At 42.2% G+C, this 60,948-nt stretch overlaps 2 protein-coding genes across 5 annotated transcripts; one reads left to right on the forward strand and one right to left on the reverse strand.

The window, feature by feature from the left end:
* Nucleotides 1-22,228: 22,228 nt before the first annotated feature.
* Nucleotides 22,229-35,250, forward strand: LOC121561464 (E3 ubiquitin-protein ligase rififylin). 4 transcript variants are annotated; one of them, XM_041874016.1, is made up of 7 exons: nt 22,229-22,415; nt 25,551-25,771; nt 26,469-26,879; nt 27,107-27,193; nt 32,081-32,291; nt 34,457-34,480; nt 34,680-35,250. In XM_041874016.1, exons 2-7 carry the CDS (start codon nt 25,595-25,597, stop codon nt 34,859-34,861), a joined length of 1,092 nt encoding a protein of 363 aa, XP_041729950.1. In that variant the 5' UTR covers nt 22,229-22,415; nt 25,551-25,594; the 3' UTR covers nt 34,862-35,250. The 4 variants fall into 4 exon arrangements, with proteins under 4 accessions (XP_041729950.1, XP_041729965.1, XP_041729956.1 ...); XM_041874022.1 differs by having other exon boundaries at nt 22,233-22,317; XM_041874026.2 differs by lacking the exon at nt 22,229-22,415 and adding an exon at nt 22,464-22,541.
* An 8,632-nt stretch (nt 35,251-43,882) lies between these two features.
* Nucleotides 43,883-46,121, reverse strand: LOC121556961 (E3 ubiquitin-protein ligase TRIM50-like). The gene is given in 3 exon segments (XM_045214907.1): nt 43,883-44,433; nt 45,026-45,154; nt 46,004-46,121. Coding segments are annotated over 3 exon segments (798 nt in total).
* Nucleotides 46,122-60,948: the final 14,827 nt, after the last annotated feature.

A 60,948-nucleotide genomic window follows, 5' to 3' on the forward strand; every position in this document is an offset into this window, starting at 1 on the left:
TAGTGGATATATGGAGGCTAAAATATCCTGACCTAATTATTTGATGGTCCGACCGCATTCTGTCCCCTATCAACACTTTAAAAACTTTTGGTGCCAGAGAGAATGACATAAGAAAGTAGTCAAGACGACTAGCTTGATTGAGCCTCCGCCATGTACAGTGGGGAGAACAAGTATTTGATACACTGCCGATTTTGCAGGTTTTCCTACTTACAAAGCATGTAGAGGTCTGTAATTTTTATCATAGGTACACTTCAACTGTGAGAGACGGAATCTAAAACAAAAATCCAGAAAATCAACATTGTATGCTTTTTAAGTAATTCATTTGCATTTTATTGCATGACATAAGTATTTGATACATCAGAAAAGCAGAACTTAATATTTGGTACAGAAACCTTTGTTTGCAATTACAGAGATCATACGTTTCCTGTAGGTCTTGACCAGGTTTGCACACACTGCAGCAGGGATTTTGGCCTACTCCTCCATACAGACCTTCTCCAGATCCTTCAGGTTTCGGGGCTGTCGCTGGGCAATACGGACTTTCAGCTCCCTCCAAAGATTTTCTATTGGGTTTAGGTCTGGAGACTGGCTAGGCCACTCCAGGACCTTGAGATTCTTCTTACGGAGCCACTCCTTAGTTGCCCTGGCTGTGTGTTTCGGGTCGTTGTCATGCTGGAAGACCCAGCCACGACCCATCTTCAATGCTCTTACTGAGGGAAGGAGGTTGTTGGCAAAGATGTCATTGTACGCTGATGATTCATGTTTTCTTTTAAATCCACAATTTGGATCGCTCCACAGCCTCATAGAGGATCTAGATACTTTTTCTAACCTCTCTGGATACGTGTACTATATTACATATTGGATCACAAAAAAATACAACTTTTATTTTACTGTGTAGTTTACCAATAAATTGGTCTGACGGTGATGTGGACATACTCAGTATACATATCCAGAAAGAAAGAAATGATCTCAATCCAATAAATTGTCAGCAAAAATAGATAAGATCTTGCTACCATGAAAAGCAAAATACCTGTCTATTTGTCGAAAAAAAAACCTGATTAACTCTTTAATCATATCCCAGTTTACCTATTTGCTTATGGTCTTGCCTACGCCTTGCGACCTGTTTTTCTTTTAATTATATGAGCAAAAAATATTCCACTTTATTTGGAAGGGCAAGCCAGACAAAATTAAAAGGGCCTATTTATATAATGAATATGAATTTGGAGGGCAGAAATTATTACATATTAAAGCATTAGACCACTCACTAAAGGCGTCAGTCCTACAAAAGTCATACTTAAATCCGAACTGGTTCTCTAGAAAATTAGTAAGAACAGGTGTCTTTTATACAGGTAACGAGTTCAAACAGGTGCAGTTAATACAGGTAATGAGTGGAGAACAGGAGGGCTTCTTAAAGGAAAACTAACAGGTCTGTGAGAGCCGGAATTCTTACTGGTTGGTAGGTGATCAAATACTTATGTCATGCAATAAAATGCAAATTAATTACTTAAAAATCATACAATGTGATTTTCTGCATTTTTGTTTTAGATTCCGTCTCTCACAGTTGAATTGTATCTATGATAAAAAATTACAGACCTCTACATGCTTTGTAAGTAGGAAAACCTGCAAAATCAGCAGTGTATCAAATACTTGTTCTCCCCACTGTATCCTTGCTTCAGGTCCTGAGCTACAGGCAGTTAGATTTGGGTATGTCATTTTAGGCGAAATTTTAAAAAAAGGGTCAGATCCTTAAGAGGTTAAAGAAAATTGTGATAAATAAAAAAGTATACCAGTTTCATTTAAGGACCCAAAAATTGACAGCTGTGCCATATAGATTGCAAAATAGTTGGGAAGAGATTTTCGATGTACCGATTCCATGGCACATGGTTTATGAACTGATACGCAAAATGACGGCGGATTCAAAACGTATAAATGTTCTATTTAAATTATTATACAAAATTATTGTAACTAATAGAATGGTATATATATATACAGTGGGGGAAAAAAGTATTTAGTCAGCCACCAATTGTGCAAGTTATCCCCTTAAAAAGATGAGAGAGGCCTGTAATTTTCATCATAGGTACACGTCAACTATGACAGACAAAATGAGAAAAAAAATCCAGAAAATCACATTGTAGGATTTTTTATGAATTTATTTGCAAATTATGGTGGAAAATAAGTATTTGGTCAATAACAAAAGTTTCTCAATACTTTGTTATATACCCTTTGTTGGCAATGACACAGGTCAAACGTTTTCTGTAAGTCTTCACAAGGTTTTCACACACTGTTGCTGGTATTTTGGCCCATTCCTCCATGCAGATCTCCTCTAGAGCAGTGATGTTTTGGGGCTGTCGCTGGGCAACACAGACTTTCAACTCCCTCCAAAGATTTTCTATGGGGTTGAGATCTGGAGACTGGCTAGGCCACTCCAGGACCTCGAAATGCTTCTTACGAAGCCACTCCTTCGTTGCCCGGGCGGTGTGTTTGGGATCATTGTCATGCTGAAAGACCCAGCCACGTTTCATCTTCAATGCCCTTGCTGATGGAAGGAGGTTTTCACTCAAAATCTCACGATACATGGCCCCATTCATTCTTTCCTTTACACGGATCAGTCATCCTGGTCCCTTTGCAGAAAAACAGCCCCAAAGCATGATGTTTCCACCCCCATGCTTCACAGTAGGTATGGTGTTCTTTGGATGCAACTCAGCATTCTTTGTCCTCCAAACACGACGAGTTGAGTTTTTACCAAAAAGTTATATTTTGGTTTCATCTGACCATATGACATTCTCCCAATCCTCTTCTGGATCATCCAAATGCACTCTAGCAAACTTCAGACGGGCCTGGACATGTACTGGCTTAAGCAGGGGGACACGTCTGGCACTGCAGGATTTGAGTCCCTGGCGGTGTAGTGTGTTACTGATGGTAGGCTTTGTTACTTTGGTCCCAGCTCTCTGCAGGTCATTCACTAGGTCCCCCTGTGTGATTCTGGGATTTTTGCTCACCGTTCTTGTGATCATTTTGACCCCACGGGGTGAGATCTTGCGTGGAGCCCCAGATCGAGGGAGATTATCAGTGGTCTTGTATGTCTTCCATGTCCTAATAATTGCTCCCACAGTTGATTTCTTCAAACCAAGCTGCTTACCTATTGCAGATTCAGTCTTCCCAGCCTGGTGCAGGTCTACAATTTTGTTTCTGGTGTCCTTTGACAGCTCTTTGGTCTTGGCCATAGTGGAGTTTGGAGTGTGACTGTTTGAGGTTGTGGACAGGTGTCTTTTATACTGATAACAAGTTCAAACAGGTGCCATTAATACAGGTAACGAGTGGAGGACAGAGGAGCCTCTTAAAGAAGAAGTTACAGGTCTGTGAGAGCCAGAAATGTTGCTTGTTTGTAGGTGACCAAATACTTATTTTCCACCATAATTTGCAAATAAATTCATTAAAAATCCTACAATGTGATTTTCTGGATTTTTTTCCTCATTTTGTCTGTCATAGTTGACGTGTACCTATGATGAAAATTACAGGCCTCTCTCATCTTTTTAAGTGAGAGAACTTGCACAATTGGTGGCTGACTAAATACTTTTTTTCCCCACTGTATATATATATATATATATATATATATATGGGGGATACAACCTTCCCAGCTATGCAGATTTTGCTGCGAAGAGACAGAATCAGGTCCAGGAATGGCTGAAGAATTGCAATATCTACCTGGAGCTAAGTCTGCAGATAGCACTACTGGGTGATTTGTCACTTTTAGCAACAACAAAAAAATCTTGAATTTACAATCTGTAGAAACTATGAGAATAGAAAGGTTCAGAACTTTTGTGAAACATCACAGCACAGTTGAAAAATATATGGAAAATAGAAATCCAATATGGATGGTATTAAGAGATAGATGTGAGGGGTTGAATGGAGCTGAAGGGTGGGACTAATAACAACAAGATAACTCATGTAAAATATACTGTGTCCGTAAAGTGTATATCGGTTCAGAACTTTTGTGAAAAGCACATTTTAAAATATATGGCAAATAGAAATCAAACTGGATGGACATAAGAAATAGATGGGAGAGGTTGAGGGTAGAGGAAGGACAGGACTAAAAACAAACAAAATATAACTATTGTAAAATAGATTGTGTCCGTAAAATGTATATAGTATGTATAAGCTGGAAGTAGAAGACTAAGTGTTGTTGTTCATTAGTTTACTCCAATTACGGGAGGGGTGGTAGGGTTAGTGGAAAATAATAAAGGAAAATATATTTTAAAAAGATATGTATGTATCGATTACCATTAAAATGGAGGATAAAATAGGTTTAATGAATCATATACACTACCGGTCAAAAGTTTTAGAAACACCTACTCATTCAAGGGTTTTTCTTTATTTGTACTATTTTCTACATTGTAGAATAATAGTGAAGACATCAACACTATGAAATAACACATATGGAATCATCTAGTAACCAAATAAGTGATAAACAAATCTAAATATATTTTATATTTGAGATTCTTCAAAGTAGCCACCCTTTGCCTTGATGACAGCTTTGCACATTCTTGTCATTCTCTCAACCAGCTTCATGAGGTAGTCACCTGGAATGCATTTCAATTAACAGGTGTGCCTTCTTAAAAGTTAATTTGTGGAATTTCTTTCATTCTTAATGCGTTTGAGCCATTCAGTTGTGTTGTGACAAGGTAGGGGGGTATACAGAAGATAGCCCTATTTGGTAAAAGACCAAGTCCAAAACAGATACCTTATTTCCATAATTATTCAGACCCTTTGCTATTAGACTCGAAATTGAACTCGGGTGCATCCTGTTTCCACCAAGACTCTTTCTAGAGCTGGCCGCCCGGCCAAACTGAGCAATCGAGGGAGAAGGGCCTTGGTCAGGGAGCTGACCAAGAACCCGATGGTAACTCTGACAGAGCTCTAGAGTTCCTCTGTGGAGATGGGAGAACCTTCAGAAGGACAACCATCTCTGCAGCACTCCACCAATTAGGCCTTTATGGCAGAGTGTCCAGACTGAAGCCACTCTTCAGTAAAAGGCACATGACAGCCCGCTTGGAGTTTGCCAAAAGGCACCTAAAGACTCTCAGACCATGAGAAACAAGATTATCTGGTCTGATGAAACCAAGATTGAACCCTTTGGCCTGAATGTCAAGCGTCACGTCTGGAGGAATCCTGGCACCATCCCTATGGTAAAGCATGGTGGTGGCAGCATCATGCTGTGGGGATGTTTTTCAGCGGCAGGGACTGGGAGACTAGTCAGGATTGAGGCAAAGGTGAACGGAGCAAAGTACAGAGAGATCCTTGATGAAAACCTGCTCCAGAGCGCTCAGGACCTCAGACTGTGGCAAAGGTTCACCTTCCAACAGGACAATGACCCCACCCAACCTGACAGAGCTTGAGAGGATCTGCAGAGAAGAATGGGAGAAACTCCCCAAATACAGGTGTGCCAAGCTTGTAGCGTCATACCCAAGAAGACTCCAGGCTGTAACCGCTGCCAAAGGTGCTTCAACAAAGTACTGAGTAAAGGGTCTCAATACTTATGGAAATGTGATATACGTTTTTTATTTTTAATACATTTGTAAAACAATTCTAAAAATCTGTTTTTGCTTTGTCATTATGGGGTATTGTGTGTAGATTGATGAGGAAAAAAACAATTCAATCAATTTTAGAATAAGGCTGTAACGTAACAAAATGTGGACGTAAAGGGGTCTGAATACTTTCTGAATGCACTAAGTCAGTCCTAGCTCACTCATTAATATCTTAATCGAAATTACGGATTGCCTCTTATCTGCTCGTCATTCCTTTATGCCATAGTTTGTACATCTCAATTGTCAGTAGAAACCACATTTGTTTAAGCAAGTCAGCCATGTTTTTTTAAAAGGCAGTAAATGAGGCTGCCAGACAAGGCTCCGCTGATAGCCAGGTGTAGCAGTGGTAAGGATTCACTCCATGGTGCTGAAAAGAAAGCTCTGCTGTTGGGACAGCTTTATTTAGGCCCTAACAGTTTGTGGGCAACGTTTGTCACCGTTATAGTGCAATGAATGTACTGTTTAGTGTTGTGTTGTGTCGTGGCTTTGCTGGCATGCATTTTAAAAAATGGGAGGGGGGGGTTTGCCCCACCAAGATTTACATGTTAAAATCGCCACTGAATACATGAAGATAATAAAATCTTTCATCCACAAATGTGGTAAGTCTATTAGTGGTAGCAGGTATTCTGTAGCCTTGTGGTCCAGTATGTTTGTGATTTAGCCAACTCCTCTGTGTTCGCATGCCAAATATATGGCATGACAAACATACTGTAGATACAATAGAAAAGTTGGCTACAGAGCAAATGCACTATGGACCAGGCTAGGTATTCTATTCTGCTCTAAAACTAAAAGGAGAGCCTGATGAATATGTTTAAAATATATATCCCTAAATATGTATTATTGTCATTGAGAGGTGCCACTGGCAGTCGAGTCAGTTTCCTTGAATACTCATCCTAATGGATTTGATGTTGTGCTCTTATCAGTGTTGGGATTAGATGAATGGCATCACTCTAATTACAAACAAAACCAGATTTGCTTTTGCTTTTTCAGCAAAAATGAAAGAATAGGTTCTGTAGTGCCATCGTGTGTGGGTAAGTTAAATGTTTAAATGTTTTTCTACTATTTCTGATGGTGTCATAATACAGGTACCAGTAGACTGCTAATACTGTTAGATACTAATCTCCGTAACTGGTGAGCTAGGGTTCTAACCAACACTCTTCTTCTCAGTGTCGACTTCGTGGAATCGCCGGTGCACTGCCCTCAACTATAGTGGGAATATTCTATAGGCATCAGCTCACCCAAACTAATATTCACTTTATCTGACTGAAGAATAATCTACTTTTCTCACTTAATTCATTCTGTCCCCAGTTCTTTTACACACCGATATGTCAAATATTTTTGTTACTGATCTGTTCTCTGTTAAATAGCAGTGGCTTTCATAGGCCTATAAAATGCATGTGTTTGTCTATTCCAGAGGGTTTCCGTCAACGACGGATGATGAAGGTAAGCTTGACCTCCCTTCAAAGGTTTTAATTTACTATTGAAAATGCCGTGCCTTTATTCAGGGCTGTTGCATGGATCGTTTTTATTCATTAACATAATGCCTGGAATGTTTTCCTATTTCTTATCGACAGACATGATTGTGAATTTACCCCATGTTCACCCAACCCCAATCTGTCAGGATCCAGGTAAGTCATGGAAATGTCAGCACTGATCAGCTTTTTCACTTTGACTGTGGTTACTGACTGTCAGTGGAGGGTTTGACCAGTTGGTTCAGGATGTATTCAATGAATACTTAACCAATATAGAAATTGAGTTTGTATTACTTTAAATTCGGTGTACTCAAACTTGGCACAAAATACATTTTGTATTCATGGTATACTGTGCCATTGTTCTTCTTTATGCTCTGGCCATTTTACTTTATTGCGTCAAAAGGTTTGCTTTTTAATTATCTCAAATAGCTGAGGGTAGTGAAGGCTGGGGTAACTAGTAATCCTCCTTGCATAGGGCTGCATACACAGCTTTACTCACGGTTGCATCACCTGATCTACTGAGAATACTAGACCACAGATCAGAATCTTTTTTTACAGTGTTTCCGCCATATTCATGGCAGTAATGAAGCTATTTATAACAGTGACAACCTTAAGAAATATTGGAAACAAGGGTTATCTAAACAATAGATAGACAACAAACATCTTAGTAACCATTTTTTCTTTTACATCATAGTTTACACCAACTCAGAATTCCTGACACAAAAGTGAGCCAAATAGAGGATGTGAAAGAGGGTGAGTGCTTGCAGCCAAATAATGTTCAGTACATTGACATCCTCTGTTATAGTTGGCTATGATGACTTGCACCCAAATCGGTTTATGCCTCTTTGCAGATGAAGAAAAGTCACCACCAACTCTCCAACTGTATGACAAAGTAGGTCAAGGGGAAAAGTGTCCTGTCCGCACACATATACTTTCAGGCTCATTTAGAGACAATGCATACAGAGCCTTCAGAATGTATTCACACCCCTTTACTTTTTCCACATTTTGTTGTGTTTACAGCCTGAATTTAAATTGAGATGTTTTGTCACTGGCTACACACAATAACCCATAATGTCAAAGTGGAATTATGTTTTTCTAATTTTTTACAAATTAATAAAAAATGAAAAGCTGAAATGTCTTGAGTCAATAAGTATTCAACCCCTTTGTTATGGCAAGCCTAAAAAGGTTCTGGAATAAAAATGTGCTTAACAAGTCACAATAAGTTGCATGGACTCACTCTGTGCAATAATAGTATTTAACATGACCTTTGAATGACTACCTCATATCTGTACCCCACAACTTACAATTATCTGTAAGGTCCCTCAGTCGCGCAGTGAATTTCAAACACAGATTCAACCACAAGGACCAGGGAGGTTTTCACAATGCCTCGCAAAGAAGGGAACCTATTGGTAGATGGATAAAAATTTACAAAAGTAGACATTGAATATCCCTTTGAGCTTTAAGTTATTAATTACACTTTGGATGGTGTATCAATACATCCAGTCACTACAAAGATACAGGTGTCCTTCCTAACTCAGTTGCCAGAGAGGAAGGAAACCACTCAGGGATTTCACCATGAGGCCAATGGTGACTTTCAAACAGTTACAGAGTTTAATGGCTGTGATAGGAGAAAACTGAGGATGGATCAACAACATTGTGGTTACTCCACAATACGAACCTAATTGACAGTGAAAAGGAAGCCTGTACAGAATACAAAACATTCCAAAACATACATCCTGTTTGCAACAAGGCACTAAAGTAATACAGCAAAAAATTTGGCAAAGCAATTAACTTTTTGTCCTGAATACAAGTATATTTTTGGGGCAAATCCAATACAACACATTACTGAGTACCACTCTCCATATTTTCAAGCATAGTGGTGGTTGCATCGTGTTATGGGTATGCTTGTAATTGTTAAGGACTGGGACGTTTTTCCAGATAAAAAATAAACGGAATGGAGCTAAGCACAGGCAAAATCCTAGAGGAAATCCTGGTTTAGTCAGCTTTCCACCAGACACTGGGAGATGAATTCAGCTTTCAGCAGGACAATAACCTAAAACACAAGGCCAAATCTACACTGGAGTTGCTTACCAAGTAGACAGTGTCCGAGTTACAGTTTTGACTTAAATCTACTTGAAAATCTATGGCAAGACCTCAAAATGGTTGTCTAGCAATGATCAACAAGCAATTTGGCAGAGCTTTAAGGATTTTGAAAATAATAAATTGGCAAATGTTGCACAATCCAGGTGTGGAAAGCTCTTAGAGACATACTCAGAAAGACTCACAGCCAATGTTCCCTCAAAAAACTTTAGGCACTGAGCTAATTTCAAGTCGCAAACTTGAACGTTGTGAAAATTATGTGGAACTTCCAGCGCATGTTTACTGTGAACACTGAGGCTGTACCAGCTTTACAGTTACAGTTTTAACAGTGGCCATGTAGGTTACTTGTTATGTATGGTACGACGTGCTGTACGTTATGGTTTACGACAGTGTGCTGCTTTACGTATGAATGAGTGGCACGTTATTAAACATCAGAGTGATGTACAATGTGAACCAATGTAGATGTGCCTTCTTCTACAGCTAAGCTAGATATAACATTGGCGACGAAGATGGCTGAATTCAGCTTACCACCGCCAGCACCATTCCTCGCCATGCCTGGTGAACCTCCAGTCACGTGGAATAACTGGTTTGAAAGTTAACACTTATCTCGAAGCTATGGACTTTTCTACAACCTCCGACAAGTGGAGGACAGCACAACTTCATCACTACCTCGGTACAGAGGGACAGAGGATTTTCAGAGCGCTTGGATCGACAGTCATCCTCCTACGGATGTGTGCTCTTACGATGCTACCGGCCACGGAAAAGACACCAACGGCCGAGTGAGTCCATTCAAAGCTATGTGGCTAATCTGAGGAATTTGGCTAGCTCTTGTCTTTTTAACTACGGGACACTTCAGGACGAGATAATCAGGGATCAGCTGATAGAGGGGAACTTATGTGAAAAGACAAGGGAGAAGTTGCTTTTGGAATCGGATCATTTACAACTTGATGGAGCTACAGTTGAAGTCGGAAGTTTCCATACACTTAGGTTGGAGTCATTAAAACTCATTTTTCAACCACTCCACACATTTCTTGTTAACAAACTATCGTTTTGGCAAGTCGGTTAGGACATCTACTTTGTGCATGACAAGTAATTTTTCCAACAATTGTTTACAGACAGATTATTTCACTTATAATTCACTGTATCACAATTCCAGTGGGTCAGAAGTTTACATACACTAAATTGACTGTGCCTTTAAACAGCTTGGAAAATTCCAGAAAATGTCATGGCTTTAGAAGCTTCTGATAGGCTAATTGGAATCATTTGAGTCAATTTGAGGTGTACCTATGGATGTATTTCAAGGCCTACCTTCAAATTTGTAGACCTCCACAAGTCTGGTTCATCCTTGGGAGCAATTTCCAAACGCCTGAAAGTACCACGTTCATCTGTACAAACAATAGTACGCAAGTATAAACACCATGGGACCACACAGCCGTCATGGTGTTTATACTTGCGTACTATTGTACTTGCGTACTTCCGCTTAGGAAGGAGACGCGTTCTATCTCATAGAGATTAACGTACTTTGGTGCAAAAAGTGCAAATCAATCCCAGAACAACAGCAAAGGACCTCGTGAAGATGTTGGAGGAAACAGGTACAAAAGTATCTATATCCACAGGAAAACGAGTCCTATATCGACATAACCTGAAAGGCCGCTCAGCAAGGAAGAAGCCACTGCTCCAAAACTGCCATAAAAAAGACAGACTACGGTTTGCAACTGCACATGGGGACAAAGCTCGTACTTTTTGGAGAAATGTCCTCTGGTCTGATGAAACAAAAATAGAACTATGACCATCGTTAAGTTTGAAAGAAAAAGGGGGAGCTTGCAAGCCAAAGAACACCATCCCAACCATGAAGCACAGGGGTGGCAGCATCATGCTGTGGGGGTGCTTTGCTGCAGGAGGGACTGGTGCACTTCACAAAATAGATGGCATCATGAGGAAGGAACATTATGTGGATATATTGAAGCAACATCTCAAGACATCAGTCAGGAAATTAAAGCTTGGTCGCAAATGGGTCTTCCAAATGGACAATGACCCCAAGCATACTTCCAAAGTTGTGGCAAAATGGCTTAAGGACAACAAAGTCAAGGTATTGGAGTGGCCATCACAAAGCCCTGATCTCAATCCTATAGAACATCTGTGGGCAGAACTGAAAAAGCATGTGTGAGCAAGGAGGCCTACAAACCTGACTCAGTTACACCAGCTCTGTCAGGAGGAATGGGCCAACATTCACCCAACTTATTGTGGGAAGCTTGTGGAAGGCTACCCGAAACATTTGACCCAAGTTAAACAATTTAAAGGCAATGCTACCAAATACTAATTGAGTGTATGTAAACTTCTGACCCACTGGGAATGTGATGAAAGAAATAAAAGCTGAAATAAATCATTCTCTCTGATATTATTCTGACATTTCGCATTCTTAAAATAAATTGGTGATCCTAACTGACCTAAAACAGGGAATTTTTACTAGGATTAAATGTCAGGATTAAATGTCAGGCTAAGGTGTATGTAAACTTCAGACTCCAACTGTATTCAAAATAGCACCAGGTTAAAGAGGCTTTGCAATGCTCTACTATGCTAACAGACAGCTCTGCAGCATACACTCGGCCCCCAGCCTTTCTCACACAGCAGCTTCAGCCCGCGCAGGCGCACTACAGCGATCACGCGCTGTGCACGCCATCCCACGTCAATAGCTGCATGGACACAGGCATGCCCATGCAGCATGCACACAGACAAACAAACAGAAGTAGCTGTGGCAACTGTGTGGCTAGCTCTCATGATTCAAGGGCTTCAAACTGCCCAGCCTGTGGGAAAATATGCAAGAACTGTTTAAAATACAATCACTTTGCAAAAGTGTGTCGTTCTGCCCCAGCTACTAGCTCCACTCAGAACTGGCCATTATTCTTCTCTTGCTCTCAGCATGAACACACTGAAATCCGAACTGTCTACACCAACCATGTGTCATTCAAGACATGCACTGTGCAGCTGGGCGAGGTGGGTTTGCCTTTGCTACTGGATACTGGCGCTGTGGTGTCGTTGCTCAACCTTGCCACTTACTACAAGTTTTTCAGTCACCTACCACTCCAACAGCCCTCCACTGCCCTGCGTGGGTACTGTAGCTCCACGATAGACATTGCAGGCACCCTCCAGGTCCCAGTGCACTACGGCGCCAAGCATCTACCATCATTCACATTTCACGTTGCAAAGCGCGGTGCAAACCTCCTGGGCCTCGACCTCTTCACAGGCTTGGGGTTCACACTGAGAGATGACAGAGGGTCAGCTATCCACCAGGTTACCTGCACATGGCAACAGAACTGGCCAGCTCTGTTTGATGGACTGGGCTGCCTCACACCCTTTATTCACATGCCCCTAGTGAATCTGGACATTACCCCAGTCATGGAGCCCCTGCGGCACATCCCCTTTGCACTGTGTGATGATGTCACAAAAGATCTCCAGTCACAGTTGGAGGCAGACATCATTGAGCCAGTCAACGCTGCCCCCTGAATTTCAAACTTGGTCATTGTGTGGATCTCCGTGCTGTGAACAAGGCCGTTGTCCCGGATAAGTACCCCTTGCCTACAGCTGAGGAGCTGACCGCACAATTTCACGGCTTCAGGGTCTTCACGAAGCTCGACCTGCGTCAGGGTTATCTTCAGGTGCCCCTCCACCAAGCCAGCAGAGACCTCGCGGCCTTCGTCACACACACTGGTGTGTTCAGATACACACATGCGTTTTGGACTTAGCGCCGCCCCCAGCTGCTTCCAGAAGGTGATGAGCATCATCCTCGCTGGAATACCCGGGGTGGCAGTCTATCTGGACGACATCGTGTTCCATGGCCCTGACCTCCACATGACCATCGACTCCACAGAGTATTCAATGCTCTACTGCAGAACAACCTGACCCTGAACGGCGAAAATCGCACCCTTGCAGCTCCAGCCGTCGAGTTTGTGGGATTCCGCCTGTCAGCCAAAGGCATTGCCCCACTTATGTCGAACATTGAAACCGTCCACCGCATCCCGGAACCTACCTCAGCCTCTCAGGTGGCCTCATTCTTGGGCATGACAGCCTACTACGGTTTCTGTCCCACTACTCTCAGACCACAGCGTCCCTTCGCCAGCTCTTCAAGAAGGATGAGCCATGGGCCTGGACTGCGGCCTGCTCAGACACGGTCTGCTCACTGAGGAGACAGCTCACAGCTCCAGTCTTGGCTCACTTTGACCCGTCTGCCCCACCATTGTCACCTGTGATGCCTCAGCTGGAGCACTAGGAGCTGTCCTCTCACAGCCACAGAATGGCATTGAGAGGTCCGTTGCCTTCGCCTCGAGGGCCCTGAGCCCCACTGAGCAACAGTACTCTGTTGGCGAACGAGAAGCGCTGGCCTGTGTCTAGGCATGCGAATGGTGGCACCTCTACCTCTATAGCCGGCTGTTCACGCTCCGAACCGACCACCAGTCCCTCACGACGCTACTGTCAGCCTCAGGAACTGGCCACAAGCCACATCGGCTGCACAGATGGGACGACCGCCTCATACAGTATGACTATCAGCTGAAGTTCACTCCGGGGAGGGATAGCGTGTTTGCAGACCTCCTCTCACGCTCCATCGATGCTCCTACTCTGACCGTCTTGCCAGACGACAATGAAACAGAGCTTGTACAAATGCTCTACGCTCCCCTTCAGCCAGCTGTCTCACTGGAGGAGCTGAAGCAAGCATTGGAACAGGACCCCACACGGTCTACCCTGCGCACCTACCACCAACAGCTCGAGAAGAACAAAAAAATATATAGGAACACAAGGCTTTGTCGTTGTTTTTTTTACAGAACTATTTGGCGATCGACTAGGAAAGTTGAGTGAAGTTTCATCTCTTGCTTCTCTCTGTGGGCTGATATTTCTGCGCGGCAGTCTCGGGGCTACTGCGCATGGGCGCATGCGCAAACTTTAGAGGGAACATTGCTCAAAGTTGTAATCGCTGCTTCTTTTTCTTCTGTGGGTTTTATGGTGGACTACAACCCAAAAAGGTGTATTGCCGCCATCAACTGGATAGGTTGACACCAAAACAAGGTAAAAAATAAATCCATACGTGATAGGGAAACTCACTTAATCCACCCAAATAAAGCTCTAGGGCCTGAGGGGGTGGTACAGCTTGTGACAATATTCCATGTAACTCCTTCGCCGAGAAATCTTTCAGCCCCAGGAACCGCTCCGCCACTTCCACAATAATTTCTATCTTCCTGGACCTTCTCTCCACCTTGGCAGTGCCATTTATCACCATAGCTATAAAGGCCAGAAAGTCCACCTTCTTAACCTTTCAAATATAAGGATCCTGCTGGTGAAAGGCAACCCCTGCAGCCTGCAGTGAAGGTCTATCCACCACCATTGACTCTTCAAGAATGGCGCCGGATGAGATGGCTTTTACGGCCCCCTAACCAATTCTGCTATTATGTGTATTTTTTCGCGTTATTTGTAATTTATTCTGTACATAATGTTTCTGCCACCGTCTCTTATGACCAAAAAGAGCTTCTGGATATCAGGATAGCGAATACTCACCTCGTATTGGACGAAGATTTTTTCTTCAACGAGTCGGACACGAAGGATATTCTACAGACACCCGACAAGGCCCAAATCCCCGTCATTTGCATGAGAAAGAGACAGAGATATCGTGGATGTAGGTTGGGGTGCCTTGTAAGGATCCGACGCCGAGTGAGTAATCTGCCTCTACCAACAGTCCTATTAGCCAACGTACAATCATTGGAAAACAAAATAGATGACCTACGATCACGGATATCCTACCAACGGGACATTAAAAACTGTAATATCTTATGTTTCACAGAGTCGTGGCTGAACCACGACATGGAAAACATCCAGCTGGTGGGATATACGGCTGACTCCGGTAAGACAAGGGGTGGTGGTCTATATATATATCTGTATATTTGTAAACAACAGCTGGTGCACGAAATCTAATATTAAGGAAGTCTCAAGGTTTTTCTCGCCTGAGGTAGAGTATCTCATGATAAGCTGTAGACCACACTATTTATCATCATAGCTGTCTATTTACCACCACAAACCGATGCTGGCACAAACACTGCACTCAATGAGCTGTATAAGACTAAACAGGAAAACGCTCATCCAGAGGCAGCACTCCTAGTGGCCGGGGACTTTAATGCAGGGAAACTTTAATCTGTTCTACCAGCATGTTAAATGTGCAACCAGAAGAAGAAAAAAACTCCAGACCACCTTTACTCCACACACAGAGTACAAACCTCGCCTCCATTTGGCAAATCTGACCACAATTCTATCCTCCTGATTCCTGCAAAAACTAAATCAGGAAGCACCAGTGACTCAGTTCATAAAGAAGTGGTCAGATGATGCAGATGCTAAGCTACAGGACTGTTTTGCTAGCACAGACTGGAATATGTTCCGGGATTCTTCCGATGGCATTGAGGAGTACACCACATAAGTCACTGGCTTCATCAATAAGTGCATCGATGATGTCGTCCCCACAGTGACCGTACGTACATACCCCAACCAGAAGCCATGGATTACAGGCAACATCCGCACTGAGCTAAAGGGTAGAGCTGCCGCTTTCAAGGAACGGGACTCTAACCCGGACGCTTATAAGAAATCCCGCTATGCCCGCCGACGAACCATCAAACAGGCAAAGAGTCAATACAGGACCAAGATTTAATCGTTGAACACCGGCTCCGACACTCGTAGGATGTGGCAGGGCTTGCAAACTATTACAGACTACAAAGGGAAGCACAACCGTGAGCTGCCCAGTGACAGGAGCCTACCAGACGAGCTAAATCACTTCTACGCTCGCTTCGAGGAAAGCAACACTGAAGCATGCATGAGAGCATCAGCAGTTCCGGATGACTATGTGATCACGCTCTCCATTGCCGATGTGTGTAAGACTTTTAAGCAGGTCAACATTCACAAGGCCGCAGGGCCAGACGAATTACCAGGACGCGTACTCCGAGCATGCGCTGACCAACTGGCAAGTGTCTTCACTGACATTTTCAACATGTCCCTGACTGAGTCTGTAATACCAACATGTTTCAAGCAGACCACCATAGTCCCTGTGCCCAAGAACACTAAGATAACCTGCCTAAATGACTACCGACCCGTAGGCTGGTCATGGCTCCCATCAACACCATTATCCCAGAAACCCTAGACCCACTCCAATTTGCATACCACCCAAACAGATCCACAGATGATGCAATCTCTATTGCACTCCACACTGCCCTTTCCCACCTGGACAAGAGGAACACCTACGTGAGAATGCTATTCATTGACTACAGCGCTGCGTTTAACACCATAGTGCCCTCAAAGCTCATCACTAAGCTAAGGACCCTGGGACTAAACACCTCCCTCTGCAACTGGATCCTAGACTTCCTGGGGTGCGTGCTCAGTCCCCTACTGTACTCCCTGTTCACCCATGACCGCATGGCCAGGCACGACTCTAACACCATCATTACGTTTGCCAACGACACAACAGTGGTAGGCCTGATCACCGACAACGATGAGACAGCTTATAGGAAGGAGGTCAGAGACCTGGCCATGTGGTGCCAGGACAACAACCTCTCCCTCAACGTGATCAAGACAAAGGAGATGATTGTGGACTACAGGGGAAAAAAGAGGACTGAGCACGCCCCCATTCTCATCGACGGGGCTGTAGTGGAACAGGTTGAGAGCTTCAAGTTCCTTGGTGTCCACATCACCAACAAACTATCATGGTCCAAACACACCAAGAGTCGTGAAGAGGGCACGACAAAGCCTATTCCCCCTCAGGAGACTGAAAAGATTTGGCATGGGTCCTCAGATCCTCAAAAACGCATATGGCTGTACCCTCGAGAGCATCCTGACTGGTTGCATCACTGCCTGGTATGGCAACTGCTCGGCCTCCAACCACAAGGCACTACAGAGGATAATGCGTACGGGCCAGTACATCACTGGGGCCAAGCTTCCTGCCATCCAGGACCTCTATACCAGGCGGTGTCAGAGGAAGGCCCTAAACATTGTCAAATACTCCAGCCACCCTAGTCATAGACTGTTCTCTTTGCTACCGCATGGCAAGCGGTACCGGAGTGCCAAGTCTAGGTCCAAAAGGCTTCTTAACAGCTTCTACCCCAAAGCCATAAGACTCATGAACAGCTAATCATGGCTACCTGGACTCTTTGCATTGTCCCCCTACCCCACCCCACCCCCTCTTTTACGCTGCTGCTACTCTCTGTTTATTATCTATGCAGAGTCACTTTAACTCTACCCACATGTACAGTGAGGGAAAAAAGTATTTGATCCCCTGCTGATTTTGTACGTTTGCCCACTGACAAAGACATGATCAGTCTATAATTTTAATGGTAGGTTTATTTGAACAGTGAGAGACAGAATAACAACAAAATAATCCAGAAAAACGCATGTCAAAAATGTTATAAATTGATTTGCATTTTAATGAGGGAAATAAGTATTTGACCCCCTCTCAATCAGAAAGATTTCTGGCTCCCAGGTGTCTTTTATACAGGTAACGAGCTGAGATTAGGAGCACACTCTTAAAGGGAGTGCTCCTAATCTCAGTTTGTTACCTGTATAAAAGACACCTGTCCACAGAAGCAATCAATCAATCAGATTCCAAACTCTCCACCATGGCCAAGACCAAAGAGCTCTCCAAGGATGTCAGAGACAAGATTGTAGACCTACACAAGGCTGGAATGGGCTACAAGACCATCGCCAAGCAGCTTGGTGAGAAGGTGACAACAGTTGGTGCGATTATTCGCAAATGGAAGAAACACAAAATAACTGTCAATCTCCCTCGGCCTGGGGCTCCATGCAAGATCTCACCTTGTGGAGTTGCAATGATCATGAGAATGGTGAGGAATCAGCCCAGAACTACACGGGAGGATCTTGTCAATGATCTCAAGGCAGCTGGGACCATAGTCACCAAGAAAACAATTGGTAACAGACTACGCAGTGAAGGACTGAAATCCTGCAGCACCCGCAAGGTCCCCCTGCTCAAGAAAGCACATATACAGGCCCGTCTGAAGTTTGCCAATGAACATTTGAATGAGTCAGAGGAGAACTGGGTGAAAGTGTTGTGGTCAGATGAGACCAAAATCGAGCACTTTGGCATCAACTCAACTCGCCGTGTTTGGAGGAGGAGGAATGCTGCCTATGACCCCAAGAACACCATCCCCACCGTCAAACATGGAGGTGGAAACATTATGCTTTGGGGGTGTTTTTCTGCTAAGGGGACAGGACAACTTCACTGCATCAAAGGGACGATGGACGGGGCCATGTACCGTCAAATCTTGGGTGAGAACTTCCTTCCCTCAGCCAGGGCATTGAAAATGGGTCGTGGATGGGTATTCCAGCATGACAATGACCCAAAACACACAGCCAAGGCAACAAAGGAGTGGCTCAAGAAGAAGCACATTAAGGTCCTGGAGTGGCCTAGCCAGTCTCCAGACCTTAATCCCATAGAAAATCTGTGGAGGGAGCTGAAGGTTCGAGTTGCCAAACGTCAGCCTCGAAACCTTAATGACTTGGAGAAGATCTGCAAAGAGGAGTGGGACAAAATCCCTCCTGAGATGTGTGCAAACCTGGTGCCCAACTACAAGAAACGTCTGACCTCTATGATTGCCAACAAGGGTTTTGCCACCAAGTACTAAGTCATGTTTTGCAGAGGGATCAAATACTTATTTCCCTCATTAAAATGCAAATCAATTTATAACATTTCGGACATGCGTTTCTCTGGATTTTTGTTGTTGTTATTCTGTCTCTCACTGTTCAAATAAACCTACCATTAAAATTATAGACTGATCATGTCTTTGTCAGTGGGCAAACATACAAAATCAGCAGGGGATCAAATACTTTCTTCCCTCACTGTACATATTACCTCAATTACCTCGACTAACCTGTGCCCCCGCACGCACATTGACTCTGTACCAGTACCCCTTGTATATAGCCTCCCTATTGTTATTTAATTTTACTGCTGGTCTTTTATAATTGTTTACTTATCTATTTTTTTTTACTTAACACTAATTTTTCTTAAAACTGCATTGTTGGTTAAGGGCTTGTAAGTAAGCATTTCACTGTAAGGTCGGCGCATGTGGCAAAAACAATTTTATTTTATTTTATTTCAAGTGCACCATTCAAACCCTCAACCCTTTTAACGGCTGCTGCATATGATATGCTCTGGATAGCCCTGACATTGGCCACCTCATTCTCTTTCACCCTTGTGGGGCATTCGAAAGACATGGCTTCATGGTTCCCACCACAATTGCAACATGTCACATTTTCATCACTTTTATAACACATAATAAGATATTTTCCACAACTTGGATATCTCAGCTTCTCCCTTCTGCAAACACTTGAAACATGACCAAAAGATTTACAATGATCACACTGCATTGGTCTTGGGATAGATGCTCTGACTCTGTAGTTAATATACCCCAACTGCACTTGAGTAGGAAGAGACACTTTTTCTTCATTCACCACACGATTCAGCCGACGTGCATCAATCACTCCAGGAATATTTTTCATCTCTTCAACATCTACCTCCCACGAGACTCCAGATATAACCCCCTTGAGGGGTGCCCTGTTCCTAAGAGACACACACGACACTTCAAACTTATCAAATCAGGTGAGACGCAACACCCGTTTCTTCTGATCCTCAGAAGCACGAAAAGTAAAAACCAGCCCGCCTCTTGTGAACCTCACAGCCTTCACTCTACCCAGCACTCTCTCCACCAGTTTGGATATCTCAAATGGATTCCTCAAGATTGGTAATTCGATCAGCTGCTCCTCATTTACAAACCATACTCCTACAAGATACGAAGTGACATTCTCATCACTGTGCTCTACTTTGCTCCATTTTCCATTATTTTGGACAATATTCAAATTCTCCTTGATTCTACCACCATTAGAGTCAGAATCCACTTGATCATCCACTTCCGCCATCTCTTTTTCCGTCTGACCACCTGATGGCACACCCAGTTGTAAACGCTTCTTCTTCTTCTTCTGTGGGTTTTATGGCGGACTACATCCAAAAGTTGTATTGCCGCCACCAACTGGACGGTTTGAAACCACAAAATATATAAAATAAAAAATAAATCCATACTTAATAGTGATACTAACTTACTCCACCCTAATCAAAATAGTACATTGCCAAAACAAACAAAACTCAAATTTCATCCTTATTTTAGTTCTCCATATCTCCCTTCTCAGGCTCTAGTACCTGATAGAGTGATACGGCTTTTGCCAATATTCCATGTAACAAAAGAAAATCCATACATAATAGGGAAACTAACTAAATCCACCCAAATAAGATAGTACATTGACAAAACAAAACTCCCATTTCTTATTTCTTTTAAATCTCCATATCTCCCTTCTCAGTCTCTAGGGCCTGAGATGGTGGTACGACTTTTGACAATATTCCATGTAACTCTTTTGCAGAGAAATCTTTCAGCCCCAGGAACCGTTCCGCCACAACCACAATGATTTCTATCTTCCTAGATCATTTCTCCACCTTGGCAGTGCCGTTAATCACAATTGTGATGAAGGCCACAAAGTCTACCTTTTTAACCTTCAAAATGTCAGGATCATCTTGGGGAAAGGCAACCCCTGCAGCTTGCATTGAAGGCCTATCCACCACCATGGACTCTTCAGGAGCACCATTCAAACTCTCAACCCTTTTAACCGCTGGTGCATAGGAAATGCTCTGTACAACCCTAACTTTGGGCACCTCATTTTCTTTCACCCTTGTCAGGCATTCAAAAGACGTGGCTTCATGGTTCCCACCACAATTGCAACATTTCACTTTTTCATCACTTTTATAACACATTAAATGACATTTTCCACAACTTGGACATCTCGGTTTCTCCCTTCTGCAAACCCTTGACACATGACCAAAAGCTTTACAGTGATCACACTGCATTGGTGCATTGGTCTTGGGATAAATGCTCTGACTTTGTAGTTTATATACCCCAACTGCACTTGAGTAGGGAGAGACTCCATATCAAAAAAACGAAATAACAGATAAACTCTTCATGTTTTCATCATTCACCACTCCATTCATCCAACGTGCATCAATCACTCCAGGAATATTTTTCATCTCTTTAACATCGACTTCCCACGAGACGCCAGATATTACCTCCTTGAGGGGTGCCCTGTTCGTAAGAGACACACACGACACGTCAAACTTTTCAAATCGGGAGAGCCGCAACACACGTTCCTTCTGATCCGCAGAAGTACAAAAAATCAAAACAAAGGCACTGTATGATGGTGAATACCCGTGATAATCATAATTTGCCATTTAGCAGACGCTTTTATCCAAAGCGACTTACAGTCATGCGTGCATACATTTTTATATATGGGTGGTCCCGGGGATCAAACCCACTACGCTGGCGTTACAAGCGCCATGCTCTACCAATTGAGCTACAGAGGACCATCCTTTGCAGTACTATGTTTTACTGTTACAATCAAATAGTGGCAGATACATTCTGGATAAACCAATGGGTTTACAAGTTTTGATGTTGATTTGCAATGTGATTGATAGCATGTAATAACTTGAAGTTGTTGGGGACTCTTTATTAATTATTCCCGTCGTCTTATTAGTGTCCACCAGAGGACACTACTTCCCTGGAAATAGTACTGTTTTACTGCTACAATCAAATAGTGGCAGATACATTCTGGATAAACCAATGGGTTTACAAGTTTTGATGTTGATTTGCAATGTAATTGATAGCGTGTAATAACTTGAAGTTGTTGGGGACTCTTTATTAATTATTCCCGTCGTCCTGGCCTCCTGTAGCTCAGTTGGTAGAGCATGGCGCTTGCAACGCCAGGGTTGTGTGTTCGATTCCCACGGGGGGCCAGTTTGAAAAATGTATGCACTGACTAACTGTAAGTCGCTCTGGATAAGAGCGTCTGCTAAATGTAAAATGTCCAGAGGACACTACTTCCCTGGAAATAAAATAAATGCAAAATGTATGAGAACTTTCGTGCGTGTCTGCATTCAACCTTTTCAACTAGCGATGATTCGAAATGTACGTGCACGCGCATCAGCAACTCTCTGGGGCGATAGAAACTGGCCCGGGGAATGTCACTGGCTAGAAGCACTTTCTTCCTGTTTCACTTCAGCTAGCTAACTTCGATTTATTCCTTGTCATTTTGTGAGTATTGGAGAACATTAGCTAACAACGTTAGCTCCACAGCTAGCGAGCTACTTGCCAGCTGGCACGCATCTCACGACCCCGGGCTTCGTGTCGAGGTAGCTATTTCGATAATTTCAACTCGATAAAGTTAGCAGCAGCAGCTAGCTAGCCAGCTATTCTATAAGGGCAGATGGTCTGCGTTCGCTAGTATCTGAACAGCTCAAATGTATTGGTAACGCAAGGTAGTAAACTAACTTTTTGTGGTCTGCTAGTAGGAAACCAAGTGACTGACAACAGCAGATTAATGGAAAAACGTATTAAGAGAATAGTTAGCTACATTGATTTCGAATCTAAAGTTACTGCTTTCTTTCCGGTCTTACTAAACATTTATTTGGGAAGATGACGGCGTGTCTATCAGTACGGGGACGTCCCTCACCATGTTTTGGTTCTGTGGCTCTTTCTGAGTGTGGTGGCTAACGTTAACTACAAACAGTGTATATGGGTGGCGATATTGGTTTTGATTTTGGACCGTATTATGTCTGTTGTTTTGGACTTTGCGACCATGTAACTATTGCTGTTACAAAAGTTTAATGAAAGTGTCCACTAAACCTAACTAACTAGGTATTTTAAAAACGGTATACGTAAAGCATATTGTAGTGTAAACAGTGACTATTGAGACAAACTTGCTGTGTGGGGTTTTGAGTAGTCTACCCTGGCCTCTCAGTTGCATTACATTACACAAGTCATATTCATTGGACGAATGCGTCTTAAGTACGTGGAGTTTTGTGAAGAGTCCCGACGCTCGGTCTGAACATTAACACGCTTCGCTTGCCGTACGGTTTTGGAAGCATAAGGATCTTTCATATCAGCGAGAAACAATTTTCCAAAAACGTTAAATTTATACACTTTTTATATGGTTAGTGTTCCCACACGGCCATATATCCATGTTACAGCGTGTGTTTACGGAAGACAGAGGGATCACCTGTACTAATTATTAGAATGCCAGAAACGTGTAGTCACTGAAAAATACTCTCGGCTGCAACTGTGATAAAGCCAGTTAAACAGTGTACAGCAGTGGAGGCTGCTGAGGGGAGGACGGCTCATAATAATGGCTGGAATGGCAAAAAAACACATGGAAACCATGTTTGATGTATTTTATACCAATTCACTGATTTTGCTCCAGCCATTACAACGAGCCCGTTCTCCCCAATTAAGGTGCCACCAACCTCCTGTGGTGTACAGTGAGTATCTATTTTGCATTTGTGAAATTATTTTGTGATCTGAAAGTAAAGGGCTTTATGTTTCTAGAACCGTATCGCAATTGATAATCGACTCACGTTTAGATGGAGTACTTGGCTGTTTTGGCTGCCAGAGCCAGTCTAGCTCTGAAAATAACGGCTCCTTCAGAGTACATCTTGGGCTACTCTGACCTACGCCACTAAAGCCAGTCTACATCTTATGTAAACTGGGTGTGATGTTTGTATTTTGAGTTTGATTTTCCATCCAACTGTTGCTTACCATTGATAGGGTAAGCTAGCCTATATCCGGGCAGAATAGGCCTACTAGCCTGTAGGCTACTACTTTAGAATAATGTGGGGGAGACAGCTGTCTTTCACTATGTATTATTATCAATCAAAAAATGAAACATTGCATGGACATAGTCAGACTAACGTTAGTTTTACAAGGGATTCCTTCATTGTACAACTATGCGTCCTTAACTCTGCACTGCATTCAGGTGTGAAACCTTTGCAGTTGGCCCCTGGATGCTTGAGGCACCCAGTCACTTTTCACTCAGCTGTTCTCCACTTGATGCAGTCTGGTGGCAGGCATTTCCTTAGCAACAGCTGTTGATGTGGATCTGCCTTGCTGTTTGGTAGGTGCTGTTAGGTCTGTCTTGTTTTGGTCTCTATGGCAATGTGTTTGTGTGTAGCCTAGCTATTATTGAGCTCCACAGGGGACCCAGAGCATAAACAAGTGACTGAGAATTGGCCCTGCAGTGGATGATGACATGTTTACTATTTCTATGAGATTGTGCAACTCCTGAATTGAATAGAATTTTCGTCTTCTTACTGGATTGAAAACGGATCAATCCTATCGTCAATTCATGAGAGAGATTGAGGGTGTAGTTAAAGGTAGTTAGTAGACCTCACCTTAAGTAAGTAAGACCTGGGCCTGTATGTATTCATAAAGCGTTTCAGAGTAAGAGTGCTGATCTAGGATCCGTTTGACCTTTTAGATCATAATGAATATTATAAACCGGGTGGTTCGCGCCATAAATGCTGATTTGCTGAACGCAATGATATATGACAAAAAAAATGTATTTTTACTGTTCTAATTATGTTGCTAACCAATTTATAAGGCACCTCCTGGGGTTTGTGGTATTTTACATTTACATTTTAGTCATTTAGCAGACGCTCTTATCCAGAGCGACTTACAGTTAGTGAGTATATGGCCAATATACCACGGCTAATGGCTGTATCCAGACGCGTGGCCATATACCACACTGCCTCTGGCCTTATTGCTTAAATATTGCATGGCCAGGTGGACCTGATCCCAGATCAGCATTCCTACTGAACGCCAAGGTAACCTGTATAAATGACTATCGCCCCGTAGCACTCATCTGTAGCAGTGAAATGCTTTGAAAGGCTGGTCATGGCTCACATCAACACCATTATCCCAGACCCCCTGTACCCACTCCAATTCGCATACCACCCCACCAGCCTGTGCTCCTGCAGCTCTGACTGCAAACAAGCTCTGAATTAATGATGGGAGCCCTACTTCTGTTAGCCAAAAGCCAGCTACCTGCTCTCCTTACTGACAAACGTTTGAGGCAACCGCCATTCACTTCACATCTCTCATTTAAATTGCAATCCCAGTGTCATTGATCGAGCCGTATACGACGTTGCACGTCCGAACATAATACCACTGCACTGTAACATCAGCACTACAGTTGTTTTTCTTATAGCCTAGCCTACCTCTTCAACCTCTCCTACAGCTCTTTCTCCACTACATCACCCCAGGCTTTACTCATGCCCTTCAAATTGCTCTCAAGTTTGCCCTGCCTCTTTAGTCACTCACTACTCACTCACTCTGTTCATGGTCTTACCCATTCAACCCCTCTCCACACTCCTTACTCTCTTTTCTGTTTCTCCCCCAAACTCTTAACTCTGTGGTCTGTCTTCACTAACCTACTCGATCCATATTAACACGTGTGTGTGTGTGTGTGTGTGTGTGTCTGTGTGTGTCCCCAGGTGGGGAGCACATCTAAGAGCCGGTGTGTTTCCAGGTGTGGAGCATGTGGACGTCCTGCTGTAACTGGTTCTGTCTGGACACTGCCATGGTGGAGGAGAGCAACAGCAGCACGCGTCACCAGGCCTATACTAACTCAGGCTACAACAGCTACCCGTCGCCCCCACTCCCGGAACACACGTGCAAAGCCTGCGGAAGCCGCTTCGTCACCTTAGCCAGAAAGGTACCTAAAATCCTCTCAGCCCACCCTTTCCCAAATCCGGGCTTTGAGATCTGTTGCACTTCAGGTTTTTCATCCTTCCTCTCTAATCAGTGGTTGATTCAGACCTGGCCAATTAGAAATTGATCAACATTGATTAAAGGGATATTGCGAGATTCTGGCAATTTCTACTTACTCAGTGTCGGGTGAACTCATGGATACAATTTTTATGTCTCTGTGTCCAGTATAAATGAAGTTAGAGGTAGTTTCGTGAGACCATGCTAACTAGTGTTAGTGCAATGACCGGAAGTCTACTGGAACGGCTAGCTTGCCGAGAAAAGAGAACCAGCAATACGCCAGTCCTCAAGGCTAGACTCTGAGTATCCAGTCAGCTCTTAGCTTTTTTCCACACCCTTCAATACATCCATTATCTAGTGGAGGCATGAAAAGGGTGAAACCAATGCAATGGTTATGTACTTTTCTGTACCTGAACCGGCCTCAGTGCAAGATTATGTTGTCAGTGTCAAGTTGCAGCTAGAGTTGGCGCTAAGTCTGGGACAAGTTTTAAAAGGAACTCTTTTGGCCCCATCATTTACTGTTTTGTGAAATTGTTATTTCTGAATAAGTTTCAGTTGGGAATTGTAACGGCCAAGGAGGAAAATCAGCTAGCAGACACATGATTGATAGTCATTGTGTGTCGGTCTCCTCTCTCTCTCCGCAGCATGTCTGCGTGGACTGCAAGAAGAACTACTGCGGTAGGTGTTCGGCCCAGCTTGAGCCCCGGCCGCGCCTTTGCCATACCTGCCAGCGGTTCCACGGCACGCTTTTTGAGCGAACCGAGCTGATGAAGCTCAAGGTGAAGGACCTGCGCGACTACCTCCACCTGCACGAGGTCTCAACGCAGATGTGCCGTGAGAAAGAGGAACTGGTGGAGCTGGTCCTGGGACAGCAGACACAGTCACCCTCTGACCCAATCATAAACCCTCTGACCCAAACACAGACCCCCACCGCGACCCAGCATGAGACAACTCCTCCTCCAGCCCCCACCACCACCCCCACACACCCCGACTCCACATCCACCTCCACAGACCATGTCCCTTCACAGCCGCCACCCACTCAGGAGGACAGTCAGGTGAGGCCCGAACCCACCATACCACACACGACTAACCCCTTACCCCTGTTTATCTGTCAACCATTCATTTACCATTTTGTCCATCGCCTCACCTTTTGCATTACGTAGCATTAACAATAGCTTGAGAATAGATTACCAACTTTCTGTGTGGCCCTTCCAGTTAGAACATGGCTAACTCTAGCTCGCTAATATAGTGTTTTGGGTGTGTGGTGGGTTTTTGCTCGTAGACCCCGTCTGTGTTGGTGCCCTCGGGTCCTGAGGAGCCACTGGACACTGAGGGAGATGCAGAGCTGCAGGGAGAGACAGAGCTACAGGTACTACAGCCTGACCCTGATCTTGAAAGCATCGCCATTGTTAGGGCCAGGAGTTTTTCCCTGGTTGTGTCACGTGGTGAAGAAAAACTCTTGGCCCTAGCCATGGTACTACTATAGCAGCGATGGGCTTCCTCTCCTTAGCTCTGGGCCTGTATTCATAAAGCATCTCAGAGTAACAAACAGATCACCGACCATTTTGAATCCCACCGTACCTTCTCCGCTATGCAATCTGGTTTTCGAGCTGGTCATGGGTGCACCTCAGCCACGCTCAAGGTCCTAAACGATATAATAACCGCGATCGATAAAAGACAGTACTGTGCAGCCGTCTTCATCGACCTGGCCAAGGCTTTTGACTCTGTCAATCACCACATTCTTATTGGCAGACTAAATAGCCTTGGTTTCTCAAATGACTGCCTCGCCTGGTTCACCAACTACTTCTCAGAGTTCAATGTGTCAAATCGGAGGGCCTGTTGTCTGGACCTCTGGCAGTCTCTATGGGGGTGCCACAGGGTTCAATTCTCGGGCCGACTCTATTCTCTGTGTATATCAATGATGTCGCTCTTGCTGCTGGTGACTCTCAGATCCACCTCTACGCAGACAACACCATTTTGTATACATCTGGCCTGTGTTAACAAACCTCCAAACGAGCTTCAATGCCATACAACACTCCTTCCGTGGCCTCCAACTGCTCTTAAACGCTAGTAAAACTAAATGCATGCTCTTCAATTGAACACTGCTTGCACCCGCCTGCCCGACTAGAATCACGACTCACGGCGGGTCTGACTTAGAATATGTGGACCACTACAAATACCTGGGTGTCTGGTTAGACCGTAAACTCTCCTTCCAGACTCACATTAAGCATCTCCAATCCAAAGTTAAATCTAGAATCGGCTTCCTATTTCGCAACAAAGCCTCCTTCACTCATGCTGTCAAACATGCCCTCGTAAAACTGACTATCCTACTGATCCTTGACTTCGGCGATGTCATTTACAAAATAGCCTCCAACACTCTACTCAACAAATTGGATGTAGTCTATCACAGTGCCATCCGTTTTGTCACCAAGCCCCATATACTACCCACCATTGTGACCTGTACGCTCTTGTTGGCTGGCCCTCACTACATATTCGTCGCCAAACCCACTTGCTCCAGGTCATCTTTAAATCACTTCTAGGCAAATCTCCGCCTTATCTTAGATCATTTGTCACCATAGCAACACCCACCCGTAGTATACGCTCCAGCAGGTATATCTCACTGGTCATCCCCAAAGCCAACACCTCCTTTGGCCGCCATTCCTTCCAGTTCTCTGCTGCAAATGACTGGAACGAACTGCAAAAATCTCTGAAGCTGGAGACTCTTATCTCCCTCACTAACTTTAAGCATCAGTTGTCAGAGCAGCTTACTGATCACTGCACCTGTACACAGCCCATCTGTAATTAGCCCACCCAACTACCTCATCCCCATATTGTTATTTACATTGTTATTTATTTTGCTCATTTGTACCCCAGTATCTCTATTTGCACATCATCTTTTGCACATCTATCACTCCAGTGTTAATACTAAATTGTAATTATTTTGCACTATGGCCTATTTATTGCCTTACCTCCATAACTTACTACATTTGCACACACTGTATATAGATTTTCTATTGTGTTATTGACTGTACGTTTTGTTTATTCCATATGTAACTCTGTGTTGTTTTTATTGCACTGCTTTGCTTTATCTTGGCCAGGTAGCAGTTGTAAATGAGAACTTGTTCTCAACTGGCCTACCTGGTTAAATAAAGTAATAAAAAAGGAGTGCTGATCTAGGATCAGCTCCCCCCTGATTCATTAGTCTAAAAGACAAAACAATAGCTGATTTTTAGATCAGCACTTGATTTTATTTTATTTTAAAATACATCAAAATGTTACACCAGGCAACAGATACATATACCAACATTTCTGAGGATTATAAACACAGTCTAAAGACTTGTTTCCTTTGTGGTCCTGTGTAGCTCAGTTTAGGTCCTGTGTAGCTCAGTTGGTAGAGCATGGCGCTTGCAACGCCAGGGTTGTGGGTTCGATTCCCACGGGGGGCCAGTATGAAAAAATGTATGCACTCACTAACTGTAAGTCACTCTGGATAAGAGTGTCTGCTAAATGACTAAAATGTAATGTAAATGTCCTCTATTTGAAGGCAAGGGCTGTAGTTAAAAAAACAAGTTACATGGGCACTGCCATAGATTCATTCAATGTGTCCAAATATTTAAAGGTATACAAAATATAAAATATACACATCTAATAATCATCCACTAACGCAGTGTGGTTTACACTTGGCTAGGAGGCTATCTCAACATTAACCATGCCTTGCAGGAGTGTTTGAACCTAAGACTGGCAGAAACAGTTTTTATCTCAGACGGAAGTTTGTTCCACTCTACCACTGACGTATATAAAAATGTGTTTTGACCAGTACAGCTCTTGACTCTACTTTTTTATTTTTTGGTCATTTAGCAGACGCTCTTATCCAGAGCGACTTACAGGAGCAATTAGGGTTAAGTGCCTTGCTCAAGGGCACATCGACAGATTTTTCACCTAGTCGGCTCGGGGATTAGAACCAGCGACCTTTCGGTTACTGGCACATCGCTCTTAACCACTAAGCCACCTGCCGCCCCAAGTCTGTGCCACTGCCTCTCGTGATACTAGATACTGGGGAACAGTACCCTACATGATTGTATGGGCCAATTCCAACTTCAGCTGAATAACCCTTTTATCAACATTAGCCACTGTAGTTCACAGAGCTGAGAAGGTCCAACATGAGCCTGAGGGCTAAGATTCAGAATGAGCCTTACCATTTTATTCCGAGCTGTCTGTAGCTTGTTCTTGATGAACTACTGTACCAGGTAGTGCACACAACCAAAAATCTAAGTGAGGCTGCGCTAATGCTGCTAAAAGGGTTTTCAAGGTCGCTTTATCTAGAAAAGTATTTCACAGTTCTTGGCTCATACTCTGAGACGCTTCATGAATACAGGCCCTGATCTCAGATGGGTCTCAGAACCTGCTTAGGTTACTAGATAGATTTTAGTTTTTACTATGTGCGCCCTATACAGAATGAGAGCAAACGTTCTGTGAAATAGAGGCCTATGACATTTACCAGATTTGAACTCCATTGATGCAAGATGGGTTTCCTCCTCTAAGCTTTTAACTGTGATGACCAGAACCTGCTTTGGCAGGAAGTTATTAAAGGCTAGCATTCTCAGAAAAGGTAAAGGTCAATATGACAGATTTACTACGACTTACTATGTTAAATATTAACTAAATTAAGGAAGTTGACCGTTGTATTATTTGTTTGCAAATCCGCACAACCTCTCTGGTTAATGGTGGAAACTTTGGATTTAGAACTGTTGGTTGGATCATTGTAAATATCAGAAAGAGGAGTGTCGTATATGTTTATTGTTCTTGGTTTCTGTGCCAGTCTGCCATCTATTCATAGTTAATCTATCATTCTCGCCTGTCATGTTGGCGGTGATGGGGTTTTGAAAGGGTGTCAGAAGGCCCGGGGTTGGTTAGGTTTTGGTCAAATACGAGGTGGAGATAGACGAGGGATAATGTAAGGGGTTTCGAAACAATTTTACCTTTTAATTTATCATTTTAATTTCAAATGTAATTTTAAGACGTTACCGTATTGAGTATGTAAATTTTAGCCAACATGTATTACACTACATGTTTTAATGTATTAATCTTTGGCACATGCCATTAGGCTATAGGATGATTGAAAGTGTTAAGATACGGCTGTGATAGAGTAAGGGTTCAATATGGGGTCAAGATATGGTCTGCGTTTTCACTGGACACATTGGCTGAAGGACAAGTGTAATTTCAGACTTTAAAAAAAATAAAAAATAAATTGAAAGGGTGTCTCTTCTTGACATGATATGGTGAGTTTAGAGAACCCTATCGCTAGGCCTATATATTTAGTTTACTCACTGTAGGACATAAGGCTAGTGACTGTTTTAGACCATCCAGTGCCATTGTGCTCAGACAGTCCCATTGTAGAGCAGTGTTTTTTGTTGTTCGATGGCTGGCTGCCCATGTCTGCATGGTGTGTCCCATTATTCACCCGTCTGTCAGGATGTTCCCCTTGTAGCGTAGCCAAGCATTAATCTATTCGTATCCCCACTGATGGATATCAGCTTTGGCATGTAATGTGGCGTGTTGCCATTTCCCGCACTGTGGCTGTGAAAGACCCATGTGACTGACACTGTTCCTCTTAATACAGTTTGGGTTGGGATAGCTAAACAAGATAGTTGGTGTTGTCACACGATGACACGCAAGTTGTCGACCTAGAGATCTCAAAGAACCATAATAAATCTTGTGGTGTAGGTTCTAGGCCCGTATTCATAAAGCGTCTTAGAGCAGTAGTGCTGATCTATGTTGTTATTATTAATAATCTAAAAAGGCTAAACTGATCCTAGATCAGTACTACTCTGAAAATCTCTATGAGTATGGGCCCTGTTCACAGTTAGTGTATGGGTCCCTCTTAATCGATCATTCTGACATTCAAACATGATGGCTGTCAATGTGATGTGATTGTTCACGATTTCCGTCTGACCTTAGAAAATCAGGAATAGCCTACCATTTGTGTCATTCCATTCTAATGAACCTGTAACCTTTTTCACTACATGTTCTATATTACACCAATCATCAAGTACTGGGGCGCGTTCAGGAGGGTGCAACGTACTGAACATAGCTGTTAAAAATGTCACAAATCGAGCTGACTTGATACCTTACTCTTAGATGCACGTGTTAGTTACAGATCAATGCATGTCCGTTTTACAGGCCCTTAACACAATGTATCTGAACGTTCCACAACATTGGTCCCTATTGAACGCAACTCTGATTTGTTGTTGCTCAGTCCTCAGACACAGAGGAGGTGCTGGCGCCAGGCCGCAGGGCGTCGCTGTCAGACCTGGCCACGGCGGAGGACATCGATGCCCTCAGCGTCCGGCAGCTCAAGGAGATCCTGGCCCGTAACTTTGTCAACTACAAGGGCTGCTGCGAGAAGTGGGAGCTAATGGAGAGGGTCACCCGTCTCTACCACGACCAGAAGGAGCTCCAGAATCTGGGTAAATGATTGGGATATATGGGTTTTTTCCCTACCGGCATCATAGTTGAATTGGGGTGTGTTTACTAGGAACGAAACGGAATCAAACAGGATGAAACTGGGAGGGACATACCTGAATTTGTCCAATAAGTAACTCCTTTTTGTTGAAAAAAATATTCTGTTGTAAATACTACGGTGTGCACTAATAAATACTCCACAGATAGTACGTTGTTTTGGATAAGAGTATCTGCTGAATTACTCAAATGTAGAGGAGTGTAATATGAGACATCCTATTTGGACTTCTATTACAGAAGCTCAGTGTTTTCGCTTTCTCTCTTAGCTAGGTTACTGTAGGGCTAATATACAGTGCATTCGGAAAGCATTCAGACCACTTGACTTTTTCCACATTTTGTTATGTTACAGCCTTAAAATTGATTAAATAAATATAAAATCCTCATCAACCTACATAATGACAAAGCAAAAACAGGTTTTTAGAGTTAAAAAACAGAAATACCTTGTTTACATAAGTATTCAGACCCTTTGCTATGAGACTAGAAATTGAGCTCAAGTGCATCCTGTTTCCATTGATCATCCTTGAGATGTTTCTACAACTTGATTGGAGTCCACCTGTGGTAAATTTTATTGATTGGACATGATTTGGAAAGGTACACACCTGCCTATATAAGGTCCCACAGTTGACAGTGCATGTCAGAGCAAAAACCAAACCATGAGGTCGAAGGAATTGTTCGTAGAGCTCAGAGACAGGATTGTGTCGAGGCACACATCTGGGGACGGGTACCAAAAAATGTCTGCAGCATTGAAGGTCCCCAAGAACACAGTGGCCTCCATCATTCTTAAATGAAAGAAGTTTGGAACCACCAAGGTTCTTCCAAGAGCTGGCCAAAAACCCGATGGGTGCACTGACAGCGCTCCAGAGTTCCTCTGTGGAGATGGGAGAACCTTCCAGAAGGACAACCATCTCTGCAGCACTCTACCAATCAGGCCCTTATGGTGGAGTGGCCAGACGGAAGCCACTCCTCAGTAAAAGGCACATGACAGCCCGCTGGGAGTTTGCCAAAAGGCACCTAAAGGACTCTCAGACCATGAGAAACAAGATTTTCTGGTGTAATGAAACCAAGATTGAACTCTTTGGCCTGAATGCCAAGCGTCACATATGGAGGAAACCTGGCACCATCCCTATGGTGAAGCATGGTGGTGGCAGCATCATGCTGTGGGGATGTTTTCCAGCGGCATGGACTGGGAGACTAGTCAGGATCGAGGGAAAGATGAACGGAGCAGGTTCACCTTCCAACAGGACAACGACCCTAAGCACACAGCCAAGACAACGCAGGAGTGGCTTCAGGACAAGTCTCTGAATGTCCTTGAGTGGCCCAGCCAGAGCCCGGACTTGAACCCAATCGAACATCTCTGGAGAGACCTGAAAATAGCTGTGCAGTGACGCTCCCCATCCAACCTGACAGAGCTTGAGAGGATCTGCAGAGAAGAATGGGAGAAACTCCTCAAATACAGGTGTGATAAGGTTGTAGCGTCATACCCAAGAAGACACGAGGCTGTAATCGCTGCCAAAGGTGCTTCAACAATGTACTGAGTAAAGGGTCTGAATACTTATGTAAATGTGATATTTTTTATTTATATACATTTGCAAACATTTCTAAAAACCTGTTTTTGCTTAATCATTATGGGATATTGTGTGTAAATTGATGAGGGGGGGGGGGGGGGAACAATTTAATCCATTTTAGAATAAGGCTGTAACGTGGAAAAAGTGAAGGGGTCTGAATACTTTCCGAATGCACTGTATATAATTATTAGAACCTCCGATACCCACTTCAACCGAGGCAGCAACACTGCAGGCTCAATGACTGACGTGCTATCCCAACCTGCACCACAATATGTTTGTAGTTTGCAAAACTTCACAAATTATGGAAAGGCATCTAATGATATGGCATGTGCATTTGTTTGTCTGATTTCGAGGCTTGGCACGTGCAGCAAATTTAAATACCTCTCAAAGAAAGTGTTTTACTATTACTGAGGTTTCAATCTTGTAAAACAACAAGGAATTTCTTAACTTTTTAATTTCTTGCTTGTTTTATTATTACATCTTTGAAAATGAATTGCATCATTCAATTAAGTTTTTTTTCTTATTATTTTCTTCCCCGTTTCCTCCAGTTTCAAATACAAATGACGGCACAGGTGAGTTTCTTTCCCCCCCTGTGCTTCATGCAAAGCTCCCCAAGATGAAAGTTTAAACTCTTAAAGACTGATCTCATCTGTTTGGCATGACAATGGTGATAGCGCAACAATGGTGAAAGTGCCTTGAACAATCAATTATGAACTATAGGTATTATAACTCTCCGATTTTAATAAATAAGTGGTTGTTTCTTTCTCCCAGACCCCAGTGGTACACCTGGCCAGGAGGAGAACCTGTGTAAGATCTGCATGGACTCTCCTATTGACTGTGTCCTGCTGGAGTGCGGCCACATGGTCACCTGCACCAAGTGTGGCAAGCGGATGAACGAGTGCCCCATCTGCAGGCAGTATGTGGTGCGCGCCGTTCACATCTTTAGATCCTGAGACCCATGCCTTGGGAACCCCCCCCCTCCAAACACACACCTCCAGTAATTAAACAAGGGACTTGCTACATGTGGCCTTTACCACCCATATACTATACCGGAGCCTTCTGGTTTTCTGTTGTACCTGATACATAATTGCACCTACCTGGTGTCCAAGGTTTAGATCAGTCTGTGATTAGAGGGGAAAAATGAAGAAAAAAAAAGCAGTGGAACTGGCTTCTAGGTCCAGAGTTGAGTTTGAGGGAACTAGTCCAACCTCCTCTCCCTCCAGATCTCCACTGCTCTGATGGTCCTGGAGACCCCGAGTACTGGTTCCCCCTGCTGGAGGGATGACCAGGGGAGGTGAACCCCATTATCCCTTTGTTAAACCAATAAACCACACAAACCCAATGACTGTACAAGGATATTATGTCTTATTATTAGAATAAGAGTGCCTAATTACATATATTTATATTTTTCCTTTGGAGACCTACTACTAGTAAATACAGTAAGGGATCATATATATATATATATATATATATATATATATATAAGTACCAGTCGAAAGTTTGGACACACCTACTCATTCCTGTGTTTTTCTTTATTTTTTGAGATTCTTCAAACTAGCCACCCTTTGCCTTGATGACGGCTTTGCACACTCTTGACATCCTCTCAACCAGCTTCATGAGGTAGTCACCTGGAATGCATTTCAGTTAACAGGTGTGCCTTGTTAAAAGTTCATTTGTGGAATTTCTTTCCTTCTTAATGCGTTTGAGCCAATCAGTTGTGTTGTGACAAGGTAGGGGTGGTATACAGAAGATAACCCTATTTATTAAATGACCAAGTACATATTATGGCAAGAACAGCTCAAATAAGCAAAGAGAAACAACAGTCCATCATTACTTTAAGACATGAAGGTAAGTCAATCTGGAAAATGTCAATAACTTTGAAAGTTTCTTCAAGTGCAGTTGCTAAAACCATCAAGCGCTATGATGAAACTGGCTCTCATGAGGACCGCCACAGGAATGGAAGACCCAGAGTTACCTCTGCTGCAGAGGATAAGTTCATTAGAGTTAACTGCACCTCAGATTGCAGTCCAAATAAATGCTTCACAGAGTTCAAGTAACAGACACATCTCTACACAACTATTCAGAGGAGACTGCGTGAATCAGGTCTTCATGGTTGAATTGTTGCAAAGAAACCACTACTAAAGGACACCAATAATAAGAAGAGACCTGCTTGGGCCAAGAAACACGAGCAATGGACATTAGACTGGTGGAAATCTGTCCTTTGGTCTGATGAGTCCAAATTTGAGATTTTTGGTTCCAACCGCCGTGTCTTTGTGAAACGCAGAGTAGGTGAACGGATTATCTCCATGTGTGGTTCCCACCGTGAAGCATGGACGAGGAGGTGTGATTGTGTGGGGGTGCTTTGCTGGTGACACTGTCTGTGATTTATTTAGAATTCAAGGCACACTTAACCAGCATAGATACCACAGCATTCTGCAACGATACTCCATCCCATCTGGTTTGTGCTTAGTGGGACTATCATTTGTTTTTCAACAGGACAATGACCCAAAACACACCTCCAGGCTGTGTAAGGGCTATTTGACCAAGAAGGAGAGTGATGGAGTGCTGCATCACCCGACCTCAACCCAATTGAGATGGTTTGGGATGAGTTGGACCGCAGCGTGAAGGAAAAGCAGCCAACAAGTGCTCAGCATATGTGGGAACTCTGACTGTTGGAAAAGCATTCCTCATGAAGCTGGTTGATAGAATGCCAAGAGTGTGCAAAGCTGTCATCAAGGGTGGCTACTTTGAAGAATCTAAAGTCTCAAATATATTTTGATTTGTTTAACTATTTTTTTGGTTACAACATGATTCCATATGTGTTATTTCATAGTTTTGATGTCTTCACTATTATTCTACAATGTAGAAAATAGTAAAAAATAAAAGAAACCCTTGAATGAGTAGATATATAGAACCAAAATATAAACACAACATGCAATAATTTCAACGATTTTGCGGAGTTACAGTTCATATAAGGAAATCAGTCAATTTAAATAAATAAATGACTGGGCAGGGGTGCAGCCATGGGTGGGCCTGGGAGGGCATAGACCCACCCACTTGGAAGCCAGGCCCACACAATGGGGATCCAGACCCAGCCAATCAGAATTAGTTTTTCCCCACAAAAGGGCTTTATTACAGACCAAAATACTCTTCAGCGCCCTGCCCCCCCTCCCCTCAGACAATCCTGCAGGTGAGGAAGCCGGATGTGGAGGTCCTGGGCTGGCGTGGTTACACGTGGTCTGCGGTTGTGAGGCCGGTTGGACGTACTGCCAAATTCTCTAAAATGACGGAGGTGGCTTATGGTAGAGAAATAAGCATTGAATTCTTTGGCAACAGCTCTGATGGACAATCCTGTAGCCATCATGACAATTGCATGCTCCCTCAAAACTTGAGACATATGTGGCAGTGTGTTGTGTGACAAAACTGCACGTTTTAGAGTGCCCTTTTATTGTCCCCAGCACAAGGTGCACCTGTGTAATGATCGTGCTGTTTAATCAGCTTCTTGATATGCCACACCTGTCAGGTGGATGGATTATCTTGACAAAGGCTACAATGCTCACTAACTGGGATGTAAACAAATTTGTGCAGAAAATTTGAGAGAAATAAGCTTTTTGTGCCTATGGAACATTTCTGGGATATTTTATATCAGCTCATGAAACATGGGACCAACACTTTATATGTTGCATTTTTGTTCAGTGCATAAGGAAAGTATTCAGAACCCTTTACTTTTTCCACATTTTGTTACGTTACAGCCTTATTCTAAAATGGATTTAAAACAAATATATATATATATATATATATATATCAATTGACACACACTACCCCCATAATGCAAAGCAAAAACAGGTTTTAGAAAAACGAAAATATCACATTTACATAAGTATTCAGACCCTTTATTCAGTACTTTGTTGAAGCACCTTTTGGCAGCGATTACAGCCTCGAGTCTTCTTGGGTATGATGCTACAAGCTTGGCACACCTGTATTTGGGGAGATTCTTCCATTCTTCTCTGCAGATCCTCTCAAGCTCTGTCAGGTTGGATGGGGAGCGTCGCTGCACAACTATTTTCAGGTCTCTCTAGAGACGTTAGATCGGGTTCAAGTCCGGGCTCTGGCTGGGCCACTCAAGGACATTCAGAGACTTGTCCTGAAGCCACTCCTGCGTTGTGTTGGCTGTGTGCTTAGGGTTGTTGTCATTTTGGAAGGTGAACCTTCAGCCCAGTCTGAGGTCCTGAGTACTCTGGAGCAGGTTTTCATCAAGGATCTCTCTGTACTTTGCTCTGTTCATCTTTCCCTCGATCATGACTAGTCTCCCAGTCCCTGCCGCTGAAAAACATCACCACAGCATGATGCTGCCACCACCATGCTTCACCATAGGGATGGTGCCAGGTTTCCTCCATACGTGACGCTTGGCATTCATGCCAAAGAGTTCAATCTCGGTTTCATCAGACCAGAGAATCTTGTTTCTCATGGTCTGAGAGTCCTTTAGGTGCCTTTTGGCAAACTCCAAGAGGGCTGTCATGTGCCTTTTACTGATGAGTGGCTTCCGTCTGGCCACTCTACCATAAAGGCCTGATTGGTAGAGTGCTGCAGAGATGGTTGTCCTTCTGGAAGGTTCCACAGAGGAACTCTGGAGCTCTGTCAGAGTGACCATTGGTTTCTTGGTCACCTCCCTGACCAAGGCCCTTCTACCCCGATTGCTCAGTTTTGCTGAGCGGCCAGCTCTAGGAAGAGTCTTGGTGGTTCCAAACTTCTTTCATTTAAGAATGATGGAGGCCACTGTGTTCTTGGGGATCTTCAATGCTGCAGAAATGTTTTGGTACCCTTCCCCAGATCTATGCCTCGACACAATCATATCTTGGAGCTCTACGGACAATTCCTTCGACCTTGTGGCTTGGTTTTTGCTCTGACATGCACTGTCAACTGTCAGACCTTATATAGACAGGTGTGTGCCTTTCCAAATCATCAATCAATTGAATTTACCACAATTTACTCCCTGACCAAGGCCCTTCTACCCCGATTGCTCAGTTTTGCTGAGCGGCCAGCTCTAGGAAGAGTCTTGGTGGTTCCAAACTTCTTTCATTTAAGAATGATGGAGGCCACTGTGTTCTTGGGGATCTTCAATGCTGCAGAAATGTTTTGGTACCCTTCCCCAGATCTATGCCTCGACACAATCATATCTTGGAGCTCTACGGACAATTCCTTCGACCTTGTGGCTTGGTTTTTGCTCTGACATGCACTGTCAACTGTCAGACCTTATATAGACAGGTGTGTATCTTTCCAAATCATCAATCAATTGAATTTACCACAGGTGGACTCCAATCAAGTTGTAGAAACATCTCAAGGATGATCAATGGAAACAGGATGTACCTGAGCTCAATTTCTATTCTCATAGCAAAGGGTCTGAATACTTATGTAAATAAGGTATTGCAGTTTTTTATCTTTAATACATTTGCAAAAATGTCTAAACCTGTTTTCGCTTTGTCATTATGGGGTATTGTGTGTAGATTGATGAGGAAAACATTTAATTTAATCAATTTTAGAATAAGGCTGTAACGTAACAATGTGGAAAATGGGAAGGGGTCTGAATACTTTCCGATTGCACTGTATAAGCCACAAGTGCTCTTAATAATGGATTGGATTCATGTACCTGTTAGAGTTGAACCCCAGTAAAAGGGAAAGCAGTTACATTAGTGGTTGAGCTGAGAACACATCCATAGGATTTCCCTATCTGTCGTTACTCTGCATTCGGTAAAGCATCAACATCCCCTGTGGTGGTATAGTTTAAAAGCCTTAAGTCTGTTCAGGGTTCAGAGCTTGATGATTTACAGCGGCCAGGGAAACACCTGTAGAATGGCGCTGGCTGGCTCACATTCTCCCAGTGTGCCGCTTGTGCCTGGGGCCTCGAACTCAAAAGTGTGTTGCTGTGTGCCAGAAATGAAACGCGTGCTTGTTCTGTAACCCATAGACACTGCATACATTGTTTCTCAATGAAGACAGTTGACATAAGCAAAGCTGACAGACGTTTACTCAATCCCTCTGCTGTGGAATCAGGTGGACACGCGGTTTTAGTGCTTACACTTTAGCCTGGTCTCAGATCTGTTTGTGCTGTATAGCTAACTCCTATGGTGGTCACGTCAAACCGAGAGTGCCCTGAAGGAGAAGCCTTTTTCCCCCCTGCAAACGGCACTACACGCAATACTTTGTACGTAGACACTACGGGTGCCGTACACCAACGCACCACGAGGAGAGATGACCGTGAAGGTGACAAGGACCAGAGAGGTCCTGACCAGCGCAACAAACCTATGAGGCAGAACTACTACAGAAGCTTCCGACCCAAGGGTTTTGCATGACAACGACCATAGGAGTTGGCTATACAGCACAAACAAATCCGGGGACCAGGCTACTTATGCTGACAGTGGGAGAGAATATGTGGATCAGTGGTCCTTCACTATTCCAACTATATCCAAGTGCTTTAACCTTCCAATACTCAACCGCTCGTTGATTGTATTGATATCTTTCAACATTGACCAAAGGCCCTTATACTTGCTATAGTATTTTGACTTTTTTAATAAATCCAACCATGTCAGAATAGCCTGGTGTATCGCTAGATCTAGTTGTGCATAAGCGTATAATACATATAATGCACTAGTTGTGCATTATATGCGTTTTTATGACACTCATACATGAAAGATGAGTTGTCGAAAGCACAAGCAGATATTTGGCATTGCCCAGGATGAAAGTTAAAACTCTTAAAGACATCTCATCCGTTTGGCTAGCCAAGTACCTTAACTCCCAGATTATTTAATCCATGGAGTTGAGTGCAGACTAGTTTTTTAATTTTTTTATGAACCTCCAACTCCTTCAAGTCGCTATGCAGTCGATACTTACATTTAAAAAAAATATCTTAAACCCTTACCATGTTTATCCTCTGTTGCGTTCCTGCCTTTGTTTGCTGAAATCCATACTTTTTAATAAAACGTTAATCAAATACAACCACTGACTGTTTCCTTTTTGAGATTCAATTGGCACATGCACATTCACGCTGAGTTACCATCTTAGCAATGAGGAAACAGTCGGTGGTTGTATTTGATTAACGTTTTTATTAAAAAGTAGGGAATTCTGCAAACAAAGGCACGCAACAACAGACAAAGATAGGTACACGGTAAGGGTTTAAGAATGTACATTTTTGAAGTATCGACTGCATAGTGAGTCGGAGGTTCATTTAAACTCTAGTCTGCGCTCAACTCTGTCAATTAAATCATTGTGGAGTTGAGGAACTTGGCTACCGTTTGGAATGAGTCTAAAGGCTCAACAATGGTGAAATTGTCTTGGAACAATGCATTGTCCATTATCAGCAATAGGGATTATAACTCTCCAATTAATGACAGGTAGTTGAGTGTTTTTGCATACTCCAGTGCTAGACCTCCAGTCCCTCCCCATCCCTACTGACCATAATGAAAGATTGTTTTACTCTTAATAAGTGGCCTTCAAAAACCAGCACCTTTATTCATGACAGTGAGCACACACTGTACTTTTGAAAATAATGCAACGTTGTGAAATCATGTGTGCTTGCTGGGTTAGATGGAAAATGTGTATTGTCAAGATGATAGAGCACTAAGCTACATTAACTAAATAAAGTTTTGTATTGAATAAGTAGGGAGTCTGGAATTAAGATGTCTCACTTGTGTCCCAAATTGCACCCTATCCCCTATATAGTGCACTAGGTTATATAGTGCACTATATAGGAGATAGGGTGCCATTTGGCATTAAATGATGAAAGGAAGTGTACTTAACCTATTTTTCTTACTGATAAATGAGGCGTTTGAATATATATTTACTTGACCATTGTTTGATTTTTAGGTTGCGATTAGATTTGTAGCGTCTGCGAAATAAAGAATTTATAAATACCATTGAATTTACGGGCCTTGAATTTACAGATGTGGCTGTTGTCTTTATTTTCCACCAGATCTCTTAACAGCATTTCGAGACAGTCTATTTTCTTAACTGCTTTGATACATCTCTGAAAGACTCTTCAGTATAAAAACTACCAAATCATTTTGTGTGTATTCTTCTGAATTTGTTTCTAGTATTTCCACATTGTCTTCATCATCGGCCTATTATTTACCCAGAGAGTGTCACAGTAGATTATGAATGGTGGTAACTGGTTTGTCTGATGGGTGTGTGTGCATGTACGGTCAGTCAGATGGAATCCCATGAATTCACCTCACTTAAAGGGAACTTATCCGATTCCTAGAATTACCTTGACTAAAATGTAGTGCTTTTTGAGAGGATGGGGCAGTTGTATTTTGTTACAGATGGTTGCTGGCTGCTCCATAGTGAAACGTTTGTAAATCAGTAATTAGACTAAGCAGTCCATCAGGTATTTAAAATGGATGTCATGTCTTGCCTTCGATAAATTATTTGGACCCAGTGTTTTACAGTTTGAACTATGCTTTTTTTCCAGGGGATACATTCAAACTAATTGTAGAGATTGTGTTTTTGATAGATTATTACAGATCTTAAGTACGTCATGCACATTATTATACCCCTCAAGCACATGCCAGAGTAACCATACATAATTTGATATACTTGTATTTTGTCTGCTTTGACAGACCGCAACTGGTTTCATTTTCACTTATTCAAACAGTATCTGCATTTTCAACACAAAATGTAGGACTATCAATTTTGGTCTAAAGACTAATCATTTTGTAGACAGAATGACATATACTCAACTTTCAATCTGTAATGAATGCAAGGTTACAGTGAGCGAACCACATCCTGGTACATGGAGGCCATTTTAGACTATAGACAATAGTGCCACCTTATGGTAGCAATGATTTTCATTTTAGTCAGTTGGCAGACGCTCTTATCCAGTGACTAACAGTTAGTGCATTCATCTTAAAGTAGCTAGGTGAGACAACCACATATCACAATCCTAGTAAGTAAAACTTTTCCTCAGTAAAGCTACTATCAGCAAAGGCAATGCTAGTAAGACAAGACAAGTGTGAGTGTTGCAGGAAAGTTAAAGGTGTAAGTGTTTTTTTGTTTATTATTTTTGGGAGGGGAGGTGCTGTTTTTGTATTTAATTCAAATTTTATTAGGATCCCCATTAGTCGATGCCAATGGCGACAGCTAGTCTTACTGGGGTCCGACACAACAAAAAATATTTTACAGACATAAGACTACAATTCACATACCTGTGTGCGCATCTATCAGTTACACATGTCAGTACATACACACAATAAGTAAGTCACATGGGGGAGAGGTGTTGTGCCGTGAAGTGTTGCTTTATTATTTTTTGAAACCAAGTGTGCAGTTGATTCGATATATGAGATGGAAGGGAGTTCCATGCAGTCATGGCTCTGTATAATACTGTACATTTCCTTGAATTTGTTCTGGACCTGGGGACTGTGAAAAGACCCCTGGTGTCATGTCTGGTGGGGTAAGTTGACTATGCAAACAATTTGGATTTTCCAACATTGTTTCTTATAAAAACAAGAAGCGATGCAGTCAGTGTTTCCTCAACTCTTAGCCAAGAGAGACTGGCATGCATAGTATTTATATTTTCCATACAATGAAGAGCAAAATGTGCCGCTCTGTTCTGGGCCAGCTGCAGCTTAACTAGGTCTTTCTTTGCAGCACTTCGCCATTTGACTGGACAATTGTCCCAAAATAATTAACAAATAAACTAGAGCCTACAGGACTTGCTTTGTGGAGTGTGGTGTAAAAAAAAAAAAAGCTGAGCATTTCTTTATCACGGATAGACCTCTCCCCATCTTTACAACCATTTGAATCAATATGTTTTGACCATGACAGTTTACAATCTAAGGTAACACTAAGTAATTTAGTCTCAACTTGCTCAACAGCCACACCATTTATCAGATTCAGCTGAGGTCTAGAACTTAGGGAATGATTTGTACCAAATACAATGCTCTTAGTTTTAGAGATGTTCAGGACCAGTTTATTACTATATGTTATTTGTCCTTGTGGGGCTGAGGCAGGGAGATGGGTTGCTTGTTGGCACCCCGCTCATGCCAGCACAAGTCAAACAGCGGGTACACCTTCCCCTGCAGCTCTGTGTTGTACATATAGATGACCCCCTGCTCATCTGGACTGTCTGCGCTGTATGTCAGCGCTCCGCCCTCCTAGTCCAGGAACACCCCGATCCTGGTGGGCTGAGTGGCCAGGGGCAGGATGACCCGCAGGCTGGCAAAGGCCTCGTACACACGGCCCTCCTTCAGGCCGATCAGCCACACACCGCTCTCTGGGCTCTTGGGGAGCTTGGCCTTGCAGCCGGCAGTGCCCTTTATCAGCCCTAGGTGCCACTTGGGCTTGTCTCCCACACGCACCTCCCAGTAGTGTTTCCCGGAGGAGAAGCCCCGGCTGGCCAGCACACAATAATTGAAGCGCTCAGGGTTGTTGGCGAGCCGCTTCAGAAGAGCTCCGCACTCCACCACAGTGTCTCCCTGGCTGAGATCCAGCATGGGGTAGGCTGTGGGGGAATCCAGCTTCAGACACTCTGGGGCTGTGGACAGAGCCAGAGAGAGAGAGAGAGCGGGAAATACACTCAGACAGAGACCCATACTAACACACAGCAAATACAGTATGTTATTATCATACTCCTGGAGCAGGATATGTCTTGGATTACATTTTATCCTCCTACTATGTTCTTGAGTTTGACGTATCTATTTGTGCCATTTCGGTGGGACAAATGAATTATGTTCCAGTGTTGAGGTAAATTTAAATTCAGTCAATGTTGGAAGTGAATGAAAATTCCAATTAAAAAACACTTCTCTGTGCCTGAGGCTGGTCTAATGGGTAACGCTGCCGCCTGAAGCACATATACCGCCCAGCATGGGTACGAATCCCGGCTCCACTGCTTCTGTCTCCCTGCCCATTTCCGCCTATCTCAATCTCAATAAAGTAACGTTTAAAAAAAAAAATGTTTTAAGAAAGAACACATCTCTAATAAAAAGGTTAAATCTATGTGTGAAACACTACTTTCACCTGTACCATCATGTCATTGCAGTAAGAACGGAGGAACCAACAGAGATGGTAAAACATTAGAACCACTGACTTCATTGATTGGAACAGGGTATGTCTCTATGTCTCCTTACCTGGAAGGACCCTCTTGTGTAAACGTTTCCACACAGAGATCTTGATATCGTTGTGATTGAAGCCTGGTTTGAAGTTAATGTAGCTGTACATTTTCTCTTCTCTCTGCTGTATCTGCTGACGCTCGAAATCTGGACCAAAAATCAGGGTTGTGTTCAGTAGGCACAAAACGAAGTAAAACTGTATGAAATGGGGAGGTACCAACTGAACTTCAATTTAAAAGAGAAACACTTTTTTTTTTCTTTTTTTTTTAAATTACTACGGTGTGAGATATGAGGCAATAGAGATATTTGCTTCCTGCAGCACAGTTCCTGCCCTGTACATTCTACAGAAGAACCTGGACATTCTTACCTTGGAGCAATAGATCCATATTTCTGCAAAAAGAGCAAAGTAAAAAATTGATTAATTCATAATCTTCCAACCTCTTACATGTTTTTGCCCAAACTCTGAAAATGTGACTGAGCTGCAAGTAGTGAAGAACCACAGAGTAGAACCAATGCCTTAGGGCCCCAGTTTGTTTTGTAAAGTGGAGTGTTCTGTACCTTTGCCCTGAGAGCGGTAGCTAACTCATAATAGTGGGACAGAGGGTGTTAATATGTGGTGGCCAACCATCCTCCTGGGTAGCTACCCTCCTGCAGTATTTTGTTCCAGCCCTGCTCTAACAATCCTACATCTACTGATCAGCTGCTTCTCTGGACCTTGATTGGCTTAATCAGGGTGTGTAGGGCAATAACAAAAGCCTGCACACAGCACTACCTCTCCAGGACCAGTCAGAGAACCCTGGTTCAAGTTCAGGTTTATTTAGAGTTTTTGTACATAGGTGAGTAAAGACAGCCACTAATTCTGTGCAGCTGATTCTGTTCAATGGCTTTTTGACCATGTGTGGCATGTTGTTTCATCATCATGAAAATATTGCCAAAAGCGCCGTAGCATTACAGACTGTCATTTCAATTGGAATCATTAAACATTTGTCAAAGAACTGTCACTCACAGTGATGCGGGATTTGTTGTAAGACATTTTACAAATCTGCTCCTCCAGCTTCCGCTTCTGTGTCTGAAACGCTGTCATCAAGCAGGACATATCCTCCTGGGAAATCATTACAGTCAAAACTAACCACATCTGTTGCTTTTCCATTACCACAAATACTACAGTTCCTAAAGCACACATTGACCATTACACCATAGTCTTGATAAATATTAAAAGGTATAGTTCACCAAAATTACAAACCAATATGTAATTTGGGTGAACCTTCCCTATAACAATCATGCCATGACTTAATCTATTTCGTGGTGGAGTGGTAGGGTGTTTTTATATAAAGTTCTGGTGACAGCCTTATTTGAGGTTGCTATCAAGAGAAACCTTTTAAGAGGTCCTTATCTGCTACGTGTTAACATTTAAAGCAGCAGGAGTAGAAGTAGCAGAGTCATGTGCTAGCGTCAGCAATGCCAACATGTTCTGTTGTTTTGAATAAGGCACGTAATTAATAACCTAACCTAATATCAGAAAACAAATCATTTGCTTTATACTAAAGAGACAGAAAAGGCATCAGGCCTCCTTACCTCCTTTTCCCCCTGGTCCCACAGAGTTGGAGTCGATTCAGTTTCAGTTCAGTGAATTCAGGTAGGGGGGAATTTAGAGTTACACGCTCGTAAATTCAGGTTAAATCCCTTTTTATGCACTTTTCTCTCTACGTGTATTCTGACAATGAACTTAAGCCTGGGGAAACACATGTGCCAGCCAGGTATTCGTTTGGGGTGGAAATCACAGAAATAGAGGTGTGTAACATAACATCAATAGTAGCTGATCCCTGGCAGTGACCCCACTCTCAGAGGGTGTCTCAGGGGGAGTTGGGATATGCAGAAAAGCACATTTCCATTTCACACCTCACACTCGTACAAGTTACCCACTTGTACATTCAGTGAAACAGGACAAATATAAGCACCCCCTATTTGACCTTTGGAATTGTCAATACATTAAGGTTTCTTATAAAAATAAGGGATGCAGTCAGTCTCTACTCAACTGTTAGCCAAGAGAGACTGGCATGCATAGTATTATATCAGCCCTCTGATTACAATGAAGAGAAAGACGTGCCGTTCTGTTCTGGGCCAGCTGTAGCTTAACTGGGTCTTTCTTTGCAGCACTTAACCACATGAGTGGACAATAATCAAGATAAGACAAAACTCGAGCCTGCAGGACTTGCTTTTTGGAGTGTGGTTTTAAAAAAACGGAGCATCTCTTTATTTTGGACAGACCTCTCTTCATCTTTACAACCATCGAATCTACAGTGCATTTGGAAAGTATTCAGACCCCTTGACTTTTTCCACATTTTGTTACGTTACAGCCTTATTCTAAAATGGATTAAATAAAATATTTTCCTCATCTACACACAATACCCTATAATGACAAAGCAAAAACAGGTTTTTAGAAATAAAAAACAGAAATACCTTATTTACATAAGTATTCAGACCCTTTGCTATGAGACTCGAAATTGAGCTCAGGTGCATCCTGTTTCCATTGATCATCCTTGAGATGTTTCTACAACTTGAGTCCACCTGTGGTAAATTCAATTGATTGGACATGATTTGGAAAGGCACACACCTGTCTATACAGTGGCTTGCGAAAGTATTCACCCCCCTTGGCATTTTTCCTATTATGTTGCCTTGCAACCTGGAATTAAATTGGATTTTTGGGGGGTTTGTATCATTTGATTTACACAACATGCCTACCACTTTGAAAATGCAAAATAATTTGGACTATTTTGTGTATGTCCATTACATGAAATCCAAATAAAATATCCATTTAAATTACAGGTTCTAATTCAAGAAAATTGGAAAAATGGCAAGGGGGATAAATACTTTTGCAAGGCACTGTTTATGGTCCCACAGTTGACAGTGCATGTCAGAGCAAAAGACAAGCCCTGAGGTCGAAGGAATTGTCCGTAGAGCTCCGAGACAGGATTGTGTCGAGGCACAGATCTGGGGAAGGGTACCAAAAAATGTATTCAGCTTTGAAGATCCTCAAGAACACAGTGGCCTCCATCATTCTTAAATGGAAGAAGTTTGGAACCACCAATACTCTTCCTAGAGCTGGCCGCCCAGCCAAACTGAGCAATCGGGGGAGAAGGGCCTTGGTCACTCTGACAGAGCTCCAGTGTTCCTCTGTGGAGATGGGAGAACCTTCCAGAAGGACAACCATCTCTGCAGCACTCCACCAATCAGGACTTTATGGTAGAGTGGCCAAACGGAAGCTACTCCTCAGTAAAAGGCACATGACAGCCCGCTTGGTGTTTGCCAAAAGGCACCTAAAGGACTCTCATACCATGAGAAACAAGATTCTCTGGTCTGATGAAACCAAGATTAAACTTGTTGGCCTGTGTGCCAAGCGTCACATCTGGAGGAAACCTGACACCATCCCTATGGTGAAACATGGTGGTGGCAGCATCATGCTGTGGGGATGTTTTTCAGCAGCAGGGACTGGGAGACTAGTCAGGATCGAGGGAAAGATGAATGGAGCAAAGTACAGAGAGATCCTTGAGGAAAACCTGCTCCAGAGCACTCAGGACCTCAGACTGGGGTGAAGGTTCACCTTCCAACAGGACAACAACCCTAAGCACACAGCCAAGACAACGCAAGAGTGGCTTCGAGACAAGTCTCTGAATGTCCTTGAGTGGCCCAGCCAGAGCCCGGACTTGAACCCAATCGAACATCCAACCTGACAGAGCTTGAGAGGATCTGCAGAGAAGAATGGGAGAAACTCCCCAAATACAGGTGTACCAAGCTTGTAGCGTCATACCCAAGACTCGATGCTGTAATCGCTGCCAAAGGTGCTTCAACAAAGTACTGAGTAAAGGGCCTGAATACTTATGTAAATGTCATATTTCCGTTTTTTATTTTGTATACATTTTCAAAAATGTCTGAACCTGTTTTTGCTTCTTCATTATGTGGTATTGTGTGTAGATTGATCAGGGGTGAAAACTATTTAATCCATTTTAGAATAAGGCTGTAACGTAACAAAGAAAAAGTCAAGGGGTCTGAATACTTTCCGAATGCACTGTATATACATTTTACGGACACAGTATATTTTACAATAGTTATCTTTTGTTTGTTTTTAGACCCACCCTTGAGCTTCACACAACCTCTCCCATCTATCTCTGAAAACCATCCAGTTTTGATTTCTATTTGCCATATATTTTTCAACTGTGCTGTGATGTTTCACAAAAGTTCTACAAATTGTAAATTAAAGATAAACCTTTTTGCTAAGATAATTATTATATTATTGATCGATTGACTATGACTTTTCAATCACCCAGCAGTGCTATTTGCAGAGTTAGCTCCAGGTAAATGTTGCAATTCTTCAGCCATTCCTGAACCTGCGACCAAAAACAAGCTACATGTGGACAGTACAATGATTGTCTCTTCATAGCAAAATCTGCAGAGCTGGTGTAGGTTGTATCCCCCATATACTGTATATAACATTCTATTGGTTGCAAGAATTTTGTATAATCATTTAAATTGAAAAACTATACGTTTTAAATCCGGCGTCATTTTGTGTATCAGTTCATAAAGCCATGGAATCGGTACATCGAAAATCTCTTCTCAACTATTTTGCAATATATATGGCACAACTGTCAATGTTTTGGTCCTTAAATTAAACTGGTATACTTTTTTATTTATCACAATTTTCTTTAACCAATTTTGGTCTTTAATGCAGGGCCGACAGACAAGTTCAATTTTTTCTCCCCCTTCCACTTGCTTCTTCCATTTTTGCAGTAATGCAGCAATTAGTTGGTTGTAATTTCGGGTAGAGCAGACATTTCCATATATATTTGTTAGCTGCATGTGTGACAGAACTTCACCAGTCCTATTTATTATATAATTTACAAAGATTATACCATTTATGTATTTTTTATCCAATTTTTTTTTTTTTTAATCAATTAGTATATTTGAGTTTAACTATAATATTGTTGTATTATTTGTTCTGTCTTTTCTGGTGGATTAAACAGAAATTGCAACGAACTTTCTTTGGCTTGTTTTAAAATAGTTATATTTTGGAGATTATTTCATTTTCAAATAACCGAAAGGGGGAGGTTGTACTCTGAATAAAGGAAAAAAGGCCAGTCTTGAACATGGGGTGAGATATTCTTACTAATCTGCTAGAGAACCAGATCGGATTTAAGTATAACTTTTGTATGACTGAAACCTTTAGTGAGAGGTCTAATGCTTTAACATTTAATCATTTCTGCCCTCCGAATTCATATTAATTATATAAATAGGCCAGTTTAATTAAGTCTGGCTTGCCGTTCCAACTAAAATTGAATAGTTTTTGCTCATATAATTTTAAAAAAATGGTTCGCTAGGTGTAGGCAGGACCATAATCAAATAGGTAAACTGGGATATGACTAAAGAGTTAATCAGGGTGATTTTTCCACAAATAGACAGGTATTTTTTCCTTTCCATGGTAGCAAGATCTTATTTATTTTTGAGAACTTTCTATTAAAATGTATTGTAATGAGAAAATGTCTTTCTTTCGGGATATGAATATGAAGAATGTCAACTTCACTGTCAGACCATTGTCGTATCGGGTGAATGCTGGCAATTATTGCTGATGAACAAAGGAGTCCGCTCATACTGAACTTGGATCATAAGGTTTATTCATATCACAAGCTTCAGTATGAGCGGACTCCTTTGTTCATCAGCAATAATTGCCAGCATTCACCCGATACGACAAATGGCGCCCAACGTGGGGCTGGTCTGCAAATCTCCTTTGCTTCATGCGTAGCCGCCAAGCTAACTCGGTCTGAAGTGCCAGAAAAGGGTGAGTTTTCCTCACAGGTTGTTAGTTTGGATGCTATGTGATTGTACACTGGAGGAATGTACCATTACGACCGTGCCTCGTGTGGCGTTATTGCTGATAGCTGGGGGTCTGGCTAATCATTATAAAAAATGTAAACCAGTGCAAAAGTGGGTAGAGCTTATGGATTGTTTATAGAGATGTGTTGCTTGAATAGTAAGTCAAGAACAATCGGGGCCAAGATATGTATACAAGTTAGGACATTGCAGGATTTGATAAGCCCTCGGAACAAACGAGGCGACCGCATGGTGGGCCATAAAATCCTGGTAACGCGTTATGGGTTTCAGGTCAGTCAGTCAGTCTTGGACTGGAGTTTGGTTGTAGATTTAGTGGGGGTTGCTTGCCCATCTTCTATTCGACGGGATATCTGCTTGGGGGGACCGCTCATAAAATATCCAGAACTCACGGCAGCCTAAAGTTAGAAAAAAGGAAAAAGTAATTAAAGACGCAATGTCAGGTGCATTGTTTTTATGCTACATGGTGCATACAGGCTAAGGCTAAATGCTAATGCTAAATGCTAATATGCTGCATGCTAACATGTGACCGTAGAGGTCCACTGCGATGGGAGAAAGCCTCTTAAATTATGTTTGTCTGTAGAATTTCGGTTCTAGGTTTTGTGAGCGCTGTTAAATGTTGTTTGACTATGAGGGGGAAACGGAGGTACAGCAGGACTGTTAACCGTCTATTTGGGGTTGGGGAGAGATCTAAGAATCTCCCTTCCACGGTGAAAAAGTATTTTTGAATGTATCGCGCATGCGTGGGATTTTACTAAACAACACATCTGTTACACTGCAGGGGGAGACAGAGACACAGACGAGGGAACAAAGAGGAAAGATTTGAAAATGAATTAGATCTTCTAGTTGTTACATCGGCGGATGGTTAAAGATGAAACTTGTTTTGTGACCTATTGAATTTATAAATTAGATATATGTTGGCGGACTATAATAAATTAAATTAAAAGACGATTAAAATAAATAAAAAGTAAATAAAAATGTTTTTGAGCGATCTATTTAGTCCTGAGTTTAGTCTTAGAGCGAATATGAGTGGGGGAATATTGAATATGGTTGAAATAACTCAGTGATTGCAGTAACTACTAAAATCTTTTTCTGTGTCTCTGTTCTTTTGTCATATGAGAGGAACAATGGAGAGAGAAGGAGAGGGGGTGCTGACGTACACGTCACGTGACGCGACAGAGGATCGAGTCAAGGGTTTGAGACTGGTCTGGTTACAAAATCTTCCCCTACAGGATATCTGTTGTTATGACAATTTTACATAGGCTTGGCAAATACTATTTCATTAAAAATTGCATTTTGGAGGCTATGTGCATCACTGGGGTTGATTGGAGTTGTGTTGGGAATCAAGGACTGACATTATTCTGTAAAATAAAGATAATTAGGTGCTTATAGAGCAAGGGGTTATGGGAATTGTAGTAATGGTAGGGTTACAAGCTTTGTTTATGGGTATTGTAGTCTGAAGATGACTACTTGCATTTGATGGGTTGTGGTAAGATAGCCACCACTAATTGATAAATTGGTGACATAGGATGTAGAAATAAAAAAATGGTTTTAATTATTCATGATTTTTAATTGATTTTTTAATTGATTTTTTATTTTAATTAGAAATGGTTTTTGATAAAAAAATTAATTGAATTTTTTAATATTCATATTTTTATTGATTTAATAAATAATTAAAGGGGGGAAGCCATAGGCTATATAGTCTAAAATAAAATAATTCACGATAAAGGAATATAAAAGGTTTGTTACAATGGGGAGAAAGGACAGCAAGGCTATAAAGTCATTACACCGATTGATATAGTACAAAATAGTAACCCTTTAACTAAAGTATTGCTAGGTTATCCGGCAAATGAAACAAAAGTTGCCCTTCATTCTCAAACACAAACTGATAAAAGATTCCAGCAATAAGATAAACAAAGGTATAGAGAAGGTGACAGGAAAACTAATGGCAGAAGTTAGTACACCTTTCTCACATACGGATTCAGCAAAAAGACACCCACCTTACGAGAAGGAAGTAGAGCTTAGGGATGTTTATCCTCAGCTTCCAGTGATCATCCAGCAGGGTGATTGTTGCATCGGAGAGGAAGATGAACGAATAATAGATAGAGGACAAGCAGAAACGACCAGAAAGATGAATCCAAAACTCCAGAAGGAAGAAAATGAGATGTCTGAAAGAGAAGAGTGAGGTTAAGGAAGATGGAACTTGAAGAAGATGATGAAGATGAAGATCAGAGTGATTGAGAAGAGATCATGGGTGGATATGACTCTGTGATCAGAAGGAAGTTGGCAAGAGAGGAAAGAAGGATACTAGAGATTTGATCTCTGATGGAAGTTGAAGGAAGAAGGATACAAGAGATTCGAGTTCAGATGAAGACAGCGATAAAGAGGAGACTAAAGGTGCTGTGTATTCAAAAGGAGTTTATCCTACAAGGACTGGCACAGAAGAATAGTAAGAAGATGATGGAAGATGATATTTCGAGGACCGAACTTAGAATATAAGCTTTTGAAGAATCCTGATATGTCAACAGCAAGAAAGAACAGGATCAAGAAACTCTCAGAAAACTCAATCATACAACTGGTGGAGAAGGAGAAGAGAAGCTTTGGTTATGAAGAATCAGAGTGAACAAAATCAACAATCACTGTTACAGCTTCAACTGAACAATATCAAATGCAATTGTACCAGCCAAGGGGGGTACCAGGTGTTCCATATCCACAGCCAGTTTCTGGACAGACACAGAATTGGAGAGGAAGAGGACGAGAAGGCTTAGAAGGAGGAGGAAGATTTCAGCTACACTTCCAGCAACTTTCAGAAGACTGTTATAATTATGGACACTTTACCTGTGACTGCAACAAGTCAGGAGGAAACAACAGAGAACATTTTTAAGGAAGATACAGGGGCCAGTCAAGATCACCTGTTCTCCAGGTGAACCCTAAGGATTCTAGAGTGCCTAGAAGATACGAAGGGGGGTGTCAGCTGATAGCACTGATTAGAGAAGAAGAGAAAATATCCAACAATTGAACTAATTAGGATAGGGATTTGAGGTAGTAAAACAGTTAATTACTCTTAGGGAACCAATTGAGCTATGCTATAAGAACTCAAAGAGAAATTAAAATAGACATACTAATATTAGAGCATATACCTATTGTAGTGTTGGGAAGAGATGCGTTGTTTAAATTGAATTGTACAATAAGATGTACACTAGACGGATGTCTGGTAGAGGATTTTAAAAAGTAGGTTTTTGGGAATCATATTTGCTTAAAAAGATAATATCATAGGAAGGATGATAATCTATTAGACTGCCTATTAGACAATCTGTCTGAAAAATAAAGTTAAAAGGGGTGACTGTTATTCTGGGTTACATTCTTACACCAAGAGATTTCAGGCTAGGCTAAAAGGTGTTTAGTCGTTTGCCAAGTCTGTGTGTAAAGAAGTCAGAAGCAGGTGGGGACTTTCCCAATCACATATCCTAAAAATTTGGTGGTAAAGGGATTTTGTGAATAAATCAGTGGAAAAGGTTTTTAAAGGTTAGGAGAAAAGATTAGATTAAAATAAGTTAGGAGAACTAGGTTGAAGGAACTCTAAGACAGTAAGCTAAGTTTCAAAGTTAGTAGTAAAAGAGAGAGAACAGTGGTGAAGGACATTTTAGAGTTTAGTGGGAAGATATGGTAGGAGTTTAGATCTGTTAGGAGCAGATGCATTGAGAAAGTATGTGTTGCTGAATGATAAGAGAAGATTGAGGGTGATTGAGTATCTATATTTACAGTTCCCAGCAGGGAGATCAAGGTAATTATAGGTGTATTTTTTATAATCAAAAGTTTGAAAGTCAGGGATTAGAGGTAGGACTGAGAGTTGGGAAAAAGTGACACTAGTGGTGATAGATGGAAGTACAAGCAAAGAGTTCAAAGCTTTGGGGAAACTAGATGAAGTAACAATAAGGACATTAACACGTCAGTCTATTAAAACAACAGTGAGAAGCAATTTAACTCTTTCAACATTAATAGTTATTAAAGCCATAAATATATCGCATTTGATTATAAGGGAACCAATAGCTCCAGCACCAATTTTAGGGGGAAAAATACTTATTAAGGTTAGGATGGGGACGTTCCTCCCACATGGAGAGATAATTATGGAGAAGAAGTATTGTTATCAGGACCAGAAGTAGAAGCAAGCTGTTGCACCTAGTCAAAGGAGGTATAGTTTGTACAACGATATGAAGTGGAAGAGGGTTATGAGCAGAGGTGGGACAAAGTCATTGTTATGCAAGTCACAAGTAAGTCTCAAGTCTTTGCCCTCGAGTCCCGAGTCAAGTCGAGTCAAAGATGAGGCAAGTCCCAAGTCGAGTCAAAAGTCAAAGCCATCAAGTCTCAAGTCGAGTCCAAAGTCCTACCATTTTAGTTTCGAGTCATTTCAAGTCCTCTTACCACAGAAATAAAATGTATACAAATCATGTATGTCTGTAAGATTTGTATTTATTTAAACCTTTTATACAATAACATTAATCAAATACAGCAAAAACATAACATTTAATTTTCACAAAAAAAATGCTTGTATTTGAACAGCATATTGCACTAGAACAATGCGAGAGAGAGAGAGAGAGAGAGAGAGAGAGAGAGAGAGAGAGAGAGAGAGAGAGAGAGAGAGAGAGAGAGAGAGAGAGAGAGAGAGAATGGTTTACGGGGAAGGACAAACACCAAAGCTCTGGAAGTAAAAACAGTGTGGGAACCTGCACTGCAAATGAACAGATCTTACTCCATGTGAAACTCCTACCACAGGAGAGAGAGAGCTGTGTGGACAGGTGATGAGCAGAGAGTGAGTGTGTGATGCGCGCATGCGTGTTGTGGACAGGTGGAGGGAGGCCCCTATACTGCATTGCATTTGCAAAAGATCAAATTGGCCAAAAGTCTGTCAGTCATTTGTGCACGATGGGGACGCAGAATGATGCCACCATGGCTGAAAACTCGCTCCACTGGAGCACTAGAAGCAGGCACTGCCAAGACTCGGATGGCTACTTGAAAGAGTGAAGGAAGAGTCTTACTGTTCAGTGCCCAGAACAAAAGGGCATTCTGTCCTTCTGCCATGTCAATGTAGTGACTTAGCTGTACTGCTGGTGGGGTCCCAACATCCCTTTTCTGCCTCTTATGGTATGCAGCAAACAGCCCTTCTCCTTCCATGTCCTCTAGTTCTTCTTCAGCAGGCACCGGCACAGGCTGCTCTGTCTCTGCAGCATCTTGCAGGATCAATTCTAAAAATAAAAATAAAAACGTGTCACAACAGCAGAAACAAAAGAGCCCTTATTTCTGATGTTGATGATACTGTTCAAGACTGAAATTTTTTATTATTGTTAAAGTCAGATTAATATCACATTAGATCCTATATCAGATTAAGATCAAATTATTGTACGTTGCATTTAAGTTGCATTGCAAGTCAATAATATTTACCTTTAACTCGTTGTGCCACCTCTGCCTTGATGTCACGGTTGACCAGCACATGGGGCTCAATCCACAGCAGACAAAAGGCTGGATCCAAGGCAGCTGCTTTCAGGTAGACTGTGTCTGAAAAGGGGGGCAGTGATCCCTTCTTGAGACTGGGCCATTTTTACATTAATGAAGATCCCAAGAAATCTTTTTTTCAGGGATGCCTGCAGACCTCTGACCAGGCCACTCAGGAAACGAACTTGAGGCTTCAGCTTCTCAAGATGGTGATTGAGGGACAAGATGGATGGAACAACTGCACTGATTGTAATGACTTTCTCCCCCTGTGTCAAATCAGTTGCTTCTCCGAACGGTTTTAAGATGTCCACCAACTCCTTCAGCAGATTCCACTCTCGTGGTGTGAATGACAGTTCTTTATGCCCGGCCTTCTCAAGAACTGCGCAGAGCTTTTGCTGATCACAATGAAGGACTGCTTTTACCTGCCGCAGTGTGGAATTCCACCTCGTGCTCACTGCAGCAGGGATGCCTCTGTGCTCCCCAAATTCACCATCGAAGATGTCTTTAAACGTTGTGCTTGTGTGGAGCAGGGAGCTAAGTTTTGATAACTTGGAGAGAGAAGGACATGCCGCTTTTGTTTCTTTCAAACCGTCTCCCACAACCAGCTGCAATGTGTGTGCAAAACACTGCAGGCGCTGTTTCTTTGCCATAGCAGCATCGACGGTTTGCTGGTCTTCTTGGGTTAAGTCATGCCATAGCTCAGGATCATCAAGATTATCTCCAGCATCTTCATCTTCCTCCTGTTCGCTGGGGAAGCAGACTGTAAATGCCTTGCGCATGTTAGCAGCATTGTCACTAATTATATAGTCCAATTTAGCTTTGATGTTGTATTCATCACATATTGCCTCAAATTGGTCACAGATTCGCTCTGCTGTGTGAGAGCCTTTGAAGCGGTTGCAGGCCAAGAGATTAGTCTTTAGCTGTACCCTCTCTGCATCTCGCTCCATCCAGTGCACAGTGACACCAAGGAATCCCCTCATCTTTCGATCAGACCAAATGTCCACAGTGACTGAAACATGGTCAGTGTTGCTCAATTGAGTTTTTAACTTTGACCGTCTCTCCTCAGCAAGGCTCTCTGTTTTTGTGGTCAGCGTTCGGCGACATACTGGGGTATACTTGCTGTCCAGCACAGCCAGAAAGTGACGAAAGCTCTTATTTTCCACAATAGACAGAGGGAAATTGCAATCAATAATCAAGTCAGACAGTATCGCATTGGAGATGGCCTTCTGCTGTGGGTGGGTCAGGCTGTAACGCCCTACACGAGTGTCAAGGAATTGTGAGATTGAAGGCTGTTGTGGTTCATCTACGATGATTTTGTTCATCTGGTATTCTTCATACCTGTAACAGAGAAGAATATGAAACAGATGTCAGAAAATCCTTTACAGCCACACATGTTGTATTTGAAACTACTCTTTACTCATATCAATGTTGTTGTGTTAATATTCATTGCCTATTGTACACTACGGTTTACGATAATACATTTCAGTTTCAGTGTATGCAATATTAAGAATATTTTCACTGCTTCAAAATTCATAAGAAAGCCCTTTCCCTCAAGAAACTGAAGTCATATGCTTTATAGCAGTGGTTTTCAAAGTGGGGACGGGGACCCTTGGGTGCCGCGAGGGGGTTCTAGGGGGGCCATGGCAAGTTGGCATGAAAAGTATAGAAAAACAAAATAATTGAATAAATTAAATAACTAAAGTAAACCAAATTAAACCAAAAATAAGCTAAACAATATTCCCATTAGTTAAGAACTGCACTATAATAATATATTGCATCTCTGAACATTACTACTATAATCGTTATTATTTTATTATATACTGTATATATCCCAGTGGTGCGCTGCCTCACAGACCTACTGTAGACTACGGTAGCACTCTGTCCATGCGCTGTCTGCTGTTTGGGCATGATATGAAAAGGGAAGGCTAATGGTGGATCTACTGTGACTGTGTTATCATTTTCCTCTTTACAATGTATACGTCTTACTATGTTTCCTGTTGTACTTGGATGGGTTTAGGGATGCACCAACTACATCCGAGTTGTGAAAGGGGGGTGCATTCATTGTTTAATTGTGATATTTTGTCTTCAGCGACAGTTCTGCTTAGTTGTGATTAACCAAAATTACATAAACGACCTCAATGAGGCAGCACATCAGCAACTCTGAAACTGAATTCTAAAACGCTTAACGTGGAAAAACGCTTAACGTTGCTTAATGCTTAATATACTAAGACAGTAATATTATAAGACCAAACTCTGCAAATATCATATTAATAAAGCATACTATGTACAAAACATCAGATGAGCCCAGAATATGAACGCAAACACGTTTAATAACACGTTGCGTTTTCCTCCCATAGAAAACCATTATAAGAAAAGGCTTAACGTGTCTTATGTACTAAGACAGTGTTATTAAAAGACCAAACTAAGTAAATATCATATCAATAAAGTATACTATGTACAAAACATCAGATGAGCCCAGAATACATAGTAGCCTACATAAGACATGTTAAGCCTTTTCTTATAATGGTTTTCTATGGGAGGAAAACACTTAACGTGTTGTTAAACGTGTTTGCGTTCATATTCTGGCCTCATCTGATGTTTTGTACATTTAGTATACTTTATTAATATGATATTTATAGTTTGGTCTTTTAATATTACTGTCTCAGTATATTAAGACACGTTAAGCCTTTTCTTATAATAGTTTTCTATGGGAGGAAAACGCAAGCGTGTTATTAAACGTGTTTTGCGTTCATATTCTGGGCTCATCTGATGTTTTGTACATAGTATACTTTATTAATATGATATTTACAGAGTTTGGTCTTTTAATAACACTGTCTTAGTACATTAAAGAACGTTAAGCGTTTTTCACGAAAGCGTTTTAGAATGTCCATATAATAGCAGTTCAAAAATCCATATTTTTGTAAGCATGAACCAGCAAGGGAGACGTGCGTTTGTCTCGTTGATACAGTAAATATGCAGCAGCTAGCTAGTAAGTTACGGTACATCCGATAAGGTGCGTAGCATTCTGTCAAAACTTACCTTTCTTTGTGCAACTTCAGGTGTCGAACAAAGTTGGACGTTGTGGCAGCTCCGTCTGTAATCTTCGATCCGCATGTTTTGCAGATTGCAACTCGTTTTTTGTCGACTACCTCGTAATTTTTATAGCCAAACCAAACTATCTTCGGTATCATTTTGACAACTGGCGCGTTGTTGCTTGATGTGCTTCATTGGTTGTCTTGCAATGTGCCTGCTTAGATGCTGTCGAATCAAAACAACGTGGGACTACAGTGATTGGATAACGTGCAGGCAGCGCGCGCTCTCTGTATGCATACAGGTGGATGGTGCACATTTTTTTTCACAGATGCAGATAAACGGAGAGCGGCGCGGCCGTGTGAAAAAATTTTTCCCCAGTTTTCATGGGAAGTAGCAAGTCTTCTCGAGTCATAAGGCGCAAGTCCAAGTGAAGTCACGAGTCATTGATGTTAAAGTCCAAGTCGAGTTGCAAGTCTTTGTACATTTTGTCGAGTCGAGTCTGAAGTCATCAAATTCATGACTCGAGTCTGACTCGAGTCCAAGTCACATGACTCGAGTCCACACCTCTGGTTATGAGTGATTGTTCATTTATTTTGCGTAATGTTACAGAGAAAGATCAGGGAGAATATATGTGTACTTATCTAGTGCAAGCATTACAATTTGTTCCGGTTAAGAATTATTAGTTAAAAGGCTATGTAATTCGTAAAGTGACGCTTATAATGGAAGATTTGAAGTCTGTTGAAGTTTCCACAGTCACCAAAGGAGTTCAGGAAGAATATGTTACAGTAGTCACTCCAACAGTAAATAATGCACATAGGATATCGGTAGCTTTCCCACTAGAAATAATTAAGGTTAATACATCAACTAAATCAACTACTTTAATGGTAACTTTGGAAAGGGATTAATGATACGATGGCAATAGCAAATGTAGGAAGTATGACACCGACAACAACTTTTCTGAAATTAAAGGGGGTAGCAAGAAGGACTCAGGGGTTTATGGTACGAATTGGAGAGTGCTGTCAATGATAGTACGAATAGGGTTAAAATAGGAAAGCAGATAGTAGTAGAGAACAATATAGATTCATCTGAAATAGTGAAGGATACTATCATGGAGGTACAGGATGAGGTCTTTGATTTTAATGACAGACAAGGAGAGGTATCTGATCAGTACCGCTCGTTAGGGAAGAGAGAAACTAAATGGATGGGTTTGATTCTTCTGTTGTGAAAATTAAAGATAGCAGGTAGGAATCTTTGGTTCCAGTGGTTAACTCATTCTGTAAGATCAGTGAGGAATCTTGAGGGTCCATGTCTGTTGAGAATTCCAGACAAACATGTTAGAGACGGTCGCTCGACCTCTATCAAGTGTGTGTCAGTCTTATGCGTTGTCAGGGCTGTTGTATCAGCAACAACAATCAGTAACAGATAAAATAATGTCGTTGTCAAAACATTTGTTTAAGCCTAGGTTTAGGTGTTCTTGGTTAAATGAATTACCCTATGGGAATTTGTTGGATGGTAAGGAAAATCGGGTAACAGCGAAC

This window comes from Coregonus clupeaformis, unplaced genomic scaffold, assembly GCF_020615455.1.
Source record: "Coregonus clupeaformis isolate EN_2021a unplaced genomic scaffold, ASM2061545v1 scaf0334, whole genome shotgun sequence".
NCBI classification, from domain to species: Eukaryota; Metazoa; Chordata; class Actinopteri; order Salmoniformes; family Salmonidae; genus Coregonus; species Coregonus clupeaformis.

Coding starts and splice junctions, on each gene's coding strand:
- LOC121561464 (XM_041874016.1), top strand. CDS start 25,595: ATGTGGACGTCCTGCTGTAACTGGTTCTGTCTGGACACTGCCATGGTG. Junction 25,772..26,468: donor TCGTCACCTTAGCCAGAAAG/GTACCTAAAATC, acceptor CTCTCTCCGCAG/CATGTCTGCGTGGACTGCAA. Junction 26,880..27,106: donor CCACTCAGGAGGACAGTCAG/GTGAGGCCCGAA, acceptor TTTTGCTCGTAG/ACCCCGTCTGTGTTGGTGCC.